The sequence below is a fragment of the Perognathus longimembris genome, chromosome 6 (assembly GCF_023159225.1).
Source record: "Perognathus longimembris pacificus isolate PPM17 chromosome 6, ASM2315922v1, whole genome shotgun sequence".
Lineage (NCBI taxonomy): Eukaryota > Metazoa > Chordata > Mammalia > Rodentia > Heteromyidae > Perognathus > Perognathus longimembris.
Genome location: NC_063166.1, coordinates 82,247,589 through 82,309,421, shown reverse-complemented (window position 1 = coordinate 82,309,421; position 61,833 = coordinate 82,247,589). Strand labels below are relative to the sequence as shown.

General features: G+C 58.3%; 3 protein-coding genes across 3 annotated transcripts; 1 reads left to right on the top strand and 2 right to left on the bottom strand.

Moving 5' to 3' along the window:
• Window positions 1–33,604: 33,604 nt before the first annotated feature.
• Window positions 33,605–35,614, bottom strand: LOC125352419 (protein FAM209-like). The gene is made up of 2 exons (XM_048347507.1): window positions 35,270–35,614; window positions 33,605–33,900 (listed from the first exon to the last, which is right to left on the bottom strand). Exons 1-2 carry the CDS (start codon window positions 35,516–35,518, stop codon window positions 33,637–33,639), a joined length of 513 nt encoding a protein of 170 aa, XP_048203464.1. The 5' UTR covers window positions 35,519–35,614; the 3' UTR covers window positions 33,605–33,636.
• A 2,567-nt stretch (window positions 35,615–38,181) lies between these two features.
• On the bottom strand, window positions 38,182–58,612 carry Rtf2 (replication termination factor 2). The gene is made up of 9 exons (XM_048349651.1): window positions 58,482–58,612; window positions 56,181–56,275; window positions 55,116–55,209; window positions 52,613–52,752; window positions 50,970–51,048; window positions 40,663–40,776; window positions 39,169–39,223; window positions 38,983–39,075; window positions 38,182–38,398 (listed from the first exon to the last, which is right to left on the bottom strand). The coding sequence occupies exons 1-9, from the start codon at window positions 58,548–58,550 to the stop codon at window positions 38,217–38,219; spliced, it is 921 nt and encodes a 306-aa protein (XP_048205608.1). The 5' UTR covers window positions 58,551–58,612; the 3' UTR covers window positions 38,182–38,216.
• LOC125353910 (beta-1,3-galactosyl-O-glycosyl-glycoprotein beta-1,6-N-acetylglucosaminyltransferase 7-like) lies at window positions 42,372–47,559 on the top strand. The gene is made up of 3 exons (XM_048349652.1): window positions 42,372–43,694; window positions 45,490–45,585; window positions 47,333–47,559. Exons 1-3 carry the CDS (start codon window positions 42,728–42,730, stop codon window positions 47,557–47,559), a joined length of 1,290 nt encoding a protein of 429 aa, XP_048205609.1. The 5' UTR covers window positions 42,372–42,727.
• Window positions 58,613–61,833: the final 3,221 nt, after the last annotated feature.

Below are 61,833 nucleotides of genomic sequence, written 5' to 3'. Positions count from 1 at the left end.
GGGAACCGCTCGTTCTCGGATGGAAGTTTCACAGGCTCTACCCGACGGCTCCCCGGCTGCGCTCAGGCTCTGCGGGGACTGGGGAGAGAGAGGACTGCTTTGCTGTGATTCTGCATCCGATTTTGCAATCGTCAACTCGCTGCGGTCTGCAGGATGGCCACCTACCCCCTTCCTGTTCCTGCTTGGAGTTGTGTGAGCATTTCTTTAGTCCCAAATGGCCTAAAATAAAGTAAGAACTAAGATAAAAAAAAAAAAGTAGGTGTCCACCCAGAGGAACGCCGCCCCTCGCCGGGGGGGGGGGGGGAAGCCACGAACAAGATGCTTTTACAAGGAGGCCAATGAATCCGGGGGACTGCTTTTCCGGCCGAAGCTGGCCACGGGGCGCTGCACTAACTACCAAGGACCAAGCCTAAATGGCAAGAGCCCCGGGCACCTCGCTGGCGATTCTCAGGCTGTGGGGGGCAGAACAGCACTGCCGCCGCTCCAGGTAATCGTGCAAGAGAAGGGGGGGCACCTGTCCAGCGCAAGAATTGCGCCCTGGCCCCGCAGACAGGCTGGTGCCAGAGCTGGGACAATGGGGCGGCGGTGCCTCCTCCAGCCTCTCCAACGGGTGCCCATGGGCTTGGCTCCACTCCTGGCCTCAAGTTGACCATCGCGTTTTCCTCTAAGACCACATCTGGGGTGCCATTCTAGAACTCGCCTGGACTGTGTTCCCCAGCTTCGCCTCCGGCAGTCCGGGGCCAGGAACGGACTGGAAGTGGTCACCCCCACCCCCGCCAGCCCCTAGCTGCCCGGAGGAGCGGAGCGACCTTCCTCCCGGAGCGCGCAGAGGAGCCCAGGGGTCCCCCAAGGGGCCCCGAGGCTGCGGAGCCGCTGGGTGAAGCCATTCGTTCGCCAAGAGCCACGGCGGCGCAAAGCTCGGCGGGGAAGGCGGCACCCACCGTCAATCGCCTTCCCGACCCGAGGCCCGGGGCCCACGGCCTGCGCCCGCCCGGGGCCGCCCGAAGGTGCGCGCCGGTGGCCGCAGCCCCGGCCTCCCGGGACCCCAGCTTCGTAGCTGAAAGCGGGAAGCCAGGCTGGAGCAGCCAAGACGAACCCCGCCGCCCCGAGGCGGCCCCAGCGGCCGGCTGGACCTCGGGACGCCTCCCCCGGCCCAAAGAAGCGCCCGGATCCCCGCCCGCGGAAGCGCAGACGCGGGGCGGCAGCAGCCGCTGTCGCCCCCTAGGGGACCCGCAGCCAACTCACAGCCCGGGAGCCGGGGCCCCGGCCCGCAGCCCGCAGCAGCCCGGACTGGGCCAGAGGAACCGGGCTGGAGCCGTCAGGTGTCAGCAGCACTCGGACTGCGCCCGGGTCACCGGTCTGGGTCCGGAGCCCCGCCACCCCCGCCCGCACCCCGGCCCAAGACCACCACCGGGCGGGGAGAGCTGGAGGGGACCGGCTTTCAACTCCGATCTAGGGGCGGCAGGTGGAGGCCCCCAAGTGCCTCCGCGCTTGGGGCAGCCCCGGACTCCCAGAAGGACCTTGGCCCGTGGCCTGCCTTCCAGGCCCAGGAACCCGGGCCTGAAGCGAGGGCAAGAGAAGGGCGCACGCACGGGCGCCACGCCCTGGGTCCCAACACCTTCCAGACCTCAGCCCCCAGCGCCGTCCAAGCCGGACGGGGCGCACGGCCCGGGGCGCTCTGAAACAGCATCCGTCTGGATCAGAATTTCCCACGCGTGTCAGGCGGCCACCCCTGCCTCCCGCCCCACGGGCTTCGCGCACTGCGCCAGGCCCAGCGCCCGGGCAGAGCAGCCCCTCCGTAATCCTCCCCGCCAGCCAACGGGAGAGGCGAGGCGCTCCGCTCCCCGGAGGGCTCCCCAGGTCCCCAAGCTTCCCCAGGGGGTCCCGGCCCGCGCTCCTCCGCAGCCGGCCTTCAGTCCAACGCAGAGCTCCAGGCCGCTGACTTTACCTGGACAATCACTCCGCCCATTTCAGACAATCCACGGAAAATCCGTGTGTCTTGTGGTCCTGCTTTCGGGGATCCTCTAAGACACAGGCGTGGCTCTCCCCAGCTCTGCCCTCGGGGATCCCCAGCGTCACCCTAGCCTCCGGAAGGTGGAGCGCATGTCACCTCTCCGCTAGTGTCCACACCGCTCCGGGGACTGCGGGGGTACCCCTGGAGGCCTGCCCCGGCAGTGTCCAGGGTCACCAAGCACCCCCAGGCCAGGTAAGCCCGGGGGCTGAAAATCACTTATCTTGGTCACCGCCAGGCGAAGGAGAGGAGGCCCACTGAGGCCAGGAGCCGGTCTCCCGCACCAAGACTGGGCGACAGAGGCCACCCGGACGAAGCTCCGAAGCGCCCCGCGCCCCGGGGGCACCCATCCCGCCCGCAGCCTGCGGTCCTCCGACCCTGGCCACCCGCACGCTGCCTCTCCTCACCCTCAGGAACTGGAAATTCATGTCGCCCGCTCCTCCAACTCCAGCAAGCAGGGACTTCAGAGCCGAAGCGGCGGCGGCGCGGGCCAGCGCTCCCTGGGGGCCGAGTCCTGTGCTGGGAGCGCCGGCTGGGAGCGTTTATTTCGTGCAGGGTGGGGGAGGGATAGGGGAAGGGGTGGGAGAGTGAGTCCTAGCCAAAACCAGCGGTGGTGATTGGTGGACACACCTGATAGGCCCTCCCCCCTCCTCGGAATCTGTAAACTCCTCTCCTGAACAGGAAAAGGGTCTCCTCCGCACCTGGAGAGACTCTAACCGGAGCCCTGCCAGGCCTTCTCCCAGTGGGTGGCAAACTTACACTTAAAATCCATGTCTTCCGGCCCAGGACACTTTAAAACTTTATCATGCCAGAACCATTGATCTATCTGTGAATTCCCAGCTGTGGTAGCCATGGAGTCACAGCTAGAAAGAAACTTGGATCTGAGGTAACTCTTAGAGGAGGCGGTGACTCCCTCTCCCTCTCGGGGAGACATTCAGAAGCAAGGTTCTCGGCTTAGGAACTGTAAGACCAGGGTGGACATCAGTAAGATCCTGGCTGGGAAGGAGGGCTGAGTGTGGAAGGGGGGTACCCTCCCCGTCTCCCCAGGCCAGCAGAAGTTAGGCTTGGGATGCAGACTGCCCGTCGGTCCCCAGTTCCTTGCTAGCTTGTACATCAACCTTGTCCGGGCACCCCAAGCAGCCCCTTTCCCCAGAGGAGACTGGAAGATGTACCCCGATCCCTGAACACCCCGAAAGCGGAAGAGAATCCAGCACCCACCCCCTCCCAGCAGCCCCATCTACACGCTCCACCCCCGCCCCCGCCGCCCCCAATGGTAGGTTTTTGAAATGCACCCTGGGACGTTTATGGCCCGCCATCCATAGAAAGAAATGTAAATTTTTGTGACAAAACTTTGTGAAAAACAGCCATTTAATCACTTTGACAAAAAGGGGGTTCCAGACACTTCTCTGGGCAAAGACTAGGCAGCAATACAAAACCAAAGCGAACCTCTCCTAGCTGGGAGTATGGTGAGGGTATGGTGGGTGGGTTTGGTGTTTGAGTGTTGTTTGTTTGTTGGCTGACAAGCCAGCCCGGGCCCATGCTAGGCTCCCCCACCCCACCCCACCCCACCCCTCCCAGGCTTGATTTGCTCTCCCAAGATTTGATCGTTGAACTTTGATTTTGTTTCTCAAGTAAATCCTGGGAGACTCTAGCTCCTGCACGAGGAGTATAAAGTGTTCCCTTCCTTCCTCTGTCTCCCCATGCTTAAACCTTGTGACACCAAAGTCCTTGCTAACACACACACACACACACACACACACACACACACACAGAGAGAGAGAGAGAGAGAGAGAGAGAGAGAGAGAGAGAGAGAGAGAGATTTTTCTGGCATATACCTGGTGGCTTGCTTCTGTAATTCTAACTACTCAGCTGATAGGCAGATGATCTCAATTTGAAGCCAGAACAGGGGGAAAGTCCCAGAGACTTGCAAAATAACCAGCAAAAAAGCCGGTTTATTGAGATGTGGCTCAGGACACACACACACACACACACACACACACACACACACACACACACACACTCTGGAGGTCACCCCTCCCCTAGGTTGTCCAGTGAGGCACAGTGTGTTTCTGTGGCGTTAAGAGTTATGGAGTAGACCTGTCAGGGCTAAAGTCACGGGCTGGCCAGCTAGAAGGTTCCGGTGAGGGTGACTACGATGGAGAAAGGTGAGAGCTCCCCGACTCTGAGGCCGCTGCCACCAACTACCCCCACCCCGGGTGAGGAGCCAGCCACCGGTGCCGGCTCCCACTGCTGGCCCGCTGGGGCCCGGGAGGAAGCCGACGCTGTGGAGTGGGCGCGAGGACATCGGGAGGTCACCCTGAGGCTGGGGTCTGCCTTTCCCAGAATGCACCGCTCCCTGGCTGCTTCTGTCCGGGGTGGAGGCGCTGCGGAGCCTCTCAGAACCCCGGGGTGGGGGAGCCCTGCAGGGCCCCGCTGCGAACTGAATGTGCAAGGCCCGCACACCACACCGTTGTGCGGGATCACTTCCCACGTACGTGTGTGTGTGTGTGTGTGTGTGTGTGTGTGTGTGTGGTCCCATCGTATTTGCACATGGTTGTCACGGGAACCAGACCGGCTTCGGGATCCCCAAGTCTCTGCCTAACCAGTGGATCGCTCAGATCCCCACCTCCAGGCTTGCTCCCCTCTCCCCTCCAGCCAGGGTCACCTGCCCTCCCCCTCCCCCAACCACCTCCTCATCCTCCCCCCCCAGCCCCCCCTCCCCCCCCCCGCCAGGGCCACCTGCCCCCACCAGAGAAGAGCTCGGAGGCCTCCCCTCCCCTCCCTTCCCCTCCCCTCCCAGGGCCGGCAGAGGAGGCCACGGCGCCTGCCCTACCGAGACTTCCACGCCCCAGGAGCCCCGTGGTGCTCACCTAGAATCCCAGCACTGGGGAGGCTGAGCAGGGGAGAGGGGCTCAACGCGGAGGCTGGCCTGGGCCGCACACATAGAGGCCCTGTCGCAATCAATAAACAAGGAATTCCGCATATTTTTCCTAAAATGGCACACACCCTCGCCCCCCCATCAGACATGAATTTGCTTAGAGGAGGCGAGGGACAAGAAACTGTTACAGAGGGAGGGAGGGAGGAAGGGAGGGAGGGAGGAGAAGAGAGAAAAGGAGAGGTGAAGGGAGGGTGAAAGGGAAGGAGGGAGGGAGAGGGAAAGGCAGGAGGAGGGCGGGATGGGGAAGGGAAAGGAAGGCGGACTGTGGAGCAGCACCCCGCTTGCGTGACCAGTCCGGGGGCCGAGCAGAGCCGGCCGAGGCTCGTGATGGAGCGGGGCTGGTGGGGGGGGGGGGTTGGGGCTCCCAAGAGTCCACGCCCAGTGTCCCCTCCGCCGGGGAGCTGGGCCGTGGCGGTGCGCAGTGGAACCCCACTGTTGCCCGGGGTGGCGTCCCCGAGGCGGGGTTCCCGGTTCCCTGGGCAGCGGGCGGCAGGTCCAGTCCCGCGGGGCCCCGGGAAGCCCAGGGTCGTCGGAAGGACCCCCGACGGGGCGGCGCACGCGTGTGTACAACCACCGACGGGAAAGCTGGGGGGGGGGAGCCGGGCGGAGAGCCGTCCAGGTGAAACCCCCGGTGCCCAGAACAAGAGAAAAAGTCAACCTGAAAAGTCCCCAACTTTCCTCCCGCGTGTTTACACACCCCTCCTCCGCGCGGGAGCCGCGCGCGCGGGGAGACGGGGAAGATGGAAGACGGCGGTTTGGTGGTTTTGTTGTTTTGTGTCCAGGCTGAGTCAGTCTGCCGAGCGCGTCCACCGGTGGGGCCCGGCCCGGGAGTTCGGGGCCCGGGGACCTCACGCCCCGCCTAACCGGGACGTGTGAATCACAATCGTGAAGGCCTCACCTTCCGCCGTGGGCTCGGAGCGTGTACACTCGGTGTTGGCCGGCTGGGCCGGGACTCGGTCTCCTCCCGGGGCTGATTTGAATGTAGATTTACTTCCTTTCTTCTCCCTCCTCCGTCCTTTCTTCTTCCCCCGCCGTCTCCACCGCGTGTATTTTGCTCCTTTGTTGGCTGGCTTAACATTTAACGAACATTAGCATTTTAAAAACTTTTATTTGACTTTTTCCCCCCGGCACTGTGGCGACTTGTGACTTGTGACTTTTTTTTCTCTTTTGGGCCTTGACTGAGGCTGAAACTGAGTCACACACACACACACACACACACACACACACACGCACACGCACACACGCACACCCGCTTTGCTTGGCTTTGCTTGGCTCTGTCTACTCAAGGCTGGTACTCAGCCACTGAGCCTCAGCCCCACTTCCAGCTTTTTGCTGGTAATTGAAGATAAGAATCCCCCCGGATTCCCCAGCCTGGGCTGGCTTCAGACGGTGACATTCAGATCTCCCGCTAGTGAGCCGCCGGTGTGTGTGTGGGGGGGGCTTCCTTCCTTCCGCACACAGATTCTGGGAAGTGGAAGTGGTTAGCATTTCTGTCCTGTAACTCGGCCTCTGGGACCGGGAAGGTGGAGAAGGGGTGAAGGAGACCTGGTGCCTCCTGGAGCCTGTCCGGTACAGCTACCCCCCCCCCCCCGCCGGGGTGTGTGTGGGGAGTCCAGGAAAGAGGCCTCGAAGTGGACCGGGCAGAGTCCCACCCCCAGAGCCAGGCACGGCGACCCTCGCCGCTCAGGAGGCCCAGCTCTAGAGGATTTCTCCTCGAGGCCAGCCCAGGTAGAGGAGTTCACCAGGACACCCTGCTCCACATCAGCAGCAGAAGGCCGGGCCCGAGGCCCGTAGCTCAAGCGGCAGACCGCCCAACCAGCCAGCCAAAGACCCACAAGACCCCGAGTTCAAACCCCCAGTGCTGCTCCAAAAGAAAAGGGAAGGGGGGAGGGGGACACACAAACCAAACGAAACCCAAAGACCCAGGCCTTTTCCGTTCACGAGGCTGCGCGTGGGTCATGTTTCCGTCTAGGGAGACCCTGGGTCTAAAGCTGTCCCGTCGCAGAGGGGGCGGGAGCGCGGTACAGGGCCAGGCCCAGTTGGGCAGGTAGGTAAACGGCTACACTGTAACCAAACCCAGCGCCTTCTAATGGCAGGAAGAGATGCGTGGGGGGGGGGGGGGCTGCTCTGTTACCTGAGAGCTCCCGTGGACCTTGCTCAGACCTTGCACACACACACACACACACACACACACACACACACACACACACACACACACACACGCCACGAAGCAGCCTCCAGGAATGAAGCGTTCCTCCATGATTGGAGAAGCCAGAATCACAGCTCCCTCGGTTGGGTGGGGCGAGGAGGTTGGGAAGGGCATGAGGGGACTTGTGGGGTAATGGAATGTTCTAGATCTTCATCTAGGTCTTGCTTACAAGAGCTGCTGGCTCTTTGAAAGACACAGAACCTTTGGATAGGCATCTTAAAGATCTCATTTCTGTTGTTTTTGCTTTTGGTGGGCATTTACTTGTTTTTGAGACAAAGTCTCCGTAGGTAATCCTAAAAATCACAATTCCCCTGCCTCTGCCTCCTAAGGGCTAGGATCTCAGTTTAAAAGTCATTAAAAAAGAAAGAAGCACAGAGAGAAAAAAAGAGAAAGAAAAAAAGGAAAACTGTGTCAACGGAAATGTACTCACTCCCCGAATCGTGTAACAGTAATCCCTCTGTACATCACCTTTGTAATACACTTTTTAGGAAAATCTTTTAGGAAGAAACTAATTAAACCAACTATGTAAATCCTGAAGAAGTTAAATCACCCCATGCAACTATTGTTTTTAAATATATTTAAGCATACAAACAGTGATAACGTTTATTAATAGTATATTTTATTTTATTTTTTTGTGCCAGTCCTGGGGCTTGAGCTCAGGGCCTGAGCTTTTGTACTCAAGGCTGGTTGGTGCTCTACCATTTGAGCCACAGGTTCCCTTCTGGCTTTTGGGTTAACTGGAGTTAAGCGTCTCAGGGACTTACTTGCTTGGGCTGGCCTTGAACCTTGATCCTCAGTTCTCAGTCTCCTAAGTAACTAGGATTACAAGCATAAGCCCATTGAGCCCAGCTGATAATATATATTTTAAATAAAACATTCTATACATCTTAACACCTAGTGGGGTTAGGCCAACTGGATATCTAAATGCAGATGAAACCAGAGCCTTAACTCACACACAAATCAACTCAAAATGCATTAAAGACTTATGAAAGCCTATCAGATTGCATCAAACTCAACTCCCTTGTAGACAATGGCTACATTAAGAGGAGAAAATACAGCTAAGGGGTTAATACCAAAATAAGCCAGGAACACACAGCAAGTGAACAGAATTTTTTTTTTCAACAGGGGCAAAGGATCTGAGCAGATATTTCTCCAAGCAAGAGATAAGTGACCACAGGTATACGGAGGAAGTGTTCAAAATTATATGCCACCTCTTTTTCAAAGCTGCTGACAGAACATTCTAGAATGAACTTTGTATGCGCCTCCCTTTGTCCAACGTTTAGGTGCTACTGAGCACCTTCTTATTTACGTATTTATTTTTGTTTGCCAGTCCTGAGGCTTGAACTCAGGGCCTGGGCACTGTCCCTGAGTTTCTTTTGCTCAAGGCTAGCACTCTACCACTTAAGCCATAGCACCACTTCCGGCTTTTTGTTGTTGTTGTTGTTTATGTGGTGCTGAGGGATCGAACCCAGGGCTTCATGCATGCGAGGCAGGCGCTCTACCACTAAGCCACCTTCCCAGCCCTACATATTGCTTTTAGGGGAAATTTGTTTCCTCTGGAATCCTTGAAACATAGCATTTATTCACTCACTGTTTTGCCCCTGCCTAGGACTTCGCAGTAAACAGAAGTAAGTCATAAATACTAGCTAGCTGTAAAGTGTCTCTGGCTCTACCAAATACCCGGTGAGTCAGATCTCCTGCTCTTCACCTGTACGAAGCATACCTCGCCCTAGGCCATACTTCCAAACACCAAATATAGGCTTGGGCCTTCACCACTCAGAGCCTCTGGGGGAAGTCGAGCTGCCCTGCCCGGGAAGGGGAGCGAGGTCTGGGAAGAGGTGTGGGGCTGGGGGAGGGGGGGGGGGGGGGCCGGGGCCAGCAGCCCGACTGGAAAATCCTCAGGCTTGTCCCTGCACAACGAGGTCCAGGAAACTCCTTCCCAGAATCTGCAGCTCGGAGGAGCTCCATCCTCAAGTAAGATGTCACCGGCTTCTCTGTATCATGGAATGTTCCGGAGACCACCTGATGTGTGACATCCAACAGACGAGAGGCGCCGACAGGCCAGCCTGGAGCTGCGGTGACCTCAGACGTGAAGACAGTAGACGGAGCTGGAAAAAAATAGTCCGCGTGAACTTTTCTTCTGCAGGGTTGTTGGTGTGCGTGTGTTTCCTTTATGGTTGCTATAAAGGCGCTGCGCAGAGAGGTCGCTGTGGGGTGAGTCAGGTGAAGAGCGCATTTGATTCCCACGAGTTGCATCGTTATTCCCACCATTGTCCAGTGGGCACCACCGCGGCACCTGCTCCCTCTGCCCCCCCCCCATGTCTGTGCCTCCCCTTAGGCTGGTGTGTTTTGTGTTGTCCAGGCCGTCCTTGAACTCTTGGACTCAAGTGACCACCCTCCCTTGGCCTCCCAAACACCCCTGTACTTAATTCTTTTTTTTTTTTTTTTTTGGCCAGTCCTGGGCCTTGGACTCAGGGCCTGAGCACTGTCCCTGGCTTCTTCTCGCTCAAGGCTAGCACTCTGCCACGTGAGCCACAGCGCCGCTTCTGGCCGTTTTTTCTGTATATGTGGTGCTGGGGAATCGAACCTAGGGCCTCGTGTATCCGAGGCAGGCACTCTTGCCACTAGGCTATATCCCCAGCCCCTTTTTTTGTTTTTTGTTTTGACCAGTCCTGGGCCTTGGACTCAGGGCCTGAGCACTGTCCCTGGCTTCTTTTTGCTCAAGGCTAGCACTCTGCCACTTGAGTCACAGCGCCACTTCTGGCCATTTTCTGTATATGTGGTGCTGGGGAATCGAACCCAGGGCTTCAAGTATATGAGGCAAGCGCTCTTGCCACTAGGCCATATTCCCAGCCCCCCTGTACTTCATTCTAAATTCTTATTGCAGAGAGTACTGTCGTGGTGTCTGTCGTCCTGCTCATCTCCCTTCTGCTCCTTCTTCTTTCCTCTCTTCTCCATCTTCTTCCTCTTGTTTCTCCTCCTCTCCCCCTCTTCCTCCTCCTTCTGATTATGGTATTGGGGTTTGACACTCTGCCACTCAGGCTGGGTCCGCCGCCCAGAACACGACTCGCCTGTATGGTTTCAGATGAACGGGCAGTGGATTTAATCGTCACCTGCAAACCCGCGAGTTCTGGCGGCAAGCCGCGGGAGCGCCCAGCACAGCGCGCAAGGGCCGCCCCCACAGCAAAGCCTTCTTAGGGACAGCAGTGCCTTTCCCCAGCACTGGGGCTTGAACCCCGCCACCCTGGACTTGCTCGGCCTCGCTCTGATTTTCCCCCAAGACTGACAAGACCGGGTGGAGGGTGTGGTAGGAGCCACAGCGCCAGCCTGGTCCCTACAAGGTGGGGAGAGACGGCATGCGTGCCAAGCTCGGTGTGTGTGTGTGTGTGTGTGTGTGTGTGTGTGTGTGTACAAGGCTTGGACTCAGGACCTCACTCCCTTGCTTGGCTTCTTCACTCAGGCCTGTCACTCTACCACCTGAGGCACACCTCCACTTCTCCAGAATGTTCCGGTGACCGAGGAAGCGGAGGCTCAGGGAGGCTGGAGGCTCGGTCAGCATCCGCGCATCCGGCAGGGCCCGCCCTCTCCCTCCCCCCTCCCCCCTCCCCCCCACCGTCACCTGCACAGGGCCCGCTCTGTATAGAGCCCATTGAACGTGGGCTCCGAGCCCCCAGAGCCTTCCTCATCTCCCGCTGGAAATCGTCATGCCTCAGTTTACCCTTGGAAATGACGCTCTCGACCTGTGAGGTATCTGCAAAGCCCTTGGCCAGTGGGGGTCCAGCCTTGGTGCAGGAGTGGGGAGCCTAGCCGGGCCCCGCCTGGACTGGGAGGGAAGTCCACAAGCCCCCCACCCACCTGTCTGTGGCCGCTTCCCAGAGTGCTCAGTCCATAGGCCTTCAGGCCTTGTGCTTGCCAGCCTAGAGTCGGCAAACGATGCCCAAATCCCTGGCTTTGTGGGGGGTGGGGGGGCTTGTCTGGGCGGGGGGCCTCGGGAGAGCAGCCTTAGCACGGGAGGAATCACCAGTCCTACCTACGTCCACAAAGGGCGGGCCTGGGAGCTGGTGGCTCGCGCCTGTCATCCCAGCCCGAGCCGGACAGTCCAAGAGACTCCAATCAACAAGGAACCACTGATAAACCAGACGCGAAGCTGTGGTTCAGGTGGTAGAGCACCAACCTCGAGTGAAAAAGCTAAGGGACAGTGCCCAGACCCTGAGTTCAAGCCCCAGCACTGGAACATCAAACAACAAGACAAAGGAGGTCCTGGCCTAATCCCAGCACAAGACAACTTCAATGTGGGGGGCCACCCAGCAATCCACAGCCTTGGGAGACAGAGAATAAGTAAGTCCCCAGAGGCAGGGGGTGCGACCCCCGTGCAGCCTGAACCCCACTTCGGAGCCCAGCGCCAGACGGTAACCCAGGCCTAGGCAGCCGGGAACTCCAGCGCAGGGGTGGGAAGGGAAGGGCAGGGCTTCTCAGGTGGCTATCTCTCCAGAGAACTCCCCCCTGCACATCAGAGATGGGGCAAACAGGTTTACAGCCCGAGGGCGAGGTAGGTAGTTCGGTAGCTGAAGGGAGATAATCTCACACCAGGTGCTAAATGGATTGCCCTAGGACGGAGAGCTTGATTGAGACATCTTTTAATGTAGCCTGTGGCCCAAGCAAAAGCCTCCCGAGGGCCGTGGGAGACCTGGCTGCTGAGGACTCCGGAGGACCCGTGCTGGCCAATCGGGTGGGAGGATTCCTAGAGAACCCTCAAGACTGGCCAATCAGACCGGTCCCTTCTGTGGGGCGGAGAGAGAATGGCCGTGCCAATCCACGGACCCACCCTCACCCATAGAGAGGAAAGGGCTTGGTCCAGCAAGTTCTGTCAAGTTGGGATGATAGAACCACTGGGAACTCTTCAGCTCCTCTCACACGATTGTGCGAGTCCTATCTTGGCACAGAAATTTTACATAGATCTTTGCTCCTTCACATGGATTTACTCTCAAGCGAAGTTCTCTTCCCCACCCCCATCCCCGTCGTTTTGAGACCAGGGTCTCACTATGGAGCCCTGGTTGGTGTGGACTAGACATTCTCCAGCCTCAGAGTCCCGAGTGGGAGGGTTCCAGGCTGGCACCGCCAGCCTAGGCTCATTCTTGGCATCTGTCCCTTACCGACAGCCGCGTGCTTAGTGGGGGGACGGGGAGGGTTGGGGGGGGCTGATGGGGGAACGGCCTGTGGAAAGGCACGCTTCCTCCTGCCTTGTTTCTCCACGGCTTGGATTTCTTCTTCCAGGCGTGGCCTGTTGGTGACACTTGCCCGTGTTTCCATTTTGCCACCTGCCTTGCTTCGAGGTTTTCACAGGATTGGTGTTTTAGGTTTGTTTCCCTTAGGGTCCTGAGCCCCCGTTGGGGGGCCTTCGTGGAAGGCCCGGCCCATTTCCTGCACTCCTGTAGCTGTGGTCTCTCTGCGGTGGGCTCTGGGTGGCACAGCGTCGGCCCCAGTGTCGCCCTGCACCGGAGCCAGATGGAACTCTCCGTGTGTTCTCCGTCGGCCTCCCCTCGCCGGCCGCCGGCCTCTCCTCAAGAGCTTCAGGGTCTATCTGATCTCCCCCAGCTCTGGCTTGAACTCTGAGTCGAATGACTGACTCTGGGTGTGTTGATACAGCTGTGGAGGAGATACCAGATCTTTATAGGAACAGGGAGCGAGTAGGATGGGAAGGGCCGGCAAACAGCCAGCTCCTTGACCCAAAGCCCCTAGGTGAAAATAAAACGAAATTCCTCGCAGGTGACTGGGGGGATAGCCACAAGGGCACCACCGGGTCCCGAAGTGAGTCACCCGGGAGCTTTGGCCTAAGGCTCCTTCTAGCTCTTTCTGCCTGGGGGAGGGGGAGGGAGGTTGGTAGCTCTGGGCTCTCCGTCGGCTCAGGCTTGATGTACAGGCAGCACCTGGGGAGGGTGAGATTTACCTCCAAGTTTCAGAGTTGTTTGTATCAGTCTGCCCTGAGATCATAAAAAAAATGAAAAGAATCGATTCGCCTGCGGGCCAGGACTCCGCACTTGGATTAAAAAATGCACAGTAGCCTCCACTCCACAAGTCTCGGTGCACCTGCTGGGTGCTGAGCCTCTGGGAGCAAGGCCGGGAGCCATGGGGGGGAGGAGGGTACAAGATCCAACCCCAGGACACACAGCCCACAGGACTGGGCCTGGGAAGGCCCGGAGCGGCTGCCGCTGGAAAAGCTCGGGGAAGGCTCCTCTTTGGGCAGTCCTCGGGTTCATAAACGCATTCACTTATCCTGGGGCTCTTGCACTAGAATGGAAACCAGAAACAGTGGGGCCCAGTCTGTCCCCAGGGGCCTGGGGACACCCCTGGGAGACAGACTCACTGGGGGCGGAAGGAAGCAACTGCCAGCAGCCCCAAAGACCTCCCCGTCAGAGGCGGATCCTGCCAGAGGGGCCGGCTCTCCCCCCCCCCGCCCCCCTCCCTGGTTAAAGACCTGGTGCTTCCACTTCCGGCTTTTTAGTCATGTATCGGAGATAAGAGTCGCATGGACTTTCCTGCCTGGGGTGGCTTTGAACTGTGTGCCTCAGATCTCAGCCTCCTGAGTAGCGGGGGGGGGGGGGGCGGGGTTACAGGTGTGGGCCGCCCCCAGAACTGGTGCCTTCTGCAAACCAGTATCAGTATCAGTGGTTGGGCTCCAGTGGGGCGGGGCGGGGTGGGGCAGGGCAGGGCGGGGCGGGGCGGGGCGGGGCTTGGGGTGAGGTCTCAGAAGCTCCCGGGTAATCTGGCAGCCTGGCTCACGGTCTGTTGCTTCGAACACAGCCCTCGAACCCGGTTCCTTTAAATGCCTATAGTGTTTGCCGGTCTTCTCTAGCTTAACAATACAAGATCGATCGAGCCGGGCACACACACATACACATACACAACACACACGCACATATACACAACACATGCAAACACACACACACACACTCTGCTGAATACCTTTACAGCCTCTTCCTACACATTATGTGCATACCTCTGCCCTCAGCCATTCAAATAGAGAAGGCTTTGTTCCTTGCCATTTCAGCGACGTCTACCAGGGCATGTCATTTATCTCTGTTATTATTTATGCCTGGATCTGGCGTTCGCGGAGGGGTGTAAAATCGTGTGCATTTCTGGCGCGTGCGATCCCGTGTGTTCCGCAGCGGCTTCCAGTCGCTGCCGTTGCTTCACGCGGAGCATAGCGATCGTGTTTTTGTGGTGAGGACACGTCCGGCCTGCTCCCTGAGCGGCTCTGCAGGATGCTACGGTGTGGTCACCGCGTTGGTTACGTGAGGACCGGCAGGACCCCCCGGCCATCGCCGAGCCTTCCGGGAGCCGAGCCCCAGCGGCAGCCACCCCCCCGCCACGACCATAAACCACGTCTTATTTATACTTGGGGCCCCAGGCTAAGAGCTGGGACGTTTGTTAATCTAGTTGCACAGAGACCATTCCAGAAGATGCAAGGACTTTCAGCAGGGGGCATCACGCTTATGAAAACCCCCCTGCTCCCAAACCCTACGGATCCGGCACGGAGGGAAGCTGGGAGCTGCAGACCATCACCCCCACGGGGTGGGCTGGGTGTTGCTCCACTTCCTGGGCCTGGCGGGCTGGGAAGGCGGCGGCGTGCGGCCCCAGCCCAGGCCGAGGCCGCTGGGCTCTGAGCGCCGTCTTACTCACAGCCGGCCGGTTACTCAGAGGCGCGGGATCCTCGGCGCCCACGCGGCCGCTACCTGGGCGACGCATGTCTGTCTGGAGCCCAGATGCCGGGCCTCTGCGGGGCCCCAGGGGCGCCGTTCCCAGGCCCCGGGCCAAGGGGTCACAGGGACCCCCGGATCCCCCCCCACCTCACCCAGGGAGCAAGGCAGGGAGGTAACGGGCACTGGGAGGAAGGTGTGCACCTCCAAAAGCCGCAGCCACGGAGCTGGGGCTCAAGCTGGAGAACGCCGGCCTTGAGCAGGAACGCCAAAGGAAAGGGCAAGACCCCGCGTTCCAGCCCTAGCACTGCCACACGCACGTGTGTACACACACACACACGAAGCCGGTGGTAAGACAGGCACCCGTGGGAGGCCTCGAAGCCCGGGCGCTTGTGGATCCCGCGTGGGAAGAACCCGCCTTCCTCCACACGGCTCTAGTGTGGTGGGCACCTCGAGACAGCGGGTGAAGAGTTCGATTCTCTCCGGTGCGTGTCCCAGAACTCCAGGACCGGGGCCCTGCAGAATGAGGGCTCCCACTAGTGTGTCTGGGAGTGGGGAGGCAGGATTTCAAAGGCAATCTTTCTAGTAGTTTCCCAGAGCTTGGGGTAGGGTGAGGTGGGGGGTCCTCCCTTGCTTAGAGCTGGGGACCCGCGGGGGGGAAGGGGGGGACCCTGTCCCCTTGACCTCTCCTGGAGCTCCCTGGAGCCCCCACCATGCCAGGTCAGACTGGGGCTCACCAGCCCAGTCAAGTCCAGCACAGAGGCTGGGGAGGGGGGGGCCCTCCCCACTGTCTGGGCCCCGCCCCCACATGGCCTGGACCCTGCCCCAACTGCCTGGACCCCGCCCCAACACGGCCTGGACCCCGCCCTCACTGCCTGGACCCCGCCCCCACTGCCTGGACCCTGCCCCCACTGCCTGGGCCCCGCCCCCACATGGCCTGGACTCTGCCCCAACTGCCTGGACCCCGCCCCAACACGGCCTGGACCCCGCCCTCACTGCCTGGACCCCGCCCCCACTGCCTGGACCCCGCCCCCACTGCCTGGACCCCGCCCCCACTGCCTGGACCCCGCCCCCACTGCCTGGGCCCCGCCCCCACATGGCCTGGACTCTGCCCCAACTGCCTGGACCCCGCCCCAACACGGCCTGGACCCCGCCCTCACTGCCTGGACCCCGCCCCCCACTGCCTGGACCCTGCCCCCACTGCCTGGGCCCCGCCCCCACATGGCCTGGACTCTGCCCCAACTGCCTGGACCTCGCCCCAACACGGCCTGGACCCCGCCCTCACTGCCTGGACCCCGCCCCCACTGCCTGGACCCCGCCCCCCACTGCCTGGGCCCCGCCCCTGCACGGCCTGGACCCTGCCCCAACTGCCTGGACCCCGCCCCAACACGGCCTGGACCCCGCCCTCACTGCCTGGACCCCGCCCCCACTGCCTGGGGCCCCGCCCCCACATGGCCTGGACTCTGCCCCAACTGCCTGGACCCCGCCCCCGCACGGCCTGGGCCCCGCCCCCACTGCCTGGGCCCCGCCCACACATGGCCTGGACCCCACTCCCACTGCCTGGGGCTATGCCCCCACATGGCCCGGACCACGCCCCCACTGCCTGGGCCCCGCCCCCACATGGCCTGGAGCCCGCCCCCACACTGCCTGGACTCCCTCCCCACTGCCTGGGCCCCGCCCCCACATGGCCTGGGCCCCCTCCCCACTGCCTGGGCCCCGCCCCCACACGACCTGGGCCCCGCCCCCACTGCCCGGATCCCACCCCCACACGCCCTGGTTTCCCCAGGTGCCTGTTAGGTGCCTGGTCCCTGGGCTTCAAGCAGTGTCCATCCAGCTGGCAGCTTCTTAGGAGGGGATGGGGGGGAGAGCAGCCTTGGGCGGGTCTGGGGCCATCACCCCCACCCCCCACCCCTCCAGTGCCCAGGGCAGGTTCCATGGCCTGTGAAGACTCTTTGCTCCATCCAGGCCGGGCTCCTGGCTCCCGTGGCACCGCAGATCTGGAGTTCAAAGTCCTGGACCAACAAAGGTGAAAAACCAAACAGCAGCGGCAACGCCACTGTCCCCCCGGCTGCCAGTGGACCCCACGGCTGCCAGGCCACGGGAGGCCCCGGCCGGAATCTCCCAGCACTGGCCAAACACAGCGCCGGGCCTCGCCCTCTGCCTTCCGGCAAAAAACCAGAAGCCAGCGTGTGCCCGCGCTGAGCTCGAACTCAGGGACTGGGCGCTGTCCTTCGCTTTTGTCCACTCGAGGGTGGTACCCCACTACCGGAGCCACACCTCTGTGTCCAGCCTCTTGGTTCACTGAAGATCGGCGTCTCACGGACTTTCCTGCCGGGGCTGGCTTTGAACTGCGACCCTCCGATCTCAGCCTCCTGAGAAGCCAGGGTGGCCTGGCATGCAAGCGCTGAGCGTGACCTATAACGGGACGCACCAGCGGGGACTGCCTCCCCCAGGGCTGGCACTTGCTCCAGGCCCTGGAGAAACTTGAGGGTCGTTGTATAGAGGGCCCCAAGGCGGTCCGTGTCCCAGCCGGCCTGGGCTTTCCTAAATTTGCCCCATCCCCTTGTTTACTGCCCCAGGGCCGCCGTCAAGCCCCTGCCACAGGCCAGGAGCCGAGGGACCCGGGACGGCGAGGGACTCGCTCCGTGACTTCAGCACTGTCATCTTCTCTTCACTGGCCTCTGTCCCCGAACTTCCAGTCGGTTGACATTTAGTCATAGAACCGCAGGGAAAGCTTCACCTCCAGCCATGTCCAGATCTGGGGAAAGAACAAAAAATGTAGGAAAATCTAGATCTCCCTGATGCCCTTCCTGAACGTCGTGCGGCCCTACCCGCGTCCTCTGGCCTTAGAGCCGGGCGGGCAGATGAGGAGCGGACCACGGAAAGCAAGAGGGCCGCACCTAGGCTGCCATTACTTGTGTGGGTGCCTTTTCCTTCCTTCCTTCCTTCCTTCCTTCCTTCCTTCCTTCCTTCCTTCCTTCCTTCCTTCCTTCCTCCCTCCTTCCCTCCCTCCCTCTCTCTCTTTCTTGTCTTTTTTCTTTTTTTTTTCCAGTCCTGGGGCTTGAACTCGGGGCCTGAGCACTGTCCCTGGCTTCCTTTTTGCTCAAGGCTAGCACTCTGCCACTTGAGCCACAGCGTCACTTCTGGCCATTTTCTATATATGTGGTGCTGGGGAATGGAACCCAGGGCTTCATGTATACGAGACAAGCACTCTTGCCACTAGGCCATATTCCCAGCCCCCCCCCTCTCTTTCTTGTCTTTTTTCTTTTTTTTCCAGTCCTGGGGCTTGAACTCAGGGCCTGAGCACTGTCCCTGGCTTCTTTTTGCTCAAGGCTAGCACTCTAGCTCTTGAGCCACAGCACCACTTCCGGCTTTTTCTGTGTATATGCTGCTGAGGAATCGAACCCAGGGCTTTGTGCATGCGAGGCGAGCTCTCTATGACCAGGAGCCACATTCCCAGCCCCCTTATCTTTTCGTGTGCTAGTCCTAGGGCTTGAACTCAGGGCCTGGGCACTGTCCCTTAGCTTTTCTTGCTCAAGGCTGGTTGTCCTCTGAGCCTCCGGGGGAGGCTGGGGTCCGGAGGTTTGTTTGTGTGTGGTGTTTTCATTGCTGAGGATGGACACAAGGCCTCGGGTGCTCTCGAGAGCTCTGCCTCGCAGCCCTGCAGACATCTCTGGCTGTCATAGCTGGAAGGGGCGGCCGGTGGGGGGGGGGGAGCGGCCAGCGGGCCACGGCTGCCTCTCGGTGCCTCCCACCCAGGACAGCCAGGCCTTCCGAGCCATCTGCGGCTCCGCCAGGAGTAGCTGGAGGTTTGGGGGAGCCGCGTGGAGGGAGAGTTTTGAACTGGGTTCCCCTGCTGCTCAGCACAGGCAGAGAAACCACACGTGACCCGGGGAAGCACAGAGCTGCTTGCAATGGAACCATGTGCAACGAAACATGGACGCCGGCCCCACGCTCCCTTCCCCGCTGAACTCTTGTTTCAATGCCCTACGAGAGAGGGCGACCCTCCCCCCCCATGGAAATGCCTGGGATACCAAGGAGGTAACCGATTTAACCAGGCCGCCCCTCCCTCTCCAGCCGAGCCCCGGTGTCGCATGGAACTGGCTGTTGATGGCCCCGTTGCGTCAGGCCTGGAGATCCTATCTGCAGCGCGCTTGCACTTCGCACAGGCCGTGACACCGTAATTATAGGAACGACGCCCTCGCCCTGTTTTCTGAGGTCTCTGGGGTCAGCACGGAAATCTCACCCGGGAGAGCCGGGAAGGTTGGGGTACGCTTGCTCCCACTTCCTGCTTCCAGCCACTGGGGAAGGGGGGGTGGTTACCGAGCATGGTGACAGACAGGAGGGTCCATGCGGTGATGGTGATGGTGGTGGTGGTGGAGATTATGGTGATGGTGGTAGTGGTGATTATGGTGGTGGTGGTGATTGTGATGATGGTGGTGGTTATGGTGATGGTGGTGGTGGTGATTATGGTGACGGTGGTGGTGGTGATTATGGTGATGGTGGTGATAATGGTGGTGGTGATTATGGTGGTGATAATGGTGGTGGTGATTATGGTGGTGGTGGTGGTGAGGATGGCGCACTACAGAGCGGCGTGTGACACACGCGTGTGACTGTAATGATCAGGGCAGGCTACATCGCCTGCTGGTCATTGCAGATATTTGTCTTTCTTCTTTGCCAGTTCTGGGGCTTGAACTCAGGGCCTGGGCACTGCTGCTGAGCCGTTCGTTGGAGATAAGAGTCTCGTGGACTTTTCTGCCTGGGCTGGCTTCAAACAGAGTAGCTGGGATTACGGGCGGGCGCACCAGCTCTGGGCCCAATGTGTCTCTCGTCGTGCTGGGCCCAGTGACGATCCCCTGCGCTGTTCTGAAACGCGGGTGACCACTGTCATCGGGAGCGCCGGGCTCCGCTTGCCGTGCCTGGCCACGCCCCTTCAGACGCCAAGTACAGACAGGGCCAGGCAGAGGAAGGGGGTTCGTCACGGGGCAGCGCGGGGAGACCCAGGGGCGGTGCAGGGTGAGCCCTCCCCCACCTGTGGCAGCACGCCTTCCCCTCCTCCCCCAAAGACACAGAGCCCTGCCCCAGAACGATCTGCACCGTAGTCACCTGGTTTGTGGGCCACGGAGCCGGAATTAGACAACAAGTCACAGGACGCCCCTTCGGGAAGGTGAAAATTAACGGAGCTGAGATTTCAATCCGGAAAGTAGGTTTGGATCTTACACATGAGCGAGCTGCCCCGCCGCGCAGGGGTAGCTGGGGACGTGACTGTGGGAACAGAACCCGCATGCTCAGCCCGCCAGCCGGGAGTGGTCACTCGCATCTGTGACCCTCGCTACAAAGCGATCAGTCAGGGGAAAGAACACCACGCGACTCCGTGTCGACCCGTGACTGGGCACGGTGGGCGGCGCCTCCCATCCCGGCAAGGAGGACCGCACAAACGGGCCGACCGCAGTCCAGGCCAGCCGAGACAGGCTGGCGGCGCGGCTCACGTGGTCATGTGCTCACCTAGCCAAGGAGAGGCCCTGAGAGCCAACTCCAGCCCAGGAAGAGAGGGAGGGAGGAAGGGAGAAGAAGTCTTCCCCATTTTCTTTGCTGGCATCTCAGTTCCAAGCCAGCCAGTGAAGAAAAAGCCTTGAGACTCCACTTCCAAAGTCAAGCCTCACCTACAGGCTCTGAGTTCAAGACCCAGTACTAGTAAGGTGTCCATGACTCATACCTGTAATCCTAGCTACTCAGTGGGGATGGTGGTTCGAAGTCAGCCCTGGCAGAAAAGTCTGCCAGACTCTTATCTCCAATAAACTGCTCAGAAAAAGCCGGAAGTGGCACTGTGGCTCAAGTGATAGGGCGCTAGTCTTGAGCACAAAGAGGCGCTCAGGTCCTGAGTTCAAGTCCTGGGACCAGCATGAGAGGAAGGGAGGGAGGGAGGGAGGAAGAGAAGGAAGAGAGAGGGAGGAAGAAGGGAGGGAGGGAGGAAGGGAGGGAGGGAGGGAGGAAGAAGGAAGAAAGAGAGGGAGGGAGGGAGGAAGGGAGGGAGCTCCCCTCCTTCCTGCGGTTAGTACTCCCCAGGCCCCCGCTTCTCTGTGGTCTGGAACTTGAGAATGACGGTGCGGCAGGCTGAGCCACTGGCTCCTTCACAGGGCGAGGTGGAGGCCACTAGGCCTTGGGGGACCTGCTCCAGGGTTTGCTCAGCACCCTGGGGTCCCCGAGGTCAGCCCCAATCAGCGTGGGGGGGGTCAGCGGTGTGCCGGAAGCCACTGGGGTGGGGGGGGCGGGCTCCCTGTGGGGGCACCTCCTGTGTGAACCGGGACTGTGGTGGTGACTGACGGAGGGCGGTGTTGTAACGAAATGAAGTACGCGCTGCGCGCGCGTGTGTGTGTGTGTGTGTGTGTGTGTGAGTACATATGCCCATCTAATTATTTCCACTTCTCTATGTGGATACTCTTATGTTTTCCCGTGTGCCCCTACTGGGGCTTGAACTCAGGGCCTTGAGCTCTCGCTTGGCCTTTCCCGCTCGAGGCTGGCACTCCACCATGTAAGCCACACCTTTACGTCCAGACTTCGGCTCCTCGGATCTCGGGCTCCGGAGGAGCCGGGACTACAGGCGTGAGTCACCGGGCCCGGCGGTGCGTGGGTGCCTCGGTCACGGACGTGCTCTCGCTCTCCGTCGTTGGAGTTCCTTTCTCTCACAGAGAGAGAGGGGGACCCCGGCTGCTTGTTCAGAACCCCCGGGCTGTGCGGGCGTGGCTCACCCGTGGGGGCGTCTCGGTGTCCTGCCCGGGTCAGGCTTCTCCACACTGCTTTCGCTCCGTGGAACAACACGGGGGACCGTGGGTGCCGTGGAACTCCGTGCGGCCAGCGCTAATCCACGGAGGACGGGGGACCTGGCAGCCCTGGTCTGCCGCTTTAACGGGCTAGACTTTCCCAGGATAGGGCCCGTTGCTCCTTGATTTTCAAATTGCTTCCACGTCTTCTCTTTGTTATTATTACTGGAAGTACCAGGTTTTGAACTCAGGACTTCCGTGGCTGCTAGACGGGCCGTCCAGGCTGAGCCCAGCCTTGAGCTCTCTGCCTTCCTCACGGGCTAGCCGGGACTGGGACCACCCGCCCTGTTCTGGGCTTCTTGCCACAGCGGACATGAAAGTCTTTGCCCACCATGCCCGGCCTCTTCAGAGGAGGTGGAATCTCACAAGACCTATTTGCCCAGGCTAGCCTCGAACCAAGAGCCTCCCCGTCAGCCCTCCTAGCAGCTGCCTGTGGAGCAAGCACGAGGCCCTGCGTTCAAGCCAAGGATGACATTAGGACGCCTTTCAAGATCAGCACGTGGGGCACCTGTGAAACGTTAGGACGTCAACACGGTAAGAAGTCAAACAATGCGAGACATTCGCGATCACAACACACAGTGATGGCCGGGCTCGGCGGCTCACGCCTGGAATCCCAGCTCCTCAGAAGGCTGGGATGTGAGGATCACGGTTCTAGGTCAGGCCAGGCAGGAAAGTCCAGGAGATTCTTATCTCCAGTTCACAAGAGAAGACAGTACAGAAGCACTGGAAGTAGAGCTGTGGCTCAAGTGGTAGAACACTAGCTTTGAGCTTAAAAGCGTAGAGAAAGCAGGGTGCTGGGGGCTTACGCCTGGAACCCCAGCTCAGGAGGCTGAGATCTAAGATCACAGTTCAAAGCCAGCCTGGGCAGGGAAGTCCTTAAGACTCTGTGGTTGTTGTTGTGCGTGGGGCTTGAACTCTGGGCCTGGGCATTGTCCCTGAGCTCTTCAGCTCAAGGCTCTACCACTTGAGCCACAGCGCCACTTCCGGTCTGGTGGTAGTTTATTGGCGCTGAGTCTTACGGGCTTTCCAGCCTGGGCTCAGCCTCCCGAGTCGATAGGATGACAGGCGAGAGCCAGCACCAGCCCTCGGCTTCCTGAAGACTCTTATCTCCTTAACCACCCGAAAACCGGAAGTGGAGCTGTGGCCCAACGTGGTAAAACAGTAGCCTTGAGCAGAAGAGCTCAGAGCCAGGCCCAGGCCGGGAGATCAAGCCCCGTGAGCGGCGTAAACAATAAACAGCGTGATGCTACAGTAATACAACTGTGCACGTGCGTGTGCGAGCGTGTGTGGAGGCTTGAATTCAGGGCCTTCCACTCAACTTTTCTGCTCATAACCGGTGTCCTACCTCATGAGCTATGCCTCCAGCCCAGCGTGAGTGTGTGTGTGTGTGTGTGTGTGTGTGTGTGTGCTGGTTAATTGAAGATAGGGCCTTGACTTTCCCGTCCGGGATGGCTTCTCACTGCCACCCTGAGGTCTCTGCCTCCCGAATGGCCCGGTGCGGCACCTCACAAACCTTTCTAGAAGGTTTGAGCCATTCAGAATGGTGGCCAGGGGGACCTTTCCCGCGCGCTGTGGGTGCGGGCTGTCGGGCTTTGTTTGTGGGGTGTCCCGGGTGAGCCGGCAAAGCCCGTGTGGGGCCTGGCTCGTTTGGATTCATTGGTTTGCTTTCATCGGTGCTGCGATCGACCAGCGTCAGGCAGGCCCTGAGCTGCACCTCGGTCCCAGCTTGGTGTGGTTCACTCCCGTGGGGGCCTCAGGCCCAGCCACCCCCCGGGGTGGGGTCTTCGTGTCTGAGGACTGGGGGATTTCCAGCCAGGAATGTCCCCCTCCCTCCCAGGGGACAGGGAGAAGTCCCCAGGAGGATGGAATGGGGGCAGCTGGCGAGAGGAAGGCCGGCTCTGAGACCGGGCTCCACGCCCCCTCTCTTCCTTCCTCCAGGGCCGAGATCTGAGGATCACAGTTCAAAGCCAACCTGGGCAGGGCAATCCACGAGTCTCCTCATCTTCAACTAACCAGCAAAAAGCTAGACGTTGAGGTGTGGCTCAAGCGGTAGAGAGCCGGCTCGAGTGAAGATGCTAAGAGACGGTGCCCAGGCCTTGAGTTCAAGCCCACCCTCTGCCCCCTGCCCCCCCCCCTGGCCCCCCGCCGCCCCTGCCCAGCCTGGCTCCGACCATCTGCAGAATGGGGGGAAGACTGTGTGGTTCACAGCTCATACTTCCCAGGCCCCTCCGTGAAAACAAGCTGTTGGGCAGCGTGAGCCTCAGGGCTGTGACCTCACACACGGTTTCCAGGCCCCGCCGCCCCGCCGCCCGGGGCAGGGCCCGCCCCCCTCCTCACCCAGCTTCCTCGTGGGTCAAAGCATTGGGCAAGATCCTTGCTAAATGCCTGGAATTCTGCACCGCGGAGACTCGCCCCAGGCGGCCTTCAGCAGCGGGCTGGGGGCGGCTGGGGCCCTCTCTGGCCCACTCCGGACCCCGATCTGGGGCGCCCCTCACCGGGAGCTGCCCCCTCCCCCTCCCCCTCCCCCCACCCAGTCCTGGCCCACAGCTGGCTCTCGGGCTGCTTGCTTCAGCCCCAGCCCTTCGTTTCTTCTCTTCCGGGAGATTTTCCTTCTCTAACGTCCGGTGGGGGGTGGGGGGGGGACAGGGGCTGGGGGTCCATTTCCAGCCCCCCAATAAACCAAGAAAGCTCCTTTCGCTTCTGTTTTCCTCCCTACGGAGAGTTGAACCCAGGGCCCCACACCAGGTAGCAAGTACTCGGCCCCTGGAGCCAGGCCCTCAGCCCTCCCCTTGCCTTGACCCTGAGACGTGAGCGTGGCTGTCCCCACCACCGGTCGCCCGGCGGGGTTTGAACTCGGGCCTTGAGGCTCAGTGGGAGGGCCTCGGGTCCTGCCAGGTGCTGGGGGCTGGGGTGGGGTGGGGTGGGGGTGGGGGTGGCAGCAGGGCAGCATGCAGTTCCTCAGTTTGGCCACAAGGCGGCGTGCTGGGGGGAAATTCACCTGCCTCCCTCCGGGGAGCCCACATTCCCGGCCACACCCCGGAACTGGTTTCCAGAGGTTTGCCGAGATCTCGGGGCTGGGGGTGGCGCCCAGAGCCTTGCACGCGCGCAGAGCCGTGCAAGAGACCCCCGGGGGACGGGGGGCGGGGGGTCTCACTCTGTAGCTCAGCTTGGCTTTGAACTCACTCCATGGCCAAGGCCGGTCCAGAACTTTCTGACTGTCTTCCTCCTCCACCTCCCAAGTGCTGGGGTTCTGAGAACGCACGACCAAGCACAGCTTCCTGCTGGCTCATCCTGTGCGTGTGTGTGTGCGTGTGTGTGTGCGTGTGTGCACGCCAGGTGCCAGGGCTTGAACTCAAGGCCTTGCTGGGATTTTTGCTCACGGCTGGCACTCTACCACTTGGTCCACGCCTCCCATCTGACCCTCCTCTGACAGAGCCCTGTGCGGGTTTTCCGCTCAGGCTGGCTTAGAACCCCAGTCCTCAGAGGTCGGCCAGCTTGAGTGGCCGGGATTACAGGCGTGAGCCGCCGTGCCCGGCTTTTTACCCACACGGTGGGCGGCGCCGTTCGCGGCTGAGATCCAAATGCCCAACTGCACGGGGACAACCCCGCCTCCAGGGGCCTCCCCCGCACGCCCCCGGGGTCCCCCCAGCCTCCGCGGATCCCCGAGGGCGCCGGGGAGGGGTGACTCGGGCCACGCCCGGGCCGGCCCGGCGGAGCGGTGACTTCCTGATTGCGCCTCCTGTCGTCACACCGGTGCCTGGGAGCTGCGCAAGCGCGTGACACGCGCACTCCGGTCCACGCTCGCCCCGGGCGGCCCCTTGCCTCACGCTTCCGGGCCAGCCGGCCGGTTTCCTGCAGCGGGTGCGCGGCGCCGGCCGCAGAAGCAGCCACGGGGGTTGCGTGTTGTTGTTGTTGTTGTTTTTACTCTTTAGACGGACCTGGTCTTCTGTGAAACCGGAGGAGGCGTCCAGCCAGGGCTGCCCGCGCCCGGGTGTCACGCTCGTGTGTCAGTGGGGAGGTCTTGCACGCGGGGCTTGGCACGCTCGACCGCTTGAGCCACAGCCCCACTTGCAGCTCCTTTTGCTGGGTCGGTGGAGATGAGAGTCGGGAACTTTCCTCCTCGGGCTGGCTTCCCGCCGGCATCTCCACATCCCAGCCTCCGAGTAGCTGCGGTGACAGGTGTGAGCCACCAGCACTGGCTTCACATGCACGCACGCGCGCGCGCACGCACGCACACGCACGCACACGCACGCCTGCACCTGGACAGACAAGGGAGGCAAAATCACTGACAGCGCTGTCTCCACCAGGGCTTGCTCCTGGGGGGCCCTGGCAGTAGCTGTCGGGTGGGGTGCGGTCCCCTCCCAGTTTGAGGGACAGCGCTTGTGAAAAGAAGTTGCAGCTGGGCGCCAGGGGCTCACGCGTGTGAGCTGAGCTCCTCAGGAGGCTGAGATAGGAGGATCCTGGTTCAAAGCCAGCCCAGACAGCAAAGTCCATGAGGCTCTTCCCCGCCCCCCACACCCCATTTTGGTCGGTTGTGGGGCTTGAACGCAAGGCCTAGGCGCTGTCGCGGAGCCTCTGTGCTCCAGGTGAGCGCTCTACCACTTGAGCCACAGCGCCACTCCTGGTTGCCCGGGCTGGCTTTGAACTGTGCGGCCTCCAGGGCTCTTTCTTATTCCCTCTTCCGGTCAGTATTTTAATGGGTCTCACGGGTCCATTTTTCACACATGCGTGTAAAGGGCCGTGATCGCAGTCCTGGCTGACCCCAAGCTCTGGGCTCATGAGGTCCTCGCACCTCAGCCGGCCAGACGGCTGGGACTACAGGCAGGCCGCACCTGGCTCGTCCTGGCCCTGCCTGCACGCTGAGCTGCTGCCTTTCTAACTCGTTTCTCTCGGGATTATTGCCCAACACAAGCCCAGCGCCCTCCATGGTCCCCGGCCCTCCTGTCCCTCTGGGGCACTGGGGTCCCAGCAGGGCCGGGGGGCTCCAACAACCGCCCCTCCTTCCCTCCCTCCCTCCCTCCCTCTTCTCTCCCTCTCCTCCATCCATCCATGTGTCCCCCCTCCCTCTGCCTCCTCTCTCTCTCTCTCTCTCTCTCTCTCTCTCTCTCTCTCTCTCTCTCTCTCACACACACACACACTACTGTTAATCTGAAACATTTGATGAAACGATTGCGCCCCTTTAGTCCCATCTGGCTACACCAGTGCATGAACAATTTGGTGGGCGAGCTCTGCTCCTTGGGGTGTCTGCATCATTGCGGTGCCACGTGCATCATCTGGGGTGCCATGTGCATCATCTGGGGTGTCTGCAGTGAGAAGTGAAGTGAAGCGGGCTGTCAGGATTGGACTTGGGGGTCAGGAGGGGCGCCTGGCGGAGGTGCAGGAGAAGGAAAGAAAAGCCAAGGAGGCATCGCCTTCCTGTTTCCACCCCTGCACCCCACCGCACCCCCACCACAAAGATTCCCAGGCCTCTTGGGGTCCGGCCAGCCTTCCTGCCGAAGAAGCAGAGGGAGCTGAGGAGGACGAGGGCTGGGAGGAGACACTGGTTGAGCCTGGGTGGAATCCCCCCCTCACCAGCCAGATCCCCATGGCCTGGGGGACCCCAGGCTCCCAGGACCCCCTGTAAGCCCCTGGGGCTCCCGAGTGACAGGGGTACCGGGATTCGCACCCAAGCCCTGGCTGGGCGTCAGGGGCAGGTGTGCCCTGGGGCCATCCCGTCCCTTGGGAAGGGGTGGGTGGGAAGCAGAGGGCAGCCCCTAAAACAGGGGTGAGGGCGGGTGTCCGCGGTGGGAGAGGCCCCCAGGGCTGACCCCGAGCGCCACGCCGCCCACGGCCACGCGCGTGGCGGGGCTGGCGGCCCCCGAGGGGGGGGCTGGGGGGTCCGGGAACCCGGGCTTCGCAGCCCAGATGGTCTCCGGAGGAGCCGGAGACAGCACGCCAACAAGGGCTGCCGCTCCCCGCCGGGCCCCGCGACAGATGGCCGCTCCCCGAAAATATTTACTGTTTCTGCCCAATTACAGCCCAAGTGTGACAACTTCCCCGCGTGCCAGGAGAGGCGGGCGCGGGGGGCTGCCGGCGGCTCCCGGCTTCCAGAACCTTCCGAGGAGGAGCCGCAGGGCCGCCGGGGAAGGCGGGCCCTCGGGAGGAGGAGCCCAGAGGGGGCCCGGGACCCCGCGAGCCGAGCCCGGCGTGGGGTCCCCGGGTGCCCCGGGCTCCGTCCTGCTCCCCGTCCTCCTGGATGGCCCCCCCTCCCTTTCCAGCTCCCATCCGCATGAGGACACGGTTTGGGGGTCCCGCCCCCCACTCTGCCCCAAAGGGGACCCCGTGTAGAGTGTAGAGGGCCCGGTGTCTCCCCGACTCGACCGCCCGACGCCGTGCTAGGCCCCGCCCTCGGCCTGAGCCAATCGGAGCCCTGCGTCTCCAGGGGCATGGTGATTGGTTCTGAGACGAGCAGACGACCCAGAAAGAGCCAATCAGAGGACCCGAGACCCGCCCGCCCTAGGCCTGAGCCAACCGGAGCGCTGCGTCTCCAGGGGCACTGTGATTGGTTCTGAGACGAGCAGCTGCCCAGAAAGACCCAATCAGAGGCCAGGAGACCCTAGGGCCCCGCCCTCAGCATGAGCCAACTGGAACCCTGCGTCTCCAGGGACACTGTGATTGGTTCTGAGACGAGCAGACGACCCAGAAAGAGCCAATCAGAGGACACAGGCCCTTGGCTGGGCGGGGCTGTGCCTTGCCCTTCCTAACCCAGGTTAGACTGGCCAAGTCCTTGGGGTGATGACGTCGTTGCTCTCCCTGTTCTGCCATGCTTGTGGCTGCGATGAAAGTCTCTTCTTTTCTATGAGACAGGGGCGCATCCTGCAGAGCAGGCCGCTCCTGAATTCACTGTGTCCCCCGGGTTGGCTTTGGATTTGAGCTCTGCCTGCCGGCGAGGCCTCAGGGCCTTCAAACTCCAGTGCTGAGATTGCACCCCGCTCACCGCAGCGAGGAGAATGAACTGTCCTGAGTTCAAGTCTTGGCATGTCTCACACACTTCCCAAACGTGGTCGCCTGGCCAGCTCGGCTCTGCCCCGCCCTGGGCCTCAGCCTGGGCTCTGCCCCCGTCCTGGTGCCCCCCGCCCCCGGCTTTGGGTTCAGCATGTATGGAGGTGATTGGGAGTTTCACCTCCTCAGAAACTCCTGACACACACCGCGTGTGCCAGGGTGTTTGTGCCCTCCGCCATCCTCCAGAGAGGAACATAGACACAGACCCAGCGTCAGACACAGGTTCAAGTCCCACTGCTGCCACGAGCACAGCTGGACTCTGATCAAAGCACGTCTCAGCGGTGCTGTTTGCTGCACTGTAATGTCACCGTGCAGCTAGTCTGGGGGCGATGAACTCCGTAAGAGCTCTTCGACCTTTTCTTTCTTAAAATTAAACAAAGAAAGGAAATCGCGCCTGGCCTAGAGTCCTTTGGGGCCTACAAGGCCGAAAAGTAATAGATTTGGAAAACTTAAAAGAAATCCAAGCTGAGTCTAGAGGCTCACCCCTGTAATCTAGGTGCTCAGAGGAAGAGCTAGGGAAGGCCAAGGCTGGAAGTTTCTCTGTGCAAACAGTTATCAAGACCCCATCTCAACCCACGAGCCAGGGCTGGTGATACTCCCTGTCATCCCAGCCACGAGGACCATGCAGGTAGGAGGACCAAGGCGCCCAGATGCGGGCCCCACATGTGAGGTTCTGCCTGAGAAACAACAGAAGCAAACAAGGTCTGGGGGTGTGGCTCAGGAGGGTAAGACCTGAGTTCAAAACCCCAGGACTGCCCCTCCTCACCACAAAAGAAAAACAGAAAAGGAGGTGGAGAAGAGCCAGCAGGGAGCCAGAGCGGAAGTGGGGCCCGGGCTGGGTCCACCTGTGGAAGCAGGCTTTGGTTCCTCCACGGGAACACCCGGAGGCCCGCGATCTGTGCGTGTCCACGTGGCCCTGCAATGCCACCCAGCATCTCAAGATGAGGCTGTGCCTGGATGCACCGCCTGTGAGGAGGCGTGGGGGGGGGGAGGCCACGTGAATGAGGCGGCTGCGAGGGCTGGAGCGCCTGCAGCCTCTCTGGTCACTGGAGCAGACCGGGAGGAGCCAGGGCCAGGGACCCTTCAGAGCCATGGAGGCCCAGAGCTAAGGTCCTGCAAACTGAAGGAACCAAAGACAGACGCGGAGAGAGAAGACACGAGGGTTAAGTTCGTGTTATTGGCGGGCGTAGAGAAGAAGTGAGGGTGTGGCTGGGCACCGGTGCTCACGCCTGCCGCCCCAGCCACGCAGGAGGCTGAGACCTGAGGACCTCCGTGCGCGGTGGGCCATTGTGGTCCGTTTATGTGGCTCACGTGGCTTATGTGGGCTGTGACACACTGCCTGTGTCATGGTCACGTGAGACCCCATTGGCAGGGAGGGAGGGGGGTGGTGGGGGGGCGGAGAAAGTGAGGGGGAAGGGGGTGGGAGGGGGAGGGAAGGAGGGAGGGGCAGGGCCAGTGCTCTTGAGCTACAGCGCCACTTCTGGCCATTTTCTGTATATATGGTGCTGGGGAATCGAACCCAGGGCCTCATGTATAGGAGGCAGGCACTCTTGCCACTAGGCCATATTCCCAGCCCCAAGTCTGATTTTTTTTCTTTCCGTGGTCTTTATTGATTTTAATTAACTCGATTGTGCCAGTCCTGGAGCTTGAACTCTGGGCCTTGCGCTCTTGGCTCTGCTTTTTCTACCCATGGCTGGTGTTCTACCACTTGACCCACGCTTCCAGTTCCTGCGTTTTGCCAGTCATTGGAGATGGGGTCCCGGACTTGGCTGCGAGGCCGGCTTCCCACCGTGGCCTTGGGTTTCAGCACCCCGCAGCTTGGGTGATGGGCTGAGCCAGTCCTGGCCGCACCGCCTTGGAGAGGGGCTCGGCGCCCATCAGTCACCCTCTGTTGGAAGCGGGGGCTGCGTAATCGCCCCCTCTGGAGAGGCGGCGGCCACGAGCTGGGTCAGAGGGGAAGGGGAGGGGCTGTGCCTGTGGGTGGTGGGTGCCTGCGGGTGAGGCTGGACCCTTCCCCCCCCCCCCCCCCCCGCCGGCCTCCAGCTCCCCACCCCCTCCTGTCACCAGGGCTCGCGGTGGGCCGGGAGGGGCGGCCAGGCACCGGCAGGTGCAGGGTCTAGAGTCCGCCTTCCCACAGCCCGTCTGTCTGCACACCTTCCGGTCTCCTTCTGAGCTGCCCACCTCATCCTGCAGCGTGGAGGCGGCCTCCCGGGGGGGGGGGGTGTCCCTGAGGCCTGAGGTGTGGGGGGGGTGGGCTCAGCATGGGTGGGGGGGCAGGAATCAATTTTAAAGGCTCCTGCTTCTCTGAGACTCCAAAGCTCTGCAGAACAGGGTGGGGGTGGGAGCTGGGGGGGCGGGCGCTGGGGGGATGGCCTTCCCGTCCATCTTCCTTGCGTGTCTCAGCGGCCCGGGGCGACTGCTCTTCCTGTTGGCCGGGCCACAGCCCCGGGGGGGTGGGGGGATGGGGGGATGGCCGGTGAACTTTCCATTACCTTCACAGCCCCTTCCCCGGTCACACGGGTTCAGATGGTGAACTAACCACCATGCTCTCCTCACACCCATTCACACGCACACACACATGCTCGCACACACACGCATGCACACACACAACTCCCTATTCACTCTTGCCAGTGTATCCAGCTTCACGCCCATCTTCTTTGTGCATCCCAACTTGGCCATTCACTCATTTCCAGCAGCGTGGAGCCACCACGCCGTGGTCACGTGGTCATGCAGCCTTGTGCACCTGACAACTTACAGTTCACGTGTTTACTTCTGGTGCTGGGATTCGAACCCAGGGCCTCCCCCTGAGCCATGCGCACAACCTGAGTCACGGCTTGCGCCTGCTCCACGGAGGACCACAGGTTCCTGTGTCTCCCCCTTTCATTCCCAGAGCCCAGAACAAACCAACACCTGACCGCACAACCACACGATGGCTTGTTATGGAACACAGCATTACTATTGCCGGCATGACAAATGCCGTCGGTGGTTTAGGACTTTACAGCACTATTACAAGAAAGGCTCCAGAGCAAGACCTTTGGGGAAACCGTTGCTTGTGATGGGCTCCGTCTGCCCCCTAGTGGCCGTTTCTGGAAGCCGCGAGCCACACACTCCCGCAGGGAGCCAGCCAGGCCTCTGCCCACCCTGTCCCAATCCCCGCACCCCCGGTGAGGAGGCAAACGGACACGGCCACCCCCCTCGGAAGCTCGCACCCCTCCACCCAGCAGCCCCCTCCTCAGCCGCCTTCCGCCACACATGCACGCCGTGCACGCAAACGCACGTGCACCAGAGTGCACGGCCACGGCGCTGGCATTTCCCGCTGTTGGAAATGACTTAATGGCTGCGTTGAGACGCACAAGCAAGATGGGCGTGAGGTGCACGCACAGCTGGAAACACAAGAAACAGCTGAGAAAGAACCAGACAGCACGCAGCAGTGGCCACAGGGGCGTTGGGGAGAGGAAGGGGCGGGGCGGGGGGTGTGGTGGTGGTGACTTTTTCTTCTCCATGCTGCTCCTGGGGCTTCAGTCCAGGGCCAGGGTGCCGTCCCTGCACATCTTCACTCGACGCCGCTCCTCTACTACTGGAGCCGCAGCTCCACTTCTGCCCTTTCGGAGAAACAGGTGCGGGGCGCGGGCGCCTTTCCAACGTCCTGTGACTCTGCTTCCGAAAGCCCGACAGCAGGTCCGGGAGCCCGACGGGCCAGCTCGATGTCCGCCGAGGACTGGGGCTCCTCGTCCTCCTCTCTGTCCACGGGAACTTTCTTGTCTCCGCTCCCCGGCTCAAGGGCACAGATGGGACTATCTTCACGTCAGGGTCACAGGCGGCCCAGCCTCCTGCTGGCCAAGAACATGGCCGCAAGCCTTGTGGCTAAACACGATGACGTTCTCTGTCTCCAGGGGTGGGTGTGTACAGGCGGGTTCTCTGCTCAGGGTCTCCCCAGACTGAAGTCAGGTGCTGGTCACCATGTATCCCTCCCAGCCCTGGCTGTTGGCTGGTGCAATCCATCTCCGTACAGTGGGGTGCCGAGAGCCCCAAGTTCCTACTTGTGGTGGAGAGTCTGTCCTCACAGTTTCGCCAGAACTGGTCTTTAAACCCCATAGCCTTGCGCTTGCTTGGCTTTCTTGCTCATGGTGGGTGCTGTACCACTTGAGTTATGCCTCCAGCCTGGTTTTTGCTGGTTATTTTGGAGTTTGGCTGGCTTTAAAACATGACCCTCCAGATCTCAGCCTCCTGAGCAGCTAGGATGACAGGCGTGAGCCACTGGCACCTGACTAATTTAGCATCTTCTGATATGAAGTGGCTCTTTGTAATGTAGTAGATTAAGAAGCACGGACCCATCTTGCCCACATGGGGAGGTTTTGTGCTCTGGGGCGATCTCAGCATCCGTCTCCAGATTTCTTCTCGCTCCCGGGGCCAGCACACCGGCCATCTTAGCTACGCAGCCCAGGGTCAAAGCCAGCCACAACGGACACACCGAGACCCCCCGCTCTGCAAGTAAGCAGCCCAAAGCTGGACGTGGAGGTATGGCTTGAGTGGCCGAGCACCAGCTTTGAGCAGGGAAAACCAAGCAAGGGCATGAAGCCTTGAGTGCAAGCCCCAGGACTGGCGCGCATGCGTACATGTGCACGCATGCGCACTAAATATCGCACGCACACGCACACCACACACAGACGTTACTGTGCACCATTGTGTACCTCAGTCCCCTCACCCCAGCAGTGTGGGAAGAGAGGGGAAAAGCCACCCTGCTCTGACTTGGGGTGGCGGGGGGGGGGGGTCTCACCTCATTTCCTCTTCTAATTCAAAAGAGGAAGGAAGGAAGATGTGGCCGAGTGGGGCGGGGAATTCTTTCTCCAGAATAGTTTTATTAGATTGGGTACTGTGTGTCAACACTCTTCTCTCCTACTTTTGACGCCCAAATCCACTCACTCGGACTCCTCTTCCCCCCAGATCTCGTAGATGGTGATGTTATTGTGGGGGTCCTGGGGCATCTCTAGGTTTTGCAGCTTGGGGGGGCTTCCAGTTGCCATGGTGACTTTCAGGTTCCGCACCCTGGACAAGAACTTCACCAGGTCCATCTCGAGCTGGGTTAGCGTGTTGAATGCGTGGTCTTTGGTGGGGGAAGCATTTTGACTTTTCTTTAATGGCGAGCGAAATTGACAGCCTCGAAGGCTGGTAATATTCTGCTCCTGCAAAGACAGACACTCAGGTAAAGAAGGGCCTGCTGGCTCGGGGGTGCAGCCAGGAGACAGGCCCGCCCGCCCGAGAGAACGAGGTCCCACGCGGCTCTGGTGGACCAAGTGGTCAAATCGGGCCCTAATCTGTTTGTTTCCTGCCAGTGCTGGGGCTTGAACTCGGGGCCTGGACGCTGTCGCTGAGCTTTTGTGCTCAAGGCTGGTGCTCTACCACCGGAGCCACAGCACCACTTCCAGATTTGTCTTTTTGTCTGGTTAATCACGGATTTTCCCGGCCGGGCTGGCTTTGGACCGGGAGCCTCCATCTCAGCCTCCTGAGTGGCTGGAATGACAGGCGGGAGCCACCGGCCCTGGCCCCACGGCCCGGCCTTGTTTCTTTAAATAGATGGCTGGGGACCCAGCCATGCGTTCGTTTGCACATTGGCTGCAATCGCAGGGGTCGGCAAGCCCGCGCGCCTCTAGCCGGAGGGGCAGCGTGCGCTGAAGCGCCGGGGCTGCCCAGGACACTGGCTCTCCTTCCCCTCCACTCCAAGGGCTAGCGCGCCGCTCCGGGCGCGGGCAGGGCCCGTCACCCTCACGTTCAGGGCACATAACCTTCGCTGGGGAGAAGGACAACGTTCCAACGGAGTCCAAAGTGTAGAAGTCAAACAGGGAGACCGCAAGTAATCAGGGGCCAGCCGGGTGCGAGGTGGACGCCTGTCATCCCAGCTACTCAGGAGGAGATTGTAATCTGAGGACCCGGGTTCAAAGACAGCCCAGGCAGAAAACTTTCTGACATACTTATCTCCGATGAATCAGCACTGGTGGAGGACCAGCCTTGAGCTAGACAGCCAAGGGGAGGCGTTCAAGCCTTGGACCAGCTTGTATATACAACAACCAAGTCAGGGGACAGTAAACCTGGCTTTCTGAATAATTCTGGCTCAAGATTCTTGACTCTTTCCTCAATTTGAAAAAGAAAGAGGAATGACTTGAGAGGTCAAATTGCAAGCCATTAAAGAAGTCAATACAACCGTCCCATGCCGCAGCCTCACCCAGAACTCCTCTCGGGGTTTGCGACGATGGGGGAGCGGCCTTCCCTGGTTTATCTTCACGGACCGCACAGAGATTTCTGGGACTGCCAAGTGGGGTGTAGCCGGGCGCCAGCGGGTGGCCGGGGCCCGTCATCCCCGCTGCTCACGAGGCTGCGATCCGAGGTTCCCCGCGTGGAGCCGGCCCGGGCGGGAAAGCCCGGGACTCTCACCTCGTCACCGCCCAGAAAGCCGGAGGTGGAGCTGCGTGCGTGGCTCACGTGGTAGAGGGCCAGCCAGCGCCCAGGCCCCGGGTTCAAGCCCCAGGAGCGGGTGTACGACGGGGCCCTCCTCACCTTACTCTTCTCACTATCTCCTCGAAACTTCAGTATCACATACAGCACAACAACGAAAAAAAGCCAGAGCCATTTGCTCCCAAGCCAGCCTTGGGCATGCTCTGGAAGGTTCTGTCTGATCCGGAAGTGCCCTCCGCAGGGCGCCTTCCCCTGGGGTTCTTTGGCTATGTCCCTCAGCGACGAGAACATGAAGGCCCAGCCGCAGGAGAGGCAGAGGGGGAGGAACAGGAGCCATCTCAGCGTCCGCATGGTGGGCAGAGCCGGGGCGGGGGGCCGCTCATGGTGGGTCTGTTGGCCCGGCGCCGGGGGACGGGGCACCTCCTGCTGGGCGCCCGTGATGTCACAGAGGGCGGCCCCCCCATTGTGACGCCTTCGGGCTGGAGAGGAGGGGGCTCATCATGGCAGCCTGGGAGCAGGCAGGGCTGAGCGAGAACCTGGGGGGAAGCCAGCTGCCTGCACGAACGTCCGGTCTGAGCGTGGCACCGTGTTGGGGGGGGGGTTGTGAGCAGCCACCGCGTGCCCCGCGGTTACGGAAGGGGTCACGGACGTGTTTCGTCCAGCCCCCCTCGTCCCACAAATAACTTGCCTGTATTTCAGTGTTGGGGAGACTTCACACAGCGCCCGACCTGTCGTCGAAAGCATGGGGAGAGGCGGGGAGGGGGGTTCGGCTGCTCTGGTAGGCTGTGCACAGCCGTCTGCTGGACCCCCAGCTCCGCCCTGCCCCGCCCCGGGAGCACTGAGCAGCCCTGACACGCACTCAGGAGGCTGAGGAGTTCACGGCCAGCCTGCCTCGGAAACATCATAATTTACTGAATTGGTCACAAGAGCCCCGTGCTGGTGGCTTGTGCTGGGGTCCCCGCGACTCAGGCCAAGAGCAAACAAAAGGCGTGAGGCCAGGCAAGGCAGAAACCTTCACAGGACTCCATCTTAACAAGAACCGAGACGTGGCAAGAGTGCTTGCCTCGTACGAGCCCTGGGTTCGATTCCACAGCAACACACACACACAAAATGGCCAGAAGGGGCGCTGTGGCTCAAGAGGTAGTGCTAGAGCCTTGAGCAAAAGAAGCCAGGGACCGTGCCCAGGCCCTGAGTTCAAGCCTCAGGATTGGCAAAAAAGAAAAAAAATATAAGCAGAAGGCCAGGCCGTGGCTCACGCTGTCAGCTCAGCTGCTCAGGAGGCGGAGACCTGAGGATCGCAGTTAGAAGCCAGCCCAGGCGGGAACGTCCCCGACACTCCTGTCCCCAATAAACCACTCAGAAAACGCCAGGAGTGGCGCCAGGCCCGAGTGGTAGAGAGCTAGCCTTGAGCAGAAAAGCGCAGGGACAGTGCCCAGGCCGAGAGTTCAAGCGCCAGGACCAAACGAAAAGAAAGGAAGAAAGGGGGAGGCTGGAGGGGAGGTTCCGAAGGCTGAGCAAGGCCTGGAGTTGGGGCCCAGTGCCACTGCCCCTCAAACACGGCAGGGAGCAGCAGGGGCGTCCCGGCTTAGCTGTGTGGCCGGGCCAGGGCAAGGGGCTGACCTCTGACCTGCGCGCTGACCCCCAGGCAGGGCACGGCTGGACGGCAGCGGAGGCGCCACCGGAAGCGGCTGCGGCCAGAGGTGGCGCTGCCCCCGCTTGCTCCCCGAGCGGAGCGGCTGCTTCCTGTGGGGCTCAGGGGCTTGAGGTCCCCCGGGCCATGGCCCCCTCCATCTCCTCCTCCTGCTCAGCTGCCTCCCGTGGCTCTGGACGCCCCGATGCCCGAGGATTCGGAGGCAGGGGCCTGGGCTCTGTCAGGGGGCCGGAGGTCACATCCCGGTGGCCGGCCCTCGGGGTGCTGGGGTGTCTGCGGCCCGGGGCGCCTCTCTGGAGGCCTCTTGTCCTGGTTGAGGTCATCCGTGTCTCAAGCGGGGTGGGGTGGGGGGGAGGGCAGCAGCTTTGAGGACAAGCGATTACGTAGGGGGGAAGGTGACCCCGCCGCCCCGCTGGCCCTGCCCCCCTCCGCCGGGCAGGGCTGTGCACTCTGTGAGCCCACGCCCCGACCCCACCCGCCTGGGCTGGGGGGCAGGAGGAAGCTGGCCAAGCGCCCCGCTCTGCAGGAGGCCGGGGCCAGGGCGGCTGCTGCCCTTTCACCTCCGCTGCCCGCGCGGAGCGGGTGGGCTGCCAGGGCCGGCGCGGGCGTGACGGGGGCCGCTCGGCCTGCAAGGCGCCGCCGCCAACCCGGGAGCCGGGCCGCTGAAGCACGGCCCTGCCCGCCCACCCTCCTGGGACAGCCCCGCCGCGGGCAAGGCCCTGCCCGCCCGCCCTCCCTCCCTCCCTCCCCCCCCCCGGTCGCGAGCAAGGCCTGGCCCACGCGCGCTCGGAGGCCGGGGCTGTGCGGTGGACGAGGCTCTGGACACGGGCCGCCACTGGACACGTGGCCAGCCGGCAGCCCACGCCACCGAGCCCAGGCCGGCGCCCAGGGGACGAGCGGCACCCGGGACCCCAGCAGTCAGGAAGCCGCACCGAGAACAGAGCCCCCTCCCCGGCACCCCGTGCGCACACACGGTCTAGGTGCAGTGTCCCCCACCCCACGCGGAGGGAGGGACGAGGCGGCGCCCACTCCTGGGGGGGGGAGGACACGGGAGGTCGGGAGCCCCACTTTATCGGGCACCACACCACAAGGCGCCCGCCCCGTCGTCTCTGCTCTTCCCAGATGGCACCGTGTGTCAGGCGGGGGGACGCCATGCCCGCAGGTGCCAAGCCCGGGTCCCCCTGGGGACGGGGGGCTCTGGCGGGGCGGTCCGCGCGGGGGGCCCCCCGGGCCTTCACTGTCACGACTGCGGTGTGGAAGGGGCCGGCACGGCGCACGCAGCGAGGCCGAGCTCGCGAGGGAGCACACGGGCTGTCGGGGGCAGGACGGCTTTATACCTCGCGGGGAGGGGGGGGGGGGAGGGGGTGTGTGGGGTGGGGAGGGGGCGCGGGCGGCTGCTCAGAAGCAGTAGGACGTGTGGGTGACCCAGTGCGCCGACTCCTCCTTGGAGCGCTTGGCGGAGCTGTGCGTCGTGAAGAGCGACTTGTAGGCTTCCGACTCCTCGCTGTCGGCGATGGATCTTTTCGGGGCTCCGGCTGCCGCCTTCCCGACTTTTCCAGAAGCAGCACTGCCATTCGCAGCTACAAGGAAACGTCACAAGTTCCACCGCTGAAGGTCAGGCCGCGCCCTGCCCTCACCGTGCGGCCCAGGCAGGCGCACCCCTCCCGAGCCGCAGACGCCCCGCCAGCCGCAGACGCCCCGCCAGCCGCAGACGCCCCGCCAGCCGGACGGCGGGGCCCAGGCGCGGCTCCCACCCCGACCGACGCGCTGCGGGGCACCACAGGCATGCGCTGCATGGGACACAATGTACACGCGCGGCATCAGCTCCCGAGCCCACTGCTCTGGGATTGCTTGAGGCAAGGACGGCAAACGTCAGGATCAGTGCTGGCACCACGGGGCAGGGGGCAGGGGGCAGAGAGGGCCGTGTGTGGCCCCGGGGAGCCAGCTGGGGGAGCCCAGGAAGGCGGCCGCTGTCCGAGCCGTCACAGCATCTGGACGTGTCTGAGCCGGTGGTGGCCTCGGCTCTGGTCCTCTAGCAGGGTCCCAGTGGCCACGCAGGGTCACCACCTGGGGACAGCGCCCAGGAGAAGCTGCTTCCCCCCCCCCCCCCCCAGCCCCGCGTGGCCTCAGGCCTTCCATTCCCGAGCTCCTTCACGGGGCTCACCTGCATTTCTGGGAGCCGAGGCCGGCTTCTCCTTGGGGTCAGGGCCGCTCTCCTCCGTCCTGCCGGGCTTTACCTTGGACGGTCCCGGGCATTCTGGAAAAGACACACAAACCCAGCAAAGCAGGAAGCTGCATGGGCCGCGGGCCGCAGGCCGCGGGCTGCTCTTCTAGTTCTCCTAGCGCTCACCTTCCGCCGCTCCTGCCTTCGAAACACACTCGGCACCCTTGGGCTTCTTGGTTTTCTGCAAGAGGAAAGAAGCGTTGGGGATGTCAGACTGGCTGTGGGTGCTGAGCTGTTCGCGGTGGGGGGTTGGCACAGCCACCCTGGTGCTGGCCCCGGTCCATTCTGACCGAGTCCCTGAGCGCACAGCATCCCCCGCCGGGACAGGAGGACACTCAGCAGCCTCTGGCCACCAGTGGCTGCCGCCCACCGAGGGGCCGTCAGAGGCACGTGGACGCACTGGCCCCGTGCAGCACAGCATCGGCTAGAGGACTGTCATCTGTCTCAACGCCGTCATGAGGCTGCTCGGCTAGCCGTTCACTGAGCTACACGCTTGAGGCTTGCACTAGAGAATGGTTTCAGCTAGCTCAAAGCTCCGGATTACGCTTTGATCCTTTTTCCTTTTATAGTCATGGGGCTTAAACTCAGGGCCTAGGCGCTGTTCCTGATCTGGTTTTGCTCAAGGCTAGCATTCTACCATATGGAGCCCACGTCTGGTATTCTGGGGGGTAACTGGAGATGAGTCTCATGTACTTTCCTGTCTGAGCTGGCCTTGAACCGTGACCCTGAGATCTCGGCTCCCTCAGTAGCTAGGATTACGGGTATGGGCCACCAGCGCTCGGCTTTCGTTAGTCTTAGGCACTAGAATTGTGATACCTTAGTTACTGGTCAGCAAGAATGGAAAGAAATGAGCCATTTTAAAATCACAGGGCCGCGTCTGCCACCTGCAGAAACAGGAGGACGCTCCTTTGGTTGACTTTAAAATGCGGTTTTTGCAAGTGTCCACAAGGTGGCACCAAGGCCGCAGAGCCGTTCTATTTCAGACCATCTCCACCTATTGAACACCGCGGGGCTCCTTCTCAGTTCCCGCCTCCCACTGAGGGGCCCCGCTTCTGAACCAGGGCCAAGGACACCCCTCGCCATGTCCCTGCTGCCAAGGCCCGAGCCGGGGCGGGTAGCCGGACAGGGCGTGACAGGAAGCCCGGGGCAGGGAGAACATGCTCAGGTAGATGAGTCGGCGCTCCACAAACCCTCCAGTGGATTCCTCCAATGTTCAACTGCCCCCTCCGTGTGCGCCGGTGCTTGAACTCGCAGCCTGGGTGCAGCCCACCAAGTGGCCGCACTCGACGGCTCACGCCTGTGCCGACTCACCGTTCTGAACGTGCTGCCTGCCAGCACCAGGGCTGAGCTCGGGGCCTCCTCCTGCCAGGCAGGTGCTCGCTGGCGAGCGGGGCGCCGGCACCGGCCTCGTGGGGTGCTGTCGGGCAGCACTTCCAAGTCCCAGCACCAAGATCCCCCGACCCCCCTCCCGGCCCCCCACCGCGAGGTCTACCCCGTCCCTTGTGGTCGGGCTGGGCGTGCCTGACACAACCAGGCGCCGGCAGATCCACGCCGGGCCGCATCTGCTCGGGCTCTGAGGCCCCCGCCCCGGGGAGCCGCCGGCAGCCGGGGTGCCCTCACCTTCTCCAGCTTGGCGCGCAGCCGCCGCTCCTCCATCCTGGCCTTCAGCTCCTCCACGTCCCGCTTGGTGCCGTTGAGCACGATGACGTCGTCCTCCTGGAAGGCGGCCCCGCACTGGAGGGGGAGAAGGCAGTGGTCACGCAGAGCGCGCGTGCGCAGGGGCGTCTGCGTGTCCCCGGAGCCGCTGGGTGTGCGCTGCGGCTCGGCCAGCTCTGCCCCTGCCCATGGCGGAGGGCCGCCTCGGAGCCAGGGCGCGGCCCCCCAACACCGTCCAGTTAGGAGGCTTTCTCGGCTAGTGCTGCCTGGACTCTCGAGGAGTTTCAATGTGTGCTGCTTTTTGTCACCTGTACCTTAGACGCCACTAAATGGAGGAAAGAGAAATCACAACACATACCTAAAAAGGGGACACACCTTAGGTTTCTGACAATTCCTTAAAAAGGAAAAGTAAACTCGCAAATCCATAGCATGAACTCCAGATGGTAATTTATCTATTTCTTTTTTGTTTGTTTTTGCCAGTCCTGGGCCTTGGACTCAGGGCCTGAGCACTGTCCCTGGCTTCCTTTTGCTCAAGGCTAGCACTCTGCCACTTGAGCCACTTCCCACTTTCTCTATATATGTGGTGCTGGGGAATCGAACCCGGAGCTTCATGCATGCGAGGCGAGCACTCTAGCCACTAGGCCACATTTCCAGCCCCTATCTGTTTTTATTTCTTTTTTTTTGGCCAGTCCTGGGCCTTGGACTCAGGGCCTGAGCACTGTCCCTGGCTTCTTCCCGCTCAAGGCTAGCACTCTGCCACTTGAGCCACGGCGCCGCTTCTGGCCGTTTTCTGTATATGTGGTGCTGGGGAATCGAACCTAGGGCCTCGTGTATCCGAGGCAGGCACTCTTGCCACTAGGCCATATCCCCAGCCCTGTTTTTATTTCTTGACACAGTTTCAGTGTAGCACAGGCCTGCCTGGGTCTCCTTCCCTATTTAGCCCCGGCCTGCCTCAAATGCCCCCCCCTTCCACTCCCCCCCTCCCGAGTGTGGGGATTATGGATGTGCACCACCGTGCCTGCCTCTAGGTGGCAATTCTTCTATCAAGGGCCTTTTATCAAGAGCTGGGAAATGTCCCGAGGGACACTTAGGGGCACGCATGCGCCCACACTCACATTCAGAGCAGCTGGAACGCGGCTGCCCAGCTTCTCCTTACTGAAGACATCCGTACAGGGCAGCTGCTGCGTGTCTGACCCCGAGCGCCCGCGTGGCACAGCTGTTCTGCTGTGAGCCCGTCCGCCCCCTGCAGAGGCCTGGGGGGGCGTGGCCGCCCTCGGGAGCACATGGCGCCCCGCAGTGCTCCTCCTGGGTGCCCCCCTCCACCTCGTGGTGGCCCAGGGCCCTGCCCACAGGACGCTCAGTGACTGCTCCTATCACAGTGCATGGGGCTTCCACCCCTGAATCCGCTCACAAAGTCTGAGGAGGGCAGGAAGGTGGGTCCCCCGAGGCCCCACCAGGGCCGTGCGTGTGATACACGCACGCGCACGCACACACCACACACGCATGCGTGAGCCAGAGGGCAGCGTGGCTCGGGCTCTCCGGGCAGCCCGAACAGCCAGCGCGTCCCGTCTCTCCTTAGGAGCACACATGCGACTCAAACGCAGAATGTGCCCCCGTGAGCTCCGCCATCTCAGCCACGAGCCGAGGGCGGCCGTGTGCCGTCCCCGGGGCCGGGGTGCCCTGGCGCAGAGCTTTGTTTACCCAGCTCTGCACAAACACTCAGACGCAAAAGCAGCCGTTCTCCTATCCCCGAGGGAGGAGCAACCGGAGCCCGAGTCTCCGGGGAGGCAGAGGCAGCCCAGCCTGCCAGGCAACTCCATCGAGCAGAAGGAAGAGCCCGGCAGCAGCCGGCGCCTGCCAAGCTGCCCACCCGCGCCAGCCGCAGCCGCAGCCGCAGCTCTGGGAAGCGCCCGCTCTCTGCGGGGACCCGGAATGGCAGCCTCCCCCCTGGTAGCCCAGCTGGTGGTCTAGGAGGCGCGGCGGGAAGCGCCCAAACGATGGTGGTGAGGATGCACGCGGAGTGCCAGGCATGGGCCAGCTTCGAGCCACCAAGCGGGGCCTCCTCGTGGGCGCGGCCGCCTGTGTCTGCGTCTTCCTGTATCTGAGGAGCTCGCCTCCCGAGGCCGCCCAGGCGGAGCCCCCCTACCCGGCCGCCCTGGAATGCGGCTTCTACCCAGACGAACTGTGCTCAGCTCTCTTTGAAGGGAAAAAAGCGGCCCCCCAGATCGCCACGTTCTGCACAAACCAGCCCGCACCCGACATCCTTGGGTATGTACACGACGCGGGAAACTGCTCCCGGATGTCCCGGGGGCTGCGCTTCATAACCACCCCCCTCTCCGCCGAGGAGGGGAACTTCTCCCTGGCTTACATCGTAACCCTCCGCGAGGAGCTGGCCATGTTTGTGCAGCTCCTCAGGGCTATCTACGCGCCACAAAACCTTTACTGTATCCACGTGGACGGAACGGCCCCACGGGAGTACACCAGGGCGGTGCGGGCCCTGGCCGCCTGCTTTGGAAACATCTTCATCTCACCACGGACACAAGAGGCGGCTCACACTGACCGTGGGAGACTGCAGGCGGATATCGACTGTATGAAAGATCTGGTCCAATCCAAACGGCGGTGGAAATATGTCATTAACCTTTGTGGCCAGGATTTCCCCATCAAAACCAACAGAGAAATCATCCACTATCTCAGGAGCAAGTGGAATGACAAAAACATCACTCCCGGAGTGGCGTCCACAGGGCAGGCCCGGGCCCGGCCGGGTCCAGGCCCTCCGGAGCCCAGCCCGGGAGGTGGCCACGCGTCTCCCACGGAAGGATTCGGGCGGGAGCCACCCCACAACGTGACCGTGTACGTGGGCAGTGCCTACTACTTGCTCACGAGGAGGTTTGTGGAGTTCGTGCTGACGGACGGCCGCGCCAAGGACGTGCTGCAGTGGGCCCGGGCCACTCTCAGCCCGGCGCAGCACTACTGGGGGACCCTCAACCGACTCAAAGGTGAGGAGACCGGCCGCCCACAGGCCACGAGCAGGGCTTCGATCCGCCCCGCCTTCCCACTCCCTCCCCTCCCTGCCTGTTCTTGGGCCAGTACTGGGGCTTGAACTTAGGTCCTCAAGCTCGGCACTCTACTACTTAAAGCCACAGCTATACTTCTGGCCTTGGCTGTCTAATTGGAGATAAGAATCTTCACAGGTTGGATTTGAACTAGGATCCTCGGATTTCAGCCTCCTTGGGTAGCTAGAATGGTAACTACCCGACTTGTCTGCCCAGGGTGGCTTTGAACCTCAGTCCTCAGAACTTGGCCTCCTGAGTTACAGGATCACAAGTATAAGCCACTGCAGTCAAGTGGGGGGTTTATTCTTTCTTGTCTGTTTAATCTGGCTTTAATCTTTATGCCTTAGATTATCATAAAAATTGTGGATGTTTGACTTCTGTAGCATTAAGTTTCTAGGAACATATTCTATAATCAAAGTGTGGTACAGCTGTAGCCAAAATAAGATTCCTTCTGTGCTTTGTCCATGCCGGGTCCCACATCTTTGGGCCTAGAGACATTAACAAAATTATTTCATGCTATTGATGCAAATATAATTTGTTTTCCTCTGACACAGGGCTTCCTAGCATTATTCTTTTCAAGGTGCCTTCTTCCCCAATTTCCTTCATTCCTTTCTACCAAGGGTCCCAGTTCAGTATTACCTCTCCAACTGCCTCCTTGTATTCACGGTAAAATAGATGTAAAGCTTGCTATGAGTCCAAAAACTATGTGAGCAAAACACATAGCTAACCAATTGTTGGCTAAATCTTTCATGTATAATGAAAGACTATCACCCCAATTCAATAGCAAATTATAGATGTTGAAATGTAGGCAGATGAATATTTGGCCCTGAATCAATCCGTGTAGACTGAGTAGAAATTCACACACTCGTAGGGAAAGTGTTTTATAAAAATGTCAACTTTTTGAAATTTTAGCAGAGCCATCTTAGGGGAGGGAGTTACTCTATTTGGAGGTTTTATTATTATTATTTTTTCTACTCAGCTGTTTTTCGAAGGCTCTTGGTGTTCTCTGTCTTTTTAGACCTTCCTCTGGGGAGGCAGGTGGGGCTGTGGCTTTAGGACAGCCATGTCCCCAGCCCCCGGCTGCTTTAGTCTCCTCTACCGAAGTACTGGCATTTTGCTTCTCCTCAGAGAGAGCCTTTCAAAGTCCTGGTCATAGGTCCTTGGAAATTCTTCCTATCTTCATTCACGTGGTAAATACCACCGGGCAGCCACGAATGCCAGGCATGGCCATGAGGGTCCTATAAAAACGGGACATGCCTACACCAGCGACGGGTTTGTGCAAAGGCCCTGGCTCTTCACGAGGCTCTCGGGAGCAGAGGGAAATGCCGTGTCTGCTCCTCTCGGTGAACTTAGGTATGTCCTCCTTGGAAAGGCTAACGGGTTCCTCCAGGGAGTGTGGGGACAAGCGTGAATGTCTAGCACTCCCCAGCAGGACCTTTCCATAACCCCCCTACCCAGTGCAAGTCCTTTTTCCAGTTCGCCTCCGAGGGCTGTTACACATGGAACAACCCAAAGGACCCTGGCCTGACTCTGAAGGGCACTTTGCAAACCCCAGTAAACTATAAGGGACGGAGAACGGTGGAGAAGGCTCTCTAGGTGCCGGGAGGAGACGGGGCCCTGCCGCTCAGCTCCGGCCCCAGAGGGGCCAGTGGAGCACCCCGCCCTTCTGCGGTGGCCTTTACTCAGGAAACGGAACCAGGACTGGACTCCTGGTGCAGGCTGGCTTTGTGTCCCGCAGACGCCCCCGGGTCCACACCAGACGCTGGCTGGGAAGGGAACCTTCGAGCCGTCAAGCGGAGAGCAGAGGAAGGAAAGGTTCACGATGGATGTAAAGGTAAAAACAAAACACCCAACGTTAACGTATTTCACAAAATCTATACAATCATATTGAATCTGTGATGAGCAGTTAGCAGGGGTGCCAATTTTGAAAACAACCCTTTACTTGATGTAAGACCCATACAGAAAAGTGTAGGAATTATTAAATATGAGTTTAGTAAGTGACTAAAACAAGGGTTTAACTCATGAAGGTGTTGCTCTGGCGGTGAGGAGACAGGGTCTTGTTATGTAGCCCAGGCAGACCTGGAACCCTTTATCTCCCTGACTCAGGTTCCCGAGCACAGGATTACAGGTGTGTACCACCATGCCCAGCTGGAGTTTTTAAATAACAGATGCTCTGGTTCTTTCTACCTGTTCCTACAATTCCAACTCAAGCACTGGAGAAAATGAGCCCCAGGCTCTGGTGTGTCCAATAGGATGAGACTGACTGACAGGATCATGAGCTCTGGTGTGTCGAGTAGGACATGAGACTGACGGGGGCATGAGCTCTGGTGTGTCAATGAGGACATGAGGGACTGGGGCATGCTCCCCGTATTACGACTCCTAGCCCGCTTCCCGCAGTGATGGCTGTGGCACTATAACCAGTGACAGGGGTCCTCTTCCTACTCCCCAGCAGCTCCCCGTGTTCCCCTCCCATCTAAATCCACCTAGTCACAGTCAGAGCCACGGTGCAGGGGCTCACTTTCCACTCATCCCTGGGCTTCCACGCTGCCCACCTCCCCTTTCCTGATGTAACAGGTGGCGGGGCCTCTACGCGCTCTGTGTGAGGAACGTACAGTTAGGCCGGTGCCAGCGGCCGCCACCCCTCCGCCCTGGCCAGGTGCCAGCTCTGGCTCTGTTCATGGACAGGCCGCTGGAGGAGTGAGCTTCCTCTGGGTCTGTTTCAGTACTGCAAGCATTAGGCCTTCCTGCCTGCAGCATTACCTTCTCCTTGAAGTGTTTCCTTCAGGGAGGCCGTGAGAGTGAGGGGGGACCACTGATGGCGGGGCCGCGGCGACAGTGAAGGAGGAGCTGAGCAGAGGAGCGGGTCTGCCACCAGCTGGGCCCGTGGGGCAGGCCAAGTGTGTGGTGGGAGGCACCAAAGTGCTTTGGAGTCGGTCAAAGGAATCTCACTGGATTCAAATTCTCATTGTAACTATTTACACCTTCATCAACCCTCACTCTGAGAAAAAACAATAAAAGATAGAAGGGTTGACTCATTAAAACTAGCACCTAGATGAACTGCCCGTGACTGAGGAAAAGGCTGAGAAGGGAGGAGTTAGAACTTCCGCTTTACCAAGCAGGTAAGTGTCAGCTCGTCTCCGGACGCCCATGACAGTAAACCTGCCATGGGGTTCACCTGGAGGGAACACTTTAGAAATCACTAGCACAAAGTAGTACCCTGTCAAAACGCCAGTGAAATGCTTTTTTTTTTTTTTTTTTGGCCAGTCCTGGGCCTTGGACTCAGGGCCTGAGCACTGTCCCTGGCTTCTTTTTGCTCAAGGCTAGCACTCTGCCACTTGAGCCACAGTGCCACTTCTGGCCATTTTCTATATATGTGGTGCTGGGGAATGGAACTCAGGGCTTCATGTATACGAGGCAAGCACTCTTGCCACTAGGCCACATTCCCAGCCTCAGTGAAATGCTTCTTAACCGAGCTGCGAAGCCAGAGCCTTCTAGTGACATCAGAGGGGCACGTGGCCCTTCTCTTGAGTAATAGCTGGGGGGAACAAAGGCAGCTGAGAGTCTGTGTTCTTTTTCTGCAGGCCACTATGTCCAAGACACCTGTGTGTATGGACCGGGAGACCTGGCCTGGCTCATCCAATCGCCTTCTCTGTTTGCCAGCAAATTCGCGCCATCCTCCGAGCCCCTCGTGGTCACGTGCCTGGAGAGGCGGCACCGGCTTCGGGTCCTGGCACAGGCGGAGGTCCCTACACAACCACACTGGCATTTCCAACCAGAGAGTCACTTCAACATGAAGCTGCGCCGCTAAAGGCATCCGTGTTCTTGTGGATATGATTCTTTCCTGATCAAAACAAGGAAGCTTAGAACTAAAGAACACTGGGACAATGATTCCTGGTACCAATTAGTCCTCAGATGGAGCCTATTTTGACAAGACATCACTACTGATTACAGGCCACCTTCCTAGCTTTGGGAGAAAAATTGTAAGAGGAAGGGACCAAACCTAGATGCTTGAGTAAAGTCAAAATGCTTGAGTAAAACGCTCCCTGCTTCAATCGCGTTCCAGCTGGAGTTGCTCTGGGGGCCGGGGTACTTGTGGGGAGTATCAATGAGGAAGGAGCTCCCACCCTAGTGGAAATATGCTGGCTACACTGGGCTTGTTAGTGAGAGCAACAGAGCTGTACTCTGGTGGCGATCTCTGAGCAAGATGGAAAGTGCTCCAAAGCTGCCCGAAGTGTGCCTCTGCTGCGTCGCCTGCTAGTGCTCGGCAGGCGGCCACGGGGCACTATGGACGCGCAAAGGAGGTGAGTGAGACGGAGGAGTCCATCTAGACTCGCTCCGGTTTAGAGTATTAGCTGACTGTGTGAAACACGAGGCCCGGTGGCCAGCAGCTCCATCCCGAGGCTCACTACGGCAAGTGCAGCCCACACTGGGACAGCTGTCCCCCAGAAACACTGGCACTTCCCACGGGAGATGACGGGGCCTGGCACAGGGCAGGAGGATGAGGCCGGGACCTGGAACAGGCGGCAGGGCAGCCTGGCCATAGAGTCCACCCTGGAAGTACAGGCCCCGTAACAGAAGCTACGCCCAAAACACATCACGTCAGAAACTGCACAAAACCCAGCAAGAGTGGCAAGGTCAAGCGCAGCACGAGATCTGGGATCCAGGAGTATCAGGAGGTGAAGGAAGGGCAGGCTGCTGGGACCCGGGCAGTGCCACGCCAGGAGGGCAGGCGGGCCGCTGGGACCCAGGCAGTACCACGCCAGATGCAAGCTTCAGCCCCATTCACATCTGCTGGAAAGCCACTCCATTCTCAATCAGATTGTTTGTTCTCGTAGAGTATATAAGAAAATAATAAAATCCCACATAAAACTGTCTGAACTCTGTCGCCAAGGTGATGCCTCTAGTCTCTGGAAACAGAACCCTCCCGCAAAGCCTTACACTTGCTGTTTCAAATGTTTAAGTCTACGTTTCCTTTTGTACGGTGTCATCTGTTCCCTTGTTATCTCCCATTTCCTCCCTCCCATCTCCACCCAATGCTGCACTTTTCCACCCTTTTCCCTCTGATTCCCTCCCCGCCCCAAACAAATAAACCTGCCATTGTTGCAGGTTGTGATGAGCTCTGGGTAGCAAGCACATCATTTATTTTGCAACCTGAAATGATTCCAATGTGTTTCTTCTTGTTTGAAGAGGTGAAAATACAGTGGGGAATACAATTAGTATTTCTAGCTAGCGATTTGTTTATAGTAAAAACAAGAAAGCCTAGCAACTGCCCTCTCTTTGGATCCTGTTTACTGATCGGGGATGCACACTCTGTGTCATAGAATCAAAGCTGTCTCCAAGCTCTGGGTCTCTGCTAGTGAACTGAAAAGGCACATCTTGGCAGGGCACTGGTGGCTCATGCCCATAATCCTAGCAACTCAGGAGGCTGAGATCTAAGGACTGTGGTTCAAAGACAGCCCAGCAGGAAAGTATGGGGCTCTTACCTCCAATTAAACACCAGAAAATTGAAAGTGGAGCTGTGGCTCAAAGTGGTAGAGAGCTAGCCTTGAGCTAAAAGAGCTCAAGGAAATGCCAGGCTCTGAGTTTAAGCTCAACAACAACAAAAAAAACAGAGGCTGAAAGGAGAAAAAATGCAGAGCCTTTGCTCCACTGAAGTGATTGCTCTAAATGTCAGACACAGCCCAAAGAGATTTTGGCACCGGCTTTGCCTTCCTTCCTTCATGTATTCCCAATGCACTGCTTTCTCCTCAGCACCTGGGTACCAGTTAGATTACATCTCCCAAGCCTCCCGGCAGGCAGGCTCTGTGCCCACAGGACTGAGTCCCAGCCAATGGACAGAACTCTAGGTCTGCTCACAGAAATCTCTTCAGAAAGATGCTCTCCTTCCCTCAAGTCAGGGGAGACACGGAGAGAACTTCCCAAACCACAGGAACCAGCACAAGAGACACTCAATTTCTGCCCACCAGAGCACGGCAATGGCTCACAGTAGCTATGGCAAATGGACACAGCATGCAACCAGTTATGCAGCAGCAATATTTACACATATCATAGGCGTGAAAAGCAAGAGCTACCTGGTCTTCTGCAACACATTATTAAAAACATTCTTTTAGCCGGGTGCTAGTGGCTCAGGCTTGTGGGTTCGCGTGGCAGAGGACTAGCCTTGAGCTTTTTACAAAAGCTCAAAGACAATGCCTAGGCCCTGAGTTCAAGCCCAGGACCAGAACAAAAAAAAAACCCAAAAATTCTCTCTGAGGTACCCAAGTTACAGCCAATCTTGCCTCAATGCAGGAGGGCTCAATAGCCTGGCTCTGCACCCAGTCTCTGCGTCCTCGAATAAGGTCAGCTCCTTTACAGCTCCGCAGTCTGCCGGCTATCCGTACCTGCCTCCGCCGGCTACGTGAGGGGCTGCTACACCACCAGGGGCAACTGCGCAGCCTGCAGGGGTGGGGATCGGGTCTGCGCTCTGATCGCCCTCCTCAGCGAGGGTCCCAAGCCTGGGGGCCCACTCTGATTATTCTAGAAACTGAAAAGCGAGAAGTCTGTGAGGCCTACCCCAACTCGGAAGGGGTGTACTGAGCGGGCTGAACGGAGCAAGCGCCCGAGCCTAGGCCCCAGGTGGTGTGTGGTGCGGGACGTGCTGACGTGGCTCACTTGGCTTCCGAACGAAATGTCAGCTCATTTCCCACCCGCCTGTACTTCTTTTTGCACAGGCACCCCGCTGTGTCTAACCTCAACTCCTCTGTACAGGTGATGTGTGATAACGCACAGGCACCTGAGCACGGGCGTGTGCAGAGTTCCCTCCTTGCTGGCAGGCCCGGCCGCTGTGGAGTTCCCTCCTGCGCGATGCCTTCTTCCCCAGCTGCTGCGGAGCTCTCCCGCCCCCACCCGCGGTGCACGCTTTCCCGCTTGCTCCATCAGGGTGAGGGAGAGGCAGTCGGGGGACGTGGAAGGACGGCGGGAGGATTCGGAGCAAGCAGGAGCTCTGGGGCCTTAGGCTGGCATGGCGCCAGGCCAGTGCGGAAGGAACGCCGCCCACTGGGAGCAGCCCTGCCGTGGGCGGAGCACAGGGGGCTGGGCTGACTCTCCTTCAGCAGCCAGTGTTTCCAGAGGTGCCCCAGAGGGACCATAAGGAGAGCTGAAAGATGGAGGGACCCCAGGCCATCTGATTCCCTCCCTCAGCTACCAAGAAGGGAAAAACGGAGGATGACAGGAACTCACCGTGTGACAGACTTCCGCCTTTATCTCTTTCAAGGCACGTTCAGAGAACACACAGCCGCAGCCCCGAAGGAAACAGAACCTGGAGGGAGACGTCCAATGAGGATGAGTGTCCACATCACTGACACCACAAGGCTACAAACAGGAGAGCCTCACTTCAGCAGCTAAAAAAAATCGGGGGGCTGGGGTCTAGCTCAGGATAGGCATCTGCTTAGGGTGTGCAACTAGCACACACTAGCGCTGGAACCCCAGCACCACAAAAGTAAATTATTAAGTAGATTAACTCATTATTAAAAACTTTTAGAAAACAGGCATTGAAACTACAAACAAAATCAAGTGAAGACATTATGTAAGGTTTACAGCTTATTTTGTGAGTATTCGAAGGGATTTTTTTTCTTCCAGTACCAAGGCTTGAATTCAGGGTCTAGGTTCACTCCCTCAGCTTGTCAGCTCACGCTGGTGCTCTACCAACTGAGCATCTAGCCCTCTGAAAACGGCTTCAGAAGCAAGTATAAACAACATGATAGGAAATGCTCATGAGGCTGAGATTTGAGGATTGTGTTTCGAGGCCTGCCAAGGCAGGACAAGTTCATGAGACTCATCTCCACTTAACCACCCAAAAATCTAGAAGTGGAGCTGTGGCTCCAGTGGTAGTATGCTAGCCTTAAGCACAAATGCTCAGGGCCAGGGCCAAGCCCTGAGTTCAAGCCCCAAGCCTGGCACACACACAAAAAAGTTGAACAATATGATAGCAGGGCATTAACACGGCGTTCAGAAAAGACAGACTCTAAAAAATTTGTTAGCTTAAAATGTCCTAAATTCATTTGAAAACCATGGCTTATTTCGCCTAGCAGGTGGTAACTGAGGAGACTGAAGGTCTCTATGGCTCTGTGGACACAGGCACTTCTGTGGGCGGGCAGGTACCACAGGGCACGGCATTTAGGAGCGGAATCTGGCAATAACAAGTCAAGAACCACTTTAAAAACTGTTCTATAGAAACGGGCCTCCAAGTGCACAAATGCACAGGTGTGAGCTCGTCAGGCTATGCAGCCCAACACTGTTTTTTACCAAGGAAAGCAGGAAATCACCAACATGTCACATGCTCACTGATGGGGAATGGGCCCAGCAACCATGAATCCCACAGAGCCACTGAAAAGAACAAGGCTAACTGGTGTCCAAGGCCCGAAAAACACATGAAGAATCAAGCAAGGCAATACGAACAAGGGATCTATGATTGTCTACAAGAACAGTGTTTAGTACAGGTCGGCCTGCTGAATGTGGACACGGGGTTGCCCACTGGAGGGAGGATGGGCAGCAGAAAGCGTGTTCACATTTGACTTTACTCAGCCCCCAGGAAGCCCACAATGGAGATTTTCACCACATGCAGACTGCCCTAAGGACAACTCAATAAACACTTCAGTAAATTCACTACATAAGTGTTGGGTGATCCCATCCAACGAACGTTTTGTGGATGCTTACCATTAGGTTCTTTTTCTTTAGACAAAGACCCAATGTATTTTATTGCATGGCAAGTTCTTTCTATGTGTTCCTATCCTTATTATCGAAAGCCAGGCCGAGCCCCAGGATGCCACGAAGAAACCCAGGCAGATGGGCTCCCACGTCACTGGGGCTGCAGCCACACTGACCTGTGTCGGCCGTTCATCTCCAGGCCCACCACGGGGCAGATGAACCGGGCTCGCTGGAGGTCATCATGCTTGTCCCCTTTCGTGTTTCCTTTCTCTCCCTCCCAGGCAGGGTTATCAGAAAGCTTTAGCTCTGTCACGTTCTGTGAGGAGGACACACAAGCATGGGTGATGACAGTGACACTAAGAAAGGCACAGCTCAGCACGGGATACCAGAGGGCACTGGAGGGCACCAGGGGGCACTAGCTGCTCACTAGGGCAATCTCAGAGCTGCCAGCCCCCCCCAACCCCACCCCGCCGCCCACTTCCCCTGTCTGGGGAAAGATCCACACCCCCAAACTCAACATATGATTCCTACTGAATGCAACACTTATACACTATCAGAAAGTAAAACTCCTAAGCTGAACCATCCTACATTAGAGTCCATATAAATTGGCAATTCCTTTTTTATAAAGGTTCGTTATTGAAGGGACAGAAGCAGCTCAGGGCTAACAGCTGTACTTAGTTCACTCGCTCAAGTGGCTAAAGTAAAATGGGTGGGGCCACAGCCGAAGGCAGACCTTTAGTGGGAAGTGCTGTCACATTTTATGGCACGGATGCACAGGTCTCCAAGAATGCTGCTTCACAAGGTGTTGTGTGCAGCGGCTTGATGCTAGTGTTGAGGCATCCCTGCCCACTGTTGGGATTTCCACACTAAGAATACAGCTTTCCTTACAGGAAAGCTGCATTTCCTATTTCACAGCCTCTTCCTGGGTGAGAGACAGGCAAAGCAACCAGGGCCTCCTCAAGTGTTCTGCTAAGAGAGCGCAGGGGCTGTAAGGACAAGCATGAGCCCCGCAATCCTTCCTCCGAGAGCCTCTTTGGAGGTTCCAGCAGAGGGGCCGGCTCTGTGCACCCTTGACTGAAGCAGGGTGCTCTTCTGGGAAAGGCTGTCCTGGTCCATTCCACAGCCAGCCTCGGGAGGACACCCATGCCACACAGTAAGGGGAGGGGACCCCGGCAGATCAGCCCAGTCAGCGCCCCACGGGCTGACATATTAGACAGATCACCCACATTCTGCAGCTTTCTCTTCACTGCTCCCGTTTCCTGGAGGGGTAGGAGTGTGCAGGTGTGTTTGCATTATGGGTCTGGCCACACCGACCATTGTGTGTTTTAAGCATGGAATTAAATGAATTTGAAAGCTAGTTAAGTTTCTGAGGTAAAATAATTCATGCTACCAAGGGTTTTTCAGGAATGAACATCAGCCTGGCAATTCCTACACACCATCAACTGGCTACATTTTAGACTGGTAGTCAAATAAGCATATCTTGTAATCAGCCCCAGAATCCAAGCAAAAAGCCTAGCGTGTTAATGAAAAAGGCAAAGGAAAGGTCCTAAAGCCCGTGGGGAGTCAGGGACCCAGCTCTGGTTTAAAGATCTCACTAAGCAGCCTTGTGACTGACTTCTGGAGAGCCATTACCACCAAGACCAGGGCTCAGCAGCCTGCTGATGCCCAACTTGATCAGCAACTTTCGGGCCTTCCCCTCCCCCTTTATTAACCAGATTTGAAAGATTCTGTTCTCTCAATACATTTCCGTGTGTGTGTGTGTGTGCGTGTGCGTGTGCGTGTGTGTGTGTGTGTGTGTGTTGCCAGTCCTGGGCCTTGGACTCAGGGACTGAGCACTGTCCCTGGCTTCTTTTTGCTCAAGGCTAGCACTCTGACACTTGAGCCACAGCACCCCTTCTGGTTGTCTTCTATATATGTGGTGCTGAGGAATTGAACCCAGGGCTTCATGTATAGGAGGCAAGCGCTCTTGCCACTAGGCCATATTCCCAGCTCCCCCAATTTATAATTTTATAAAAGAAAATTGGCAGACAAATAGAACCTCTAATCAGGACAAGGTACCTACAAAATTCTCTAATTCTATGAAAGCACCTCCCAGATTTAATCAAAAACTAAAGCAGCTGATTCTTTCTTTTTAATGGTGTTGGGGATCCAACCCAGTTTCATGCTTTAAACAGGATAAGTGATGGGCTACCAAGCTATATCCCCAAGGCTTCAAGCAGAACCTTGATTATGCACATTAAGAAATTGTGCAGCTTCCATGAAATCATAAAGGGTTCACCATTTAGAAAGTACCTATGTGGGGGGCTGGGGATATGGCCTAGTGGCAAGAGTGCTTGCCTCGTACACATGAGGCCCTGGGTTCAATTCCCCAGCACCACATATACAGAAAACGGCCAGAGGTGGCCCTGTGGCTCAAGTGGCAGAGTGCTGGCCTTGAGCAAAAAGAAGCCGGGGACAGTGCTCAGGCCCTGAGTCCAAGGCCCAGGACTGGACAAAAAAAAAAAAGGACCTATGTGGGAATTCCTGGCTTGAGATTCCCATAACCTCTCACATCACAGCTCTATGAGTGGCTGGACAGGACTAGAATCCCAAATTCTGAATTCAGTCTTTAATGTACATAATTTTATGAAATAAATCCAATCTTGGAGACTCTTGGAATACTGCAGAAACAGGTCTTACCTTAATGCTCTTAATGTGAGATGTTGCCTTCCCAAGAGCCTTTTCGGCAGATTTGTCCAACAGAAACTCAATGACTGCATCTTTGTTATAAAGTCTGCAAAAGTAAGGATCAGACAAGTATGAGATGAGCAATGTTCACTAACCAAAAATTATTTATATCTTATAAAGAAGAAATGTCTTGCTTTGTAGTAAGTACCTTTGACCTTCTTTCAACCCTTACCAAAGCATACAAAGAATTGGTTTAAATAGGGTCAAATGGTGGATAAAGAATGAAAAAGGAGGGACAGGAATGTGGTTTAGTGGTAGAGTGTTTGCCCAGAATGCATGAAGCCCTGGGTTTGATTCCTCAGCACCACAGAAAAAGCTGTAAGTGGCACTGTGGCTCAAGTGGGAGAGTGCAGCCTTGAGCAGAAAGAAGCTCAGGGACAGCACCCAGGACCTGAGTTCAAGCCTCAGGTCTGGCCAAAAAAAAAAAAAAAGAAAGAAAGAAAGAAAGAAAGAAAGAAAGAAAGAAAGAAAGAAAAAGGTAACCTGAAAAGGGATTTTAAAACCTGAGAAAGTTAATGTTAAAAGAAGTACACATTTTCAACTTTTCTTCAAAAAATAAAAACACAAGATTCAGAACATCTAGGTCCATCTTACTGGACTTTAAACTGGCTAAGGCTGGGGATGTGGCTCAAGATGGTAGAGCTGAGTGCAAACTCCAGTACTACCAAGAAAGAAAAAGAAAAAATAAACAGCTAGCTAGAATCAGCTCCCCTGTTAAACAAGACATAATCTTTCCATACCACCTACCATTCTCTACTGAACCTCACATGGCTCCTTTATGCTTTGTATTTCTAATTTAGCAGAGTTAGAATATGGTCTTTGAGGTTTTGAACCATGGATTGAATAAAGCAAATTGATTGAGTGTAGTTATGTCCAGAGATTGAGAATGAAAACTTGTGCCTCACAGACTTGCTTAGGATAATTCATATTTGATGAATCAAGAACTCCATGTACACATTAAAATTTCCCTTCAAGATTAATGTATAAGCTCATCTTGATTAAGTGAAGCAGCCATACCTGCCAAGTTCACAGGCAACTATTGGTCGTCTTAGGATCTCTTGACTCAGAGTGCAATAGTTCCACTGGGCCACTAACTCCGCATCTTTATCAACCTAATAAAAGAAAACAAAAATAAAATCTTCCAATTTAATTTCACAATTGAAAACTCTATGGTCCACAGCTCTCTCTATAAAAGTTTAATACTATACTGATATTTAAATCATTACTTTTATTTTTAAATCAAGCTGGGCCTATGATCCTAGCATTCAGGACACAAAAATGGCAGGATTACAAGCTTGAGGCTAGGCTTGGCAATTTACCCAAGCCCTGCTTTAAAAAAAAAAGCAAAACCCTTTATGGGCTGGGAATATGGCCTAGTGGTAGAGTGCTTGCCTCGTATATGTGAAGCTCTGGGTTCAATTCCTCAGAAAAAGCCAGAAGTGGCGCTTTGACTTGAGCGGTAGAGTACTAGCCTTGAGCAAAAAAAAAAAAAAAAGGACAGGGACAGTGCACAGGTCCTGAGTTTAAGCCCCAGGACTGGCAATAAAACAAAAAATAAAAACCCTTTATGATGATGATGATGTCAGTACCAGGGCATGAATTCAGGGTCTGGGAACTTTCCTGTAGCTTTCTTGCTCCAAGCTAGTGCTTTACCACTTAAGCCACACCTACACTTCCATGTCTTGGTGGTTAATTAGAGATATGAGTCTTAGGGACTATACTGCCCAAGCTGGCTTTGAATTGAAATCCTCAGATCTCAGCCTCCTGAGTAGCTAAGATTACAGGTGTGAGCGACACGTGGCTCAAAAAAAATACTTTAAGAAGAGTTGAGGTTGTAACTCAGTGATACAATCCTTGTGTGGCATGCACAAGGCCCTGGGTTCCATCCGTAGTACAGCAAACAAGAACAAAAACCAAGACAGTGACAGGTGAAGGGAACTTAAACATCTCAGGTAATTAATGCTATGTCAAATAAATGAAAACATACAAAGAGATTACCATTTATTAAAACTGTACAAGGAGCTGGGAATATGGCCTAGTGGCAAGAGTGCTTGCCTCGTATACATGAGGCCCTGGGTTCGATTCCTCGGCACCACATACACAGAAAATGGCCAGAAGAGGCGCTGTGGCTCAAGTGGCAGAGCGCTAGCCTTGAGCAAAAAAGAAGCCAGGGACAGTGCTCAGGCCCTGAGTTCACGGCCTAGGACTGGCCAAAAAATAAATAAATAAATAAAACTGTACAAGCAGCTGGGTGCCATTGGCTCATGCCTGTAATCCTATCTACTCAGGAGGCTGAGATCTGAGGATTGCATTTGAAGCCAGCCTGGGCAGAAAAGTCATGAGACTCTTATCTTCAATAAACTACTCAGAAAAAAAAAGCAGGAAGTGGCACTGTGATTCAAGTGGTAGTGTTAGCCTTGCACACCAAGAGGCTCAAAGAGTGCCCAGGCCCTAAGTACAAGCCCCAGGCCAGGCAAAAAGAAAAACCAACAAAAACCCAAACTGTGAAAGCTACAAATGCTAACATTGTAACACCAAATCTAGAAAGGGCAAGTAGAACAGACTCCCTAAGTATTGTGGGGAGGGTACTAAAAATGCCAAGATTCTGGTGACCATCTCTCAACCACAAGGCCACTAAGTGTCACTTCATTAGAACAGGGGACACGTTTCTCACCCAGAAAATCCCGAAGAGACTTATGGGTTGTGGTCCAGAAACCAGGGGTAAAAACCAGCACACGCATCTAGTTGGACATGTCTTATGGATCTGAGATGCAAGCTCGACTAGGCTCGCGTTCTCTTCGGTATTCTCGGGGCCTAGAGCAGCGCACACAGAAAGCACTTGCGGAGTAGTATTTGTTGTGCAAGATGGGTTAATAAAACCATCCTGCCTGTTATTACCAACCATCCTTTCCTCTTCTCTACCCCGTTTTGACATGGTGGTTCTTGCCCAGCTTTTCACTAAGCTACCCCTTTCTAGCCCCATCAGGAAGCAATAAAAGTGAGCCGAGGCCGAAACAAAACAACAAAACTCCATGAACTGGCGAAGGGAGTGGAGAAGGCCAGCCAAGCTCAAATTCTGACTCTGCCCCTTTCTCCGTCGGGGCCTCCGGCTCCAGGTCGGGACACGGGCCCGGCGGGGGGCACCCTGGGCTGTGAGGGTCCACGTCGTCCACGATATGTCGGTGAGTCAACTGGGAATTGAGAACCCTCCCGGGGGGGTGGGTGGGGGGGAAGCGGGCGGACGGCCCGGCCCCGGCCTCGCAGGCCCCGCCCCGCGCTCCGCGCCTCCTGCGCCGTCCCCGCGCCCGCGCCACCGACCTTCTCGACCTTCTTCGGCCCCTTCACCAGCTCGTGTCTCTTGGGGATGGTGCCGCCGTCGCAGCCCATGGCGAGACCCCAGACGAGGCAGCAACCACAGCTCCACTTCGCCGCTTCCGGGATCGCTCGCAGGCGGAAGATAAAGCCACTTCCGGCCCCGTATGATGACGCAGGCGCCCACCGCGCAGCCGCAACCGGAAGAGGCGGGGAGCGAGGCGAGGCCGTTGCCTAGCAGCGGCTGCCAGGGGGAGCGCTGCCGGGGAGCTGGGCGGGGCCCCGGCCGTGGGCCGCTGGCGCGCGTCCTGGTCCCTCGGGGGCCTTAGGCTGTCATCCTAGCTCCTCGGGAGACTGAGCATCAGAAGATTGTGGTTCAAAGCCAACCCAGACGGAAGAATCCGTGAGACTCTTATCCCCAGTTAACCCGCAGGAACCGGGAACTGAAGGTACGGCTCAAATGAAAGAGCACCTGCCTTGAGGGAAAAGAGCCAACCCAGCAGGTGAGGCCCTGATTTCAAGCCCGGGTACCAGCACCCAAAAAAATAAAACGAAAAAAGATGGAAATGATTCCCTACTTGAGAACAGTTGCCCATTAAGAAAACAGGTGGATGTAAAAAGTTCCAGGTCTGTAGATGTGGAGTGACTATGACGGCAATCAGTGGGAATTCGTTGGTTCATCAATAAGTTGGTCACACTCACCAGAACGAATCCCCACAGGTGTAGGAACTTTCTGCCCTCACCATTTGTACCCCAGTACCTAGAAGAAGCATTGGCATACTCGAGGTACATTTCCTCAGTGAACTGGAAAAACAACAGCAGCAGCAGCAACAACAAACAGACTCACTTAAGGAGAGGTGACAAAACCAGTTTTGCACACCCCCAAAGTGTGAGCGCACTACAGAACAATGGCACAGGACAACTCTTTCCAGAACTCTGAGTCTTTTAATAAAATCTAGCAGCGCTTCTGGCTGTATAAAGCTGTGTCCTTAGCATGACCCCCGCCCTCCCTCTGAGAGATGACCACTGGAGAAAGTTCAACGATGCCCTGTGTCAGCTGTTCTGGCGGAGGAAGACAGCTGGACTTCTGTCTCACTCTCCTTTCCCCTTTTAGATTCATTGGTCTCTTGGCTACTTTGTGCCTCCGACGGTGCCCAGCTAAAGCAGTGTGACTCATCAACACCATCACTGGCAACTATCTTGGGTTGAAAGCTGGTGGCTGTGCTAGGAGGCCTGCGTGTTTTACCCTGCTTGAGCCAGGGGGTGCTCCTGGCATCGGGGAGGCAGGTGTCATTGCTCTCTGTTTTCTCTTTCTCCAACCTTGTTAAAAAAAAAAAGGGAATTTCCTTGCATGGGTCCTTGGGGACAACTGTGTCCCAGTCTAGACGGGGATTTGAAGAGAAGGCTGAGGATGGAATGATCAAAGAGGGAGAAACAGAAAACACCATCATCTACTAAAACCAGTGTTTCCAGCCAGGTGCCGGAGGCTTGCACCTGTCATTCTAGCTACTCAGAAGGCTGTGGTCAGAGGATCATGGTTAAGAGTTGTCTGGAAAAGTTCATGATACTTTAGTCTCCAATTAGCTTGCAAAAAGTTAGAAGTGGTGCTGTGGCTCAAATAGTAGAGTGCTAGCCTTGCGCATAAAGAAGCCAGAGATAGTGCTCAGGTCCTGATTTCAACCCCCAGGACTGGCAAAAAAAAAAAAAAAGTAGAAGCTGAAAGTAAGGCTGGGAATGTGGCTTAGTGGTGGAGTGCTTGCCTGACATGCATGAAGCCCTGGGTTCGATTCCTCAGCACCACGTACACAGAAAAAGCTGGAAGTGTGCCGTGGCTCAAGTGGTAGAGTGCTAGCCTTGAGCAAAAAGAAGCTCGGGGACAGCGCCCAGGCCTAGCATTCAAGCTCCAGGACCAGAAAAAAAATTAGGGCTGGGGATAAAACTGAGTTGTAAAACAATTGCCGAAAGAAAGGGAATGAGAGAAGAAAAGGAAGAGAGGCCTCTAACCAGAATGGTGACTCCCCGAGTGCTTGTCGCGTGCCAAGATCTTTTAACTCAACCACTTCCATCCTCCTGATAAATTTAACTCAATTGGGGTCAAGTTGCTACCACTACCCAACCTACCATTTCCTCTTCCTTCCTCTGGAGGAAATAATAAAGAATTTTGAGCATTTGACACAAATATTTAGCAAAGAGTTGCCAAGAGCTGAAACAGAAACCAAAAAAAAAAAAAACAAAAACAAAATGATGCATTTCATTTTGTTAGATTTCTTCTTCAGAAGCCATCATCCTGTGGATTGGTGAACGTTTGCCTGGAGCCATTCTCCTTCAACAAAAAGGGAAGGAAATGTCCTTTTTGCTAAAAACAGCCGTTGTCATCATTTCTGTACCCGAAAGGGTTTGCACTTTGCGGACAACGTTCCTTGGTTCTTAACTTCTCAGACAAAAAAGGGGGAGGGGTAGTGGTGCCTGTTGATTACCCACTGACGGAGAGCATGTGAGTCACCACGTCACTGCTTTAGTAGTAATTATTTAATAAATACATGCTGTGATCAACAGAACAGAAGTCCCGGGACCCTGAGCCACAGTACCTGGTGCAGGCACGTTGCAGCCATCTTAAAAGCCAGGGAGGCGTGGACAGGGACCCGACCACCTGCCAGACTGCCAGGCCCGGGAACAAGGCGCCACCTGAGCTATCCTGAGACTGGGCTGTCAGGACACCGGCCACCACCTCCGACCGCTGCCACATGCCAGTGACAGAACTTGACCCCACTCTGCACGCTCTTCTCCCTGCCCCAGCTCTTCATCTGCGTCCACCTACATACACCCCCTGTCTGGACCCAGATGGCTGAGGACAGGCTGAAGGGCTCTCTTCCCCGGCTGCTGATGCCACGTAACAGGCCTTGCTCCGCCCTTCCCCTGGTCACCTTGGCATGGTCGGCATCGACCCATGCGTGGCCAGAACTGCCACGTAGAATGCCTGAGGTTGGATGTGGCGCCTAAAGCTCCAATTTCCTTGCCCATTGCACTCGAAATGTATTTCTCGCTTCCCTAAAGCAATCTCCTCGCAGCAGTCTTCCCTGGGTAGCGCACGTCTCCACGCACCTCCTGAGTAGAGGACATTTGGTTCCTGACCACTTTTTCAAAGATGTTGCAGGCGAGAGCCTGCGGGGGGTAGAGCTGCCTTCCCGTGAGCCCGGGGCAGGTGGCTCGGTTGACGGTATAGTCAAGATGGCGGCTCCCTCCAAGGCAAAGCTCAGTCAGCTCTGCTCAGAGCCCACGGTGAGAGGACGGAGGTTCCAGGCTGAGGGTTCCAGGGCTTGAACCGAGGCCCAGGTGTGCCCATCCTCTACTGGAGACC

Excerpts from the sequence above, each read along its gene's own strand:
- LOC125352419 (XM_048347507.1), bottom strand. The coding sequence starts at position 35,518 with ATGCGGACGCTGAGATGGCTCCTGTTCCTCCCCCTCTGCCTCTCCTGC. Across the intron at positions 33,901-35,269 it reads GAGATAGTGAGAAGAGTAAG|GAGCAGAATATTACCAGCCT; the intron begins GTGAGGAGGGCC and ends CTGTCTTTGCAG.
- LOC125353910 (XM_048349652.1), top strand. The coding sequence starts at position 42,728 with ATGGGCCAGCTTCGAGCCACCAAGCGGGGCCTCCTCGTGGGCGCGGCC. Across the intron at positions 43,695-45,489 it reads GACCCTCAACCGACTCAAAG|ACGCCCCCGGGTCCACACCA; the intron begins GTGAGGAGACCG and ends TGTGTCCCGCAG. Across the intron at positions 45,586-47,332 it reads GGTTCACGATGGATGTAAAG|GCCACTATGTCCAAGACACC; the intron begins GTAAAAACAAAA and ends CTTTTTCTGCAG.
- Rtf2 (XM_048349651.1), bottom strand. The coding sequence starts at position 58,550 with ATGGGCTGCGACGGCGGCACCATCCCCAAGAGACACGAGCTGGTGAAG. Across the intron at positions 55,210-56,180 it reads GTTGCCTGTGAACTTGGCAG|ACTTTATAACAAAGATGCAG; the intron begins GTATGGCTGCTT and ends TTACTTTTGCAG. Across the intron at positions 39,224-40,662 it reads TGCGCGCCAAGCTGGAGAAG|AAAACCAAGAAGCCCAAGGG; the intron begins GTGAGGGCACCC and ends TTCCTCTTGCAG.